General features: G+C 48.8%; 1 protein-coding gene across 1 annotated transcript; it reads left to right on the forward strand.

Annotated features, from left to right (window-relative positions):
• Window positions 1–1,444: 1,444 nt before the first annotated feature.
• Window positions 1,445–40,354, forward strand: LOC146194652 (uncharacterized). Its single transcript, XM_084596608.1, has 2 exons — window positions 1,445–1,681; window positions 40,172–40,354. The coding sequence occupies exons 1-2, from the start codon at window positions 1,445–1,447 to the stop codon at window positions 40,352–40,354; spliced, it is 420 nt and encodes a 139-aa protein (XP_084452734.1).
• Window positions 40,355–72,089: the final 31,735 nt, after the last annotated feature.

Here is a 72,089-nt window from a genome sequence, read left to right on the forward strand (position 1 = left end):
ACTATATTGATGCTAATCAACAGAAAACATATGAGCCATTTGTTTATATTTTTTCACCAGCACTGTGGTTTGAAATATAAATCTCTCGAACACACATTTCAAAGCCCACTAAGTTGGTTTTTCGCAATATACAATCAGAAAATGGCGCCTACTGAATTTCGTCTGCATCAATGGAGAGACCTTTTTTTATTTGACGATGAGAAATTTGTGTTTCAGAAATTATACATCCTCACCCGTAAGCAGGTCGTCCTAGATCTAGGCAATGTGGGAAGGAAGGCGAACTCAACGAGTTTACAGATGCGTACGTTTGACCTTCCATATCTTGACTGCATTGCCAATAAAGGAGACGTAAGAGACGAAGTTTTTCTTCAGGTTTACGGCCTGAAGTTTCTGCCTAGAATATGGGCTCTTAAAATGAAAAATTGACATTTTAATTATATATGTTTCAATAGGCCTGCAGTGGTCAAGCTCTATCACGCATACGACGTCTGCTTCGGAGTAAAATCCACATGCACAGACCTCGTAGGTGTATAGGTCGTAGGATTAAAAATCCAAGCTTGTAACACCTTCTGTAGACGAACCACATGCGTAGATTTGTACGAAGGGGTGATAGCTTCGGTTGCAAATGAGCTAGATTCACGAGATTATGATGTCATGGCTGCATCAGGAATGCACGCCGCCATGTTTTCAAGCATGCATGGAGACAAGAAATGCTTCTAAATTTAAAGAACAAGGTCGCACGACATCTAGGATCGTAACGTGCGTTGCAAAGCACATTGGTTTCACGAAGGAGTCCGGCACATCACATATAAGGCAATTTTCAAGACATGTAAGAAGTCATGTGAATGAAGAGTCTACGCTGTGGCAACTGCGACTGTGGCTCCTCCAGGAATCGCAACGAGCGAGTGGTGGGCATTAAAATTTATTTCTTTACGGGACAGTTAACCTTGCCTTTTAAACTGTAGGCTATTAAAATCCTGGGTTGCGGCCTTTTTTATTTTCAGGAGTGCGTATGAATGGGAGGGTTCCTTGTAAAGGGAATTGACTGTTCGAATTGGAAGCAATGATTGAAGGTTGCGCTAACTATATTGCGAGAACTGTGCTTTGTCTTTCGTTCTCCTTTGTTCGCACTTGACGTGCCGTTTAAGAGTTCTAAATTTATAGTCCCCCCAATCGGAGTGAAAGAACAATCCCCCAATTTTATAAGTCGAAAACAAAGCAAAATATTTAAATTAAAATAGATTATCAGATTTTCTAAAACTGATATAAACCTCTAGAGTGCTCAGCGTGGTCAGACTGCGTCCAGTATCTTCTGCCATCTCTCTAATCGCAGGGCATCAACCTCGACTGGAACAGACCAGGCGATATGTGCGGCTCTAGCACCAAGAGTAACATCGGCAGGCGCCTATTGGAGTTTGCCAACAATGTGACGAAATTCAGACTCATGCTTACGGTGCCGCCCCTACCGGCGTACCTGGATTACTACAACTTGAAGACGTTGCTGCCCCTGGACCACTTGCAATACGTGGTTGTGGCCACGCACAAGCTTCGCCGTCCAAACGTGGTCGCGTGCGCTGGCGAACGGGTCCTGGCTATGACTGCCCTGCGTCAAATCAGGGATCAGTTCCTCGAAGAGGGAGTCCCCGAGGACCTGCTGCGAAAGTTTACCTACAGTATTTCTGTACGTAAGATACACACTGCTGGAGCACCGCTTCTGTCAAATTATGGAACTGAAGCTGCTTTTAATTTCTGCTGCAATGATCAGGTTTATTTATCTATTATATGTGTTCCAAAAGTCTCGTAGAGCCCTGAAAATCTAAATGGAGGTACATATTCTTGCTAAATGTTTTCACAATGAAGGCATTTAGCGCTTAATTTTCTGCAAAGCCGGCAGCAGAAAATGCTAATACATAAACCTAGATGGCGCGATGATACAGGGAATTTTAGCCTAGGGTAAGATTGAGTGGCAGTAAAGGTACCATGCACAATTCCCCACTGATAATCATCATCGGCATAGCACGCTGACTTTAGTGGCTGCACAGTGGTAGACTGTCCGAAAATTCCCCCCCTCCCCCCCGTTCACTTTGCTCATTGCCTGCTGAAGCTACTGGGCGCCTACAAATATTGTCTCATCCACCAAACAACCTTTCAGTCTGCTCCTCCTCATGGCGCATTCGGTTAAGGGGATGAGAGCACAAGCGCCGAGTAGTACAGAGCTGTACAGTAGCACCCCGAGAGAGGGTGTAACTGTACTCTTACGGGAACGCTCTCTTAGCGTCAAGAGCAGCGCGACACGACCATGAGACCACAGTTCTCTCACCAGCATTCTTCGCCTGCCCGAAGTACCAACCGTTGAAACCCGAGGAGAGGCCAGCGCTCCGTATAGAACCGCTTGTTTTGTCTGCCTTTGTTTTCACAGCGCAGCGATCTGCTTTGAGAGCACTTTCAAAGTGCTCTCGAGTGTGCATGCTCTCTCACCCGAATTCGCCATACGTTTGCCTTCCCTTAGTGATCATCGGTTACCCTGTATTGGAATTTCATTTCCGACCTATGCCCATTTCTTATTTTGTTCCATTAGAGGTTCCACAGGTAATGTGCTCGTCATCTCTAAGTGTGAAATTTTATGAGAATGCTACATTTCCTCTTAAGCTGACAATCTGCTAACTGCGTGCTCTGCGATCCTGCAGCTGCAGTGATAATTGCAAAAATCTGCGATGAAGCCTTTTGGTAGCAAAGAACAGCGATTTATCTTATTTTTCTTTGAACAATATTACCTTCATACTTCATATTAAAAGGTATATTGTCTTATGATTCGTGTGACCAGACAATGTCCTTCTCACTCACGCAGAAGAAAAAGTCAAATCACCGACAAGAACCAAACCATCATACAAGCAGGTCGGCTTCCTTTGGCTCGGACCGAGAGCACTGTACAATCGCATTTTTTTATCTTATATTGTAGTGTTCTACACCTCTGTTAACCACGCCTCGTGTAGACCTGCCACATATTGCCGTGCTTTGCAGTACATTGTTGTCTTCATCTTCGTGAAGTCCTATTGGACCGCTCATTCATTTAAACTAAGAAAAATGCCCAGTGCTCAGACTGCACACGTCTTGTATCAAAATAGCCGCCTATTTGTGACAGTGATAGTGCCGATAGTGCAAGAAATGCTTTCTCATTACTGCAATTATGCAGACTGAAGTGCACTTTTGGAAATTTTGTGTAGCTTTTCACTACACGCACCTCACCCTAGAGACAACAGAGGGTAGTCGACATATATAAGGGCACCATGAGGGAGCGAGTTGTACTTTGTCGTTCTTTAATTTATTTATTGTAAAACACGAAGTGTTAAGAGTGTTCGTCTTTCGATCTGCTGTTTGGTTTCTTTTCGTCCGTTGGCAAAGCCATTTGGCCGGAGTGATGTTATGTTAGTTGTTCGGCAGGTACAGAAGCAGAAGACGAGAACAGTAGACGATGATCTGATGATGGTCAGGAGGAGATATATATTTACAGATGAAAATATTATTTACATTGGCAAACAGTTACAGTAACAAGTCACACAGAAAACTGCAACTTAAGACAAAATAGACTCTCACACAGAGAAGTCACTACAAGCCCTTACTTTTCTACCGAGCATCTCGGTTAAAGCCTAGGGGCTGTAAACACGTGCTAAGCACGGAGCCTTAAACTTGACTGACAAACATGGTCCGAGGACCGCTTTTTGATGACAAACATCCACAAAGGCCCGAGGGCGGTCACCTTCGGTGATCCGCCCCGAAAATAAAGCAGCCAATCAAATTATTGAAAAACGTGCCACAACCCCCGTGGGTTGGGAATAATCTCGGACCCAGGTCCTTAATTACTTCAAATAAAAATACAACATTCAAAACACACACTCTTTCCACTCGCCGGTCCCCAAACCCTCTCACACGGCGCCTGTCTTTGCCTCCCCTCCTCAGCGTGTTTGCGACGCGACCTTGCAGCTGTGCCTTTGTGAAAGACACGCCGCGGGGGATCTCGAGGCGAGGTCACTCAGCCGTCCCGTTCGAGGAAAAGGGGGTGGGGGCACTGTCCCAGAGCAGTGTAGAGTCGCCGTCACGCGGACCCAATGTCTCACGACACAGCGGGAGAACGCTGGGCTGATTGCCTACTTGGGGGGGGGGGGGGGGGGGGGGGCAAGGGTCACGCCTATTGACGCCCTCTGCAGGCCATAAGGTGGTTCGCAGAAGCGTGCCATTGTTGTTCCCGGCTGCGTTCGCGCCTTGGCGACGCCTCGGGGCGAAAGGACAAAACAAACCAGGCCTCCCGTGCGCCCCGCGAGCCCGCGCCCAAGAAAAAGGGAGACAAGGAGAAAGAAAAAAAAAAAAACAGCGCTCGCTCCTTGGCCTCGGCGCCTGGGGGGATCGATCACCAGCGCGACTCCCCGTGCGAGTCGCTTTTCACTGCGGTCTTACACGCCCCTCCGAAGAGGGTAAATGTGCTTGGAATCCGGTCATTTCAGCCTAATACAACAAAGTCCGCAACAACCCGCGAAGAAAACAAAACATGTAAGACACTTCGCACGTGAATGGAACACCAAATGAAACTCGCGACACAAGATGGGTATAACACAAAACAAATCACACATTCGCATCGGTGGAGTGGACAGTGTTCGTGAAAGTCCCGCGCGCGAGCAATTGGATGTCCTCACGTCAAGTTCACGCGCACTCCACCGCTCACATCACATATTGCACCGGGTACGCGGGAACATTCACGCGTCGTCGAAAGGCCATGGCTCAAGCGTGTGCTTGCTCTACGCCCCAAGTCACATTGGCGACACGGGTTAACGCGTCGGCGTTACCATTGCTTGACCCTGTCCCGTGGGTCACCGTCACATTGTAGCGCTGTAAGGCCAGCGCCCATCGCGCGAGTTTTGCCCCATGAGGCGTACTAGTAGTGAGATAGGAGAGGGGGTTGTGGTCAGACACCACGTTAATTTCTGCCCCGTGCACCCAATGATCAAATTTCTTTAGTGCCCAGATAATGGCGAATGCTTCCCGCTCGATCGTAGACCAGCGGGTCTGCGTTGGCGTGAATCGGTGGCTGGCAAACGCTATCGGCCTTTCCCGTCCCTCATCTCCCATCTGCGCCAAACAAGCCCCCGCTGCAACGTCGGACGCGTCGGTGAACAGCCAATATGGCCTTTTAATGTCGGGGGTGTTCAGCGATGCAGCTTCGCACAGAGCTGACTTGAGCCTGTCGAGCGCGTTTTGCGCTTCCTGGCTCCACGGAATCGTGTAGGTACACCTCGTCGCGTCAAAGACGTGAGTGGTGCGGCCACCTCGGCGTATCCTTCAACGTAATCGCGGTAGTAACCACATAAGCCTAGCAGACTCCGTAGCTGTCTCTTTGCTGCGGGGGGCACGAGCCCACGAATGGCCGATATCTTTTCTGGGTCGGGCCCATGGGTTCCGCCTCCCACTATGTGTCCTAGGTACTTAATGTGGGCCTGTGCGACCTGACACTTTTCCCGGCTCACTTTAAGCTTGGCGTCGCGCAACAAATCAAAAATTATTTCTAAGTGCCGCAAGTGTTCAGTCCATGAGGAAGAGAAAATGGCGATGTCATCGAGGTATGCGGCCGCATAAGCCTGATGTTTCGAGAGGAGGGTGTTCATTATCCGCTGAAAGGTGGCCGCGGCGTTCTTTAGCCCGAACGGCATGACGCGCCAAGCATATTGTCCCTCGTGAGTTACGAAGGCGGTCAGATGTTGGCTCTCCGGAGCTACCGGCACCTGCCAGTATCCGCGTCGCAAGTCGGTAAGAGTGATGGCCCACCCTCATGATGAGCTCTTTAGGGGGTGACATTGGAAAGGCATCCGTGCGCGTCGCTGCGTTTAAAGCGCGATAGTCAACACACATGCGCACCGATCCATCCTTCTTACCCACACATACAACGGGATGGGGGCACTCGCTTTCCACCGGATACACCAGCCCAAGGTCTAGCAACTCGTTTACCTGGCGGCTCACCCCACTCCTTAATAACTCCGGCACGCGATATGGGAAGGTGCGTTTGAGCTGGTGGCCTTCGTGCAGCTCTATCTTATGTGCCCCAACTCGTGCGACTCCCGGCGTTTCGCTCAACAAATCAGCGTAAGCGGCAAACACCTCCGAGATCTCGAGGCGGTCCTGAGTAGGTAGGTGTGCGAGTTTCTCCGCATCTATCAGACGACCACCACATCTCTCAAGCACAGACCGAGGGGTGTACTCAATTTCACCAAACTCCTCGTCTTCCTCTAAAACTACTCCGACATGGCTGACACGTGCGTAGTAGGGTCGCAGCCTGTTCGCATGCACTATCGCTGTAGCCATTTTTCCCTTGTCGATTCTGTACGAGCTCTGCCTCTCTTGCGCGGTTACGACGAATGGACCGAGCCATTTGGGGGCCATTTTACTGCCAGGGTCTGTGTCAAAGAGCAATACCTGGTCTCCGAAGACCAACGTCTTACTCGGTGCGCGCTTGTTATACGCCTGCGCGTAACTTCCCTGACGTGCGCTCGCCGTCAAACCCGCTACTTCTGCTGCTACTTCTAGCTGCTCGCATAGCTGTCGCAAATACTTCGCGGGTTCTTCCCTGGTGTGTTCGGGAGGGGTTGCTGGCCTGTCCATGTTCGCTGCAGAATTGCTAGCGGTCCGATAGGGTTTCTACCAAATAAGAGCCGGAACGGCGCCACGCCTGTAGTGTCATGGGGGACTTCCCTGTACGCCCAGAGAACGAACGGGACCAGTCTATCCCAGTTCTTGGGATCTTTCTCAATAACTTGGAACATGTTCTTCAAAACGCGGTTCCACCTTTCCACTGTCCCGTTGATCTCCGGATGCTCAGGAGTCGAAAAACGCGGTGCGCATCCCAGTCTTGCTAACATCTCACGCGTCAGCTGCGCCGTGAAGTTCGTTCCCTGATCTGAACAGACTACCTCAGGTATGCCTGTGCGGCTGAAAATCGTAAGAAAGGCGTCGCATGTTGCCCTAGCGGTTAGGGATCGCGAACAGACTACCTGCGGCCACCGCGTGCACAAGTCAACGAGGCAGAGAGCGTACCTATGACTCCTGCTCGACGGAACATCGAGCGGCCCGATTATATCGACATTTACGACCTGAAACGGATGGTCGGGTCTGGTGAGAGGTGTGAAGGGAACCCTATCTTTAATTCGCCTGTCTGAGCGGACTTGACAGCCGTGACATGTCCTGCAGTGTCGCGTTACGTCCCCTTCTAAGCCTGGCCAGAAAAAGCTGTACTTGATTCTGGTCTTTGTCTTCCGTGGACTCAAATGGCCTCCCCAAAGGGACTCATGCGCAAGGCAGAGTGCCTCTTCACGCCTGCTAAGGGGGAGCACAAGCTGCTTCACTTTGCTACCGGAGATCGAGTCCCAGTGATACAACAAACCGTCTGAAAAAAAAACATGCCTGCCTTCCCTGCCTTTGCGTCAGCCCACGCTTTCTTTAAGGTTTCGTCTGATACTTGGTCGGATCAGAATACCTGGCGCTGTTTTAGGGCTGCGTCCGCGTCATCCTGGATCGAGATTGCATCTTCCTTCTCGCTTTCTTCCAGATCTACTTCACAGGGCTGTTCCGTCGCTACACCCTGCTCACCACTCATTAGTTTGTCTGCCTCAGGCCCCGCCGCTTGCACCTCGTGTGATGCAGAGCTCAGCTTTGCGCTCTGCTCCGCCATGGTGACAGACGCGTTAACTGCTTCAGACAGAGGGCAGGCCTTATTCATAACAAGTGCCTCGTAACGACTGTCTATCTCCGAAAGCTGTTCCCAATTCTCCCTGGAGAGCAAACAATCCACTCCCTCCGCCAGCTTATCAGAAAGCGCGCATACAATGTCTACTGCCTCGGGCCCTGCTATGTGTGCGGTGGGCCGCCTGATGCTTACCGCAAGAGTGACCAGTTTCGCGTTAACCGTCTCCCCAAAAGCCGAAACTAGCTTTATCGAGCCGGATGGCTCCCGACATGTACTTGGCACGAGGCCTTCCCTAACCACGGTTATCTCGCTACCGGTATCAATTATAGCTGTCGCCGGTATCCTGGCGCACTCAATCTCCACCTGCTGTAGCTTCGATTTGCGTACCTCGTCGAATGACTGGGGCGTTTTCATCTCTGCTACTAGGGTTGTCTGGGAGGTTACTGACGCCGGTGTTTCGAATGCCTCTACGTTGGCTACAGCTACTTTTTGAGCTCGAGCGCGTTTCTCCTCCTTCTGCACGTTTTGCGAAGCGCGAGGGCATTCCTTGGCTCGGTGGCCAGGTGCGCGGCACTCATAACACTGAATTGGCCGTTTGCTATCATTGTTCGCCGCTTGCGGGGGTCCCTTCGGTTTTTCCGCATACACAACAATTTGTTTCGCTGCGCGCCCCTTGCCTTTAGCCTGTTCGAACGTTTGGAGAACGTCGGATATTTCATCCGGTTTTAGCCACCTCTCCTCCTCACGAAGACGCACATACTCTAAGCCCTCAGGGCTCAAGCTACCCTTTATGCGATCTGCGATGATCAATGATACCAGGTCGTCTTTGGTTTCTACGTCCCGTGACCGAAGGTAGTACTGAAAGTACGTCTTAGTGCGCGAGGTGAACTGCGCCCAAGTTTCATCGCGGCGTTTCGTCGCGCGCTCAAAGCGTTCGAGGTATTCTGAGCGGTTAAGCTTCAGCTCCTTTAAAACGGCTGTTTTTACCGACTCGTAGCTGCCACACTCATCGTCCCCGAGGTTACGGATAAGGTACCTGACACGCTCAGCTAGTGCTGGCATGATTAAGTGAACGCGGCTTTCGTTTGGCACCTTGAACGTCGTGAAAATTCTCTCGACTTCCTCGAACCATAACGGCACGTCCGCGTCACACGGCAGCTTCAGTCCCTTAAGGACTTTAGCGCATTGGGAGACTGGATCGGGCCCCATTCGACGCTGATCGTCAATGTCTCACCTTACAGACGTCTGCCCGCTTCCCGCTATCGCCATTGCAACCGCTGGATCTAGCCCAAGTTTCTGTAACTCTAGGCGTTCCTGTGAAAGAATTTTCAATTTTTCCAGCTCAAAATTTAGTTCCATGCGGCGAATTGCAATCGCATCGGATACCGACATATCCGCTACTTCACGTAGCGCTCCTGCTACCGGCTGAGTTGTCGCATGCTGCGACTGCTCGCTGTCATCTGTTATATTTCCCCCTGTTTCTCTCTCGCCTACGCTCGCCATCATGCTCTGTGTTAAAACCATACGCCACTTTACACTTGAGCCATAGCCACTTCAACAAAGCGCAAGAAATCCCGCTTACCCGTGCTGGTGTCGCCAGTTGGGGCCTCCGTCCCTTGGTGCCGCAGCCTCGTCGGAGTCCTTCCCCAGAACGCTGCCTCTGGTTCGGGGCCTGGATCACCTTGCTGCTTCTGGCTGGACGTGCGGACGCTTGTTGCCTAGTGGGTTCCCAGGGCCTGGGGGCTCTGGGTGATGCTCGTGGTCGCTGGTTGCCGAACCCTGTCGTGCTGCGCCAGTGATGTTATGTTCGCTGTTCGGCAGGTACAGAAGCAGAAGACGAGAACAGTAGACGATGATCTGATGTTGGTCAGGAGGAGATATATATTTACAGATGAAAATATTATTTACATTGGCAAACAGTTACAGTAACAAGTCACACAGACAACTGCAACTTAAGACAAAATAGACTCTCACACAGAGAAGTCACTACAAGCCCTTACTTTTCTACCGAGCATCTCGGTTAAAGCCTAGGGGCTGTAAATACGTGCTAAGCACGGAGCCTCAAACTTGACTGACAAACACGGTCCGAGGTCCGCTTTTTGATGACAAACATCAACAAAGGCCCGAGGGCGGTCACTTTCGGTGATCCACCCCGAAAATAAAGCAGCCAATTAAATTATTGAAAAACGTGCCACAACCCCCGTGGGTTGGGAATAATCTCGGACCCAGGTCCTTAATTACTTCAAATAAAAATGCAACATTCAAAACACACACTCTTTCCACTCGCCGGTCCCCAAACCCTCTCACACGGCGCCTCTCTTTGCCTCCCCTCCTCAGCGTGTTTGCGACGCGACCTTGCAGCTGTGCCTTTGTGAAAGACACGCCGCGGGGGATCTCGAGGCGAGGTCACTCAGCCGTCCCGTTCGAGGAAAAGGGGGTGGGGGGCACTGTCCCAGAGCAGTGTAGAGTCGCCGTCGCGCGGACCCAATGTCTCACGGCACAGCGGGAGAACACTGGGCTGATTGCCTATTTGAGGGGGGGGGCAAGGGTCACGCCTATTGTCGCCCTCTGCAGGCCATAAGGTGGTTTGCAGAAGCGTGCCATTGTTGTTCCCGGCTGCGTTCGCGTCTTGGCGACGCCTCGGGACGAAAGGACGAAACAAACCAGGCCTCAGGCCTCCCGTGCGCCCCGCGAGCCCGCGCCCAAGAAAAGGGGAGACAAGGAGAAAGAAAAAAAAAACAACAGCGCTCGCTCCTTGGCTTCGGCGCGTGGGGGGATCGACCGCCAGCGCGACTCCACGTGCGAGTCGCTTTTCACTGCGGCCTTACAGCCGGGGTAAAAGGAAGAAACGAAAACACCTTAATGCATCCTCGGAGAGGACCCCAAGAGAGGGAATGGAACCGAAGAGAGCATGATAAATGATATTTGGGGTTTGAAACAAAGTGTGAACTCACGCTTTCCTTTATAGGAATAGAAAGGGAAGTGGAGGGGGGGGGGGGGGGGGCAATACAAGCAAAAAAGCGGAGATAAATGATGGCGGCTGCAGGAGATTGGAAAAGGTACTTGGCGCGTTACTATGTAATTGACTGATTTAATATGGATAGTGAAGCTTATCAAGACGTCTCAGACAATTATTGATGGAGTCGATCAAGCAACCTCGTAGCACGCAGTGAACCGGCCGATCGAGGCGCGCACAGAAAAGAGGCGCGCATCTATACTTCATTGCCCAAATAGCGCATGGGATTTATTTTCACTCCTAACTCCTTTTTTTCGGTCTTTAAAACATTTTGTGCTAGAATTTCACCATAACAGATGAAATGTTTTGCTTTAACATACAGAGACAGTTTCCAGGAATCTGGAAATCCATGTGTGAACCTATGATTACCGGCCATTTAGATGTCACGAGCACATAGCACCCGTAAGGAGTCTTGCAGAGGACTGCTTTCCTGTATTGAATGAAAGTAAAGGACACCAGAACTGCACGTGGCATTACTTTTGCCGTAAACACCCTTTGCTAACTCCTCTCGACCTGCTGGTCTTTAAGGCATTGCTTTACGACAGCGGAACTCACGTTTCGTGGTAAGTCACAGATATTTCCGGCCACGTCGAAATTTAAACGTTCAATGCCACGTCCTGCGTTCGCCCATACGTTGCTGATTGGCGGAGATGTCATGTACATTACAGGGACGCAATTGTGTCCCTATAGTCATAAAATCGAAAGTATTGCGATTTTCAGGCCTATAGATTTGTTAAGGGCTCGTTTCGCGTTCCGTCGTCTTTCGGATTTGTACAAGCTTGCTTTTATCTACTTGGCTTAGTAGAATTAATTTGCTTGTATTGAATTTTGATTGAATTGTATTGAAATTTTGATAACTTTTGCAGTTATTTTTGTAAGCGAAACTTTAGGTTTAAGCCATTAAAGCTGGGGTGCGCTTTCAGCGTCCCTTATTGTGAAGTAAGTGGTGCGTACGGGGAAGAGGGACGCAGTGGTGAGCATTGCAAAAACGCTTACGCGGCGTCCACATACTGATTGGAAGACCTGAAGCAACAGATTAGCAGGTCAAATTTATTCTAGTTATTGATTCAAATCAGTCCCCAGAAAAGAGCCTGCATCTGTTAAAAATATATATATATCAGAATGTTGAAAGTGTTGAGACTGACGGCAAGGTCATCCGAGTGCCTAAGGCTGCAGTAGGCAAACGCCTTGATAGATACTTAAAATGTAAAAAATATTTCTCGATGACGCAATGCAAATGTTTTTGTATGTACTATTTCTTTAGGCCAAAGTTCTAATTATTTGCATTCAAACTGCTGATCAACCGCAATAAATATTTGTTCCGTACTCGTATGAGTTCTCATTACTCACTTGCAAACATTTGCCGCGATTAAAATTGTTTTTTATTCTCTCAAAGGTTGGCGCCGACATTTTCATGTTGTCAGACTATACAAAAGTGGGGTACCTGGCGCCCATCTCGGCCATCGCGAACTTCTTCAATGGTCGTCAAATTATGCTGGGAAAAACGAGCTTCACGGACGTGTGCTATCTGATCAGCGAGGACGAAGACGCCGACCAAGAGTGCAGAGTGGTAAAGGGCAGCCGCACTTTCAACGAGAAGCACGGCGTTATTCAAGAGGTGGGTGAGGCTTTACCTCCGGCCGCTGACAAAGCCTTGATGACGACACAGCCATGTCCTAGGACAGGCTTCATAATTAAGGTGAAAGCCTTTAATGGCTCGTAGTGCCGGCGATTGGTCACACTATAGCTGTTATGAAAATGACTTCATGATGACGTCATCAGAAACTTAAAAATTCATAATCCATCGAGAATTGAGCCTTCTATCCTTGGATCATCATCCGAATGCTTCAACCGACTACGCCACGCCCGGGAACGTGAAAACGTTGCGGACGAGGAATGAGGAAGAAGCGGGCAGTGGCGCGGGCAGGAGCGTTAGCGCTAGGCCCGCCAACAATTCGTTAAACGTCATCTCAATATCATTGAATATCATCTCTCAGTTCTCTTCCTCGTGCGTTGACCAGCTTGCCGCCACGTAACAATATCATACTTCTGCTTGTCTAGCGTAAGGATGATAGTAGCGATCATAATGATGATGCAGTTAGTGATAAGGACAATGATATCAGTGGAGACAATCATGACGGTGTATTTATTTTAGAATGATATAAATAAAAACAAACCTAATGCACCCTGTACAGCCCCAAACGCTTTCGCCTTTCTGCAGTGTAGATTCAAGAGTGCTCTCGGAAAGTTTTCTCGAACGTGAGTCACAACTTTTACCCTACAGTGTTGGGTGCCCGGTTGTTTAGGAATGCCGGCGTCGGCGCATGCGTGTGTCTTGCTATTGTAGGCACATGAAATAGCAGGGCACGGATTGCTGGTCTTATGTGTCACGTTCCGCGACCACATAGATTAGAAGCAGATTAGTAGCAGCTGACAACTAGTTTCTCTTTTAGGACGGGAGGAAGGGATAAAAAAGAGATGCCCGTGGATTCTGAGTAAAGTAATGGTAGGATGCAGTGGTACAGATGTACGGCTTGGGTGGTGGAGCTCTTTATGCATTTGATGAGTGTTCGATCACAATGAATGAGAACCTAACACTACATGCTGGATTTTTATCACTATGATAACAGAGGCACCAAGTTAAAATAAGAAGCAGAATAAGTGAAAAAACATAGAAGAGGCGCACACACACACACACACGCGACACACACACGCGACACACACACGCGACACACACACACACACACACACACACACACACACACACACACACACACACACACACACACACACACACACACACACACACACACACACACACACACACACACACACACACACACACACACACACACACACACACACACACACACACACACACACACACACACACACACACACACACACACACACACACACACACACACACACACACACACACACACACACACACATCGATAAGAGAACAGAAGGCGCGCTGACACAATCGTCACCAGCCGAAGATATTGCCCAGGCTTCTGAAATCTCTCTCGTCAACCTAACCTCATTCGTTCTCAAAACTACTACGTTATTAAGGTCTGCTGCGGACTTTTCTTTCTTACATAAGGTACAGTCTTTTCAGTGCAACCCGAGGTTAGTTAAGGACTTATTCAAAATTGTAGATGCATGTTCTCTTATCCTGTCTTCATTGCACCTCCCAGTCTGGCCGATGTATTTCTTTCCACAGGATAAGCGTGTCTGATAACCTATCGCTTGAATGCATTTAGAATATCTTGTACAGTGCTCTGTTTTACATCTTGATTTATTTTCTTCCTATTCACTCTCGCACACATACGTTTAGCCTTGATGTGAGCCGCAGGAAGAATATTAACGCCGTAGTTTTTACCAATTTTCTTCATGTTGTGGGCGAAGCCTTGGAATAGGAACCAAAGATATTTCTTCCTCTGCATGAGAGGTCCATTCCCTAACCTTTGTCGCTTATTCAACATCAACAAGCTTTCAGCTACCTTGAATATAAATTCAAGAAATCCTGCTTCTAGAAGCTTCTCACCCTGGTTTAAGCAACTCTGACTCATACAGTGATGGCATGATTTTGTAAGAGCAGGAAGCATGGCCGCTTCGCTATACCTACTTTCACTGTCTTTGAACGATTTGACTTATATTGTAGAAATTTCTTCTAACTCGGGGCTGATAGCTCCAACATAAATGTCCATCCTAAAATTCGAGGCGCAAATAAAGGAACCGTAGAGCACCATCTTCTGAAAGTTCCGAAGTGAACCTAAGATAAGGACAACTTCTTTCAAAAACTAGCAGCGCAATGATTTTGAATTTGTCTCTGTCATTTCCTTTAATTAGCACCAAACGTCATTTGACGTAACGCAAGACCTTTAAAATACGCTTTTCTGTTAATTCATCTTTAATCCTTCTATCGCATGACGCAAGGTAGACATCACTCAGGGCAGTGCAACACTTAAATCAATGCATACTCCGCTATTTTGGACATATAATAATTCTTCATAGCTAGCAACGGCTGACGTAAGGTAAGCTTTTATGAACTCTTCGAAAGTGTCCACACCTTACGTCCTCTACCCAGTAATAACTGGGTGCCTCCTTCGAGCTATTTCAATTTCTTTTGTACCAACGCGGATGATTACGCTTCTTCGGGGTGGCGCGGTCAATTCTCCGTCAAGGAGGTTCAGAACGACGTGACGCGTGGAATGTCTCGTAGCAGGTATGGTTATATCTGTCGAGAGCTTGATGAGTTTTGAGCGAAGGTCGATGATCGCCCGATGTTCATTAAGATATCCATACCCAAAATCACGTCACGCGAGCATTGCTGTAGGACGACGAAGCTTGTAGGGTAAGTACGCGCACTTACTGCAACATTTGCGGTGCATCGCTCCGATGTCGGAATTAGAGATGTAAAATTTCAAGGAATGTTGAATAGCATGAAATAAAACCCTTTTTTTCAAGGTTTTTTTCACGAAAAATTGGCAATTTTGCAAACCGTGACAAAAACAGATTTATTTGCCACAACACAAAGATCAATAATAATGCTCCGAAGTTCAGTCGAAGATACAGTTATAGATGTCATATTGTGAAATGAACTTCTTGTTCTATTGCACCGAGAAGATAATGATTTGCACTTCAGGCGAATATGGGGATATATCATATTTGTGGAACGAACTTTTTTATATTGTACCGAGAAAGGGAACACGAAAACTGATTTATAAGTCACTCTATATCGGACTCAGAGTCACTGCCGCTGGATGCGGCACTACGCGCAGCAGCATGATTGAAGTTGTGTCCATAGCTATGTTCGACTGTACATACACAAGCTTTCGAAAGCGTTCCTCTGAAAGCCTGTTGCGAATCCTTATAGGGACGTTTCCGACCAGTTTCGTTCGCAGCTGGCGGATGATGGTGGTATCTGCAGCAGTCCGCAAGTTAGAGGAGTTAGCGGCTGGTTGGTGCAAAGGCCTTGCCACCAGGTAGATATGGCCACGTGCTTCGCTGAGTCCCAGACTACTGTCCTGGACCAAATTCCTGCGGATGTCCTGCACTCTGCTACGTTGGAAATCAGTTTACCGATGCCCAATGAAAGGTGCCGTGCTTTCAGAGATATCCACTCAAAGCAGTCTGCATTTTGCGCATCGTCCAAGTGTTTTCCTCTGTGTCTTGCATCCAGCAAATTAGCAGCAATGTGGACTGGTCGCAAACAAAGCTTTTCGCGCCTGTTGGTGTTTTCTTTTGCTCGAATCTGTTCCTCGCTTGTCAACTCGGAGGTCGCCGGTTTGCTGTAAGTTCAATTTTAATGGAATGGAAGGCTTGTGGAACGTCGGACAGCAGAGCATTGTCCGACTCGAGTGAGGTTATGGCTGACGCAATTGGTGTACTTAGGAGCAGGTAGCTTTACACGCGCTTCCAGAAAAACTCTTCGTCAAAAACAGCTTCTCGCACGGACTTATTTACTTTGAGGTCACCTTATATCACGGTCTGCTGATGGGCTTCCTTGTTTCTCAGGAGCCTTTGGAGTGACAGAGCCATGCCTCCCCACCTTGTTTGGCTCAGAAGCTTTAGAGTTTCGGATCTCCCTTTACCATCTATTGATTCTTGTTTCTCCTGAAACGTGGCAGCAACTATGTGGGTACGCTTCACGTACTTTATAACTTGCCTTGGCGTATAATGGACGTCCTCTAATGTCTTTAGTTTCATCAAAACATCCAAAAGCAAGTTCAGGCCGTGAGCCGCGCATCCAATGCATGTGATATGCTCATATTTGTTTGTGACCAAGCTGCAGGCTGCTTGTATGTTGCTGGCATTGTCTGTGACTAGCGCCACTACTTTATCGCTTCCCAGCGATTCAATCACTTTGCAGATCTCGGAAGCGATATACACCGCAGTGTGACGATTTTGCCCTGTTTCAACAGCTGAGTAGAAGAATGGCTTTGTCGTTGCCACGACGAAATTCATGACTACTTCGCCACGAATGTTCGTCCATCCAGCTGTCAAAAGCGTCAGACACGAAGCATTTCTCACGGTTTCCTCGACGTGTTGCTTTACTCGCGTGTACTCAGCTCAGTAGAGGTCCACTCACAAGGTGTCGAGAAGGCAGAGAATACGATGGTCGAAGCATCCTAAAAGCTGCTCTCCAATGTTCATTCTCAGTCACAGAGAGAGGCACATTGCTTGATATATCGCTCGAGCCAAGGCAGTGTCGATATGGCTTTGCTGCTCTGGAGTCATGCTGTGTACAAAAGGCGCAATACCCATGATTTTTGTTTGGCAAAGGCTGCTCTTCATCACGTTTGCTGAGTTCTGACTCGCTTGTTTCAATTGATGACTGATTTGACACACCATCAGGATGTTTGGCGTTCGTTTCTGTGCTGCAAATTTCCTTGATGTCCAGCGGGCATTTCTTATACGCCAACAGATGCCTTGTCAAACGTGTGGCATTCGGAAATCCATGCTGAACACTGCAGTACTTGCATACTGCTCGCTTTGTTTCGCCAGTGGACGTTTCGCAAACAGAAAAATGTTCCCAAACATTCGACCGCGGACGAACCATTGTCAACCACAACCGTCTACCATGCTAACGAAGTGGCATGCGCTCCGAGTAATCGTTCTTGCGTTTGTTTTGTCAGAGTACAGATGACAGCACTGTGCAGCCCTGTCGTCCACTTGGCTGCGTCTACTTTTCATTAGATGGCAGTGCGAGTCCATCACGCTTGACCTCCCTTAGTGTTTCTAGAGTTTGAGGTGTTACTGTGTAGCTGTCCTACCGAATCGCTGTTGCCAAGAAGCTAGGTTTGTATTTGGCTAAAACCGCTTACGTGCACAGCAGCCTATGTTATTTATGCCGTTTGTGTCGCGTTGTAGAATTTGCAGCCATTTTGTTCTATTTCAGCCGTGAGTTCAAGTATTCCCAGGTAGCACAAAGTGGGCTATGAAGGAGGGTCCCTGGTGGGTCCGATGTAGGCAATGCAGGACAGCCCCGGTGGGCTCAATGTGGGTGCTGCAAGAGGAGCCGACGTAGGCCTGAAGGCGGCTGTCGACAAAGCCCCGATGGGCCCCACTAGGGACCGATGCAGGCAGCCCTTGCGGGGCTGCCCACAATTTTCCCGCATTGCCAAAAGGGTACATGACGCCGATTTCCCACGATGGTCCTACTTTAGACAGATTCGGGCAGCCGCTCTGGATGAACAATTATTGTTTTTTCGGTTAGCCCCTCAGATAATGACATAGGACCGATGCAGGTTCTATAGCGCAAGCCGCACTTGGGCTTGCACACATTATTCTCACAGGGGTCCGACGAAGGAAATTGATGGGAAGCCCTTGTCCACGTTTTCCCAATCATTACTTATGCACGTAATTAAGTAATTATTTTATGCATGTCTGCCCTTTCAAAACAGCCGCAATATTAAATTTTAAAATAATTCTAGCCTAAATGAGTTTGTCTACATCTCATCTTTGAAGATGTGTGTTCTGAACAGTAACTTTGTGCTTAGGAGCAACAGTCAGCAATCAGTATGTTTGAGTATTTTTAGCGCAATTTGTATGAGCGCGGGAACTAAAGCCACGTAATATTTCTAACCGACTAAACATGGCAATGACTGTTATACAAATAATCTATAATAGCAATATGGGGCAGCATCTAATACAAATAAAGGTTTGAAAGAATCATTACACAATTGCACGCAAGCCTTCTAGCCCCATTGCGGCCGATGTGGGACCTACAGCGATTTTGTGTGGGCAGCCCCAGTTGGGCTGGGTGTTGTTTTTGAACCTAAATCCCACCTGCGGTTGCACTTGCCTTCAAATTTCCCACAAGGGACCAATTTTGGTACCACGCGGGCACGCCCGCCTTCCAGCCCCTTTACAGCCTATAAGGGACCTCAAGCGGTTTAGCTAAGGCTGACTCATTTCGGATTCACGAGGGCTTGCCTAAATTGAGCTCTTATTCATTGTAAAAATGGGGGTTTATTCAGCGGATCAACAGGGCTTGATCAGCAGGACTGAGCAGATCAGCTTCGAACACAGCGGCAGCGAACACAGGCAGATCCAGCACGCGCAGCGATCACGATGCCACTGACTGGCATGTTCCTTGTGCACTTCTTCCTCTTCACAATTACCCGCGGGACGAAGAGGAGACATCCTGGCGACTTACGGCGTGAGCAAGACGGCAGGGTCGTAATAGGGTTTGAGGCGCTGGACGTGAACAACCTCGCGTCCGCGCCGGCGTAGATCATGGGACGGCGTAACAGGTCCACCACATAATTAACCGGAGAGGTGCGCTCCAGAACACGGTATGCGCCATGATATTTAGCAAGAAATTTTGAAGACAGTCCAGGGGCATTGGAAGGTATCCATAGCCACACAAGAGCGCCAGACGAGAAGTGCGGTGTCGAGTGTTGGCTGTCATGGTTGGATTTATGGCGGTACTGGGTGTTAGCCGTGAATGCGCGGGCGATTTGCCGACAGTCTTCCGCATGCTGGGCTGCTTGAGACGCAGGTGTATACTCTGATATGTCTGGCTGATACGGGAGTATGGTGTCGATTGTTGCAGAGGGGTGACGGCCGTAGAGGAGAAAAAAAGGAGAGAAGCCAGTAGTAGACTGCGTTGCGGTATTGTATGCGTACGTGACATACGGAAGGACGAGGTCCCAGTTTGAGTGGTTGGAGGAGACGTACATAGAGAGCATGTCGCCAAGGGTACGATTAAAACGCTCAGTGAGGCCATTAGTCTGGGGATGATAGGCGGAGGTGGTTCTATGAATTATGTTGCATTTGGTGAGCAAGGCTTTTACAACATCACTCAAGAAAACGCGTCCTCTGTCGCTGAGCAGCTCTCGAGGTGCGCCATGGCGAAGAACAAATCGCTGCAAAATGAAGGAAGCTACTTCTGACGCTGTGGCAGATGGAAGTGCGGCGGTTTCTGCATACCTCGTCAGATGATCAACGGCTACGATAGCCCAGCGGTTGCCGGCCGCAGTGTAGGGAAGCGGCCCGTACAAATCAATGCCGACGCGGTCGAAAGGACGTGGTGGGATGGGTAACGGCAGCAACTCTCCAGCAGAACGTTGAGGAGATGGCTTGCGACGTTGACAGGTGAGGCATGAGCGAACGTACTTGAGTACAAAGGTGTACATACCCCGCCAGTAGTAACGCAGCCGGAGACGAGCGTATGTCTTAAAGACGCCCGCGTGACCGTATTGTGGGTCAGCGTGGAAATAGTCACAAATTTTGCGAACGTAGCTGCCGGGGGATAACTAGCAACCACTTGCGGCCATCCGCGCAGTAGTTGCGGTGGTAGAGGAGGTTATCACGAATGGCGAAGTGGGAAGCATAGCGGCGGAGAGCACGCGATGGGGAAGCAGCTGTAGGATTGGAGATAAAATCGAGGATAGAGTTTATCCAAGGATCTTGCCGCTGCGCTGACGGCATGTCATTGATGTGAAACGATGGCGGGGAATCGTCGGAAGTGGAAAGGCTCGCGACCTCAGCTGTAAGGGGGCAGCGGGAAAGTGCATCGGCATCGTGATGTTTGCGGCCAGAGCGGTAAACAACGCGGACATCATATTCCTGAAGGCGAAGAGCCCATCTTGCCAGTCTGCCGGACGGGTCTTTCAGTGAGGAAAGCCAGCAAAGCGCATGGTGGTCCGTCACTACGTCAAAAGGGCGACCATAGAGGTAAGGGCGGAATTAAGTAAGAGCCCAAATAATCGCTAAGCATTCTTTTTCAGTGACAGAGTAATTGGATTCAGCCTTCGTGAGTGTACGGCTAGCATAGGCGACCACGTATTCAGCATACCTGCTTTGCGCTGAGCGAGCACAGCGCCGAGACCAATACCACTGGCGTCTGTGTGGACCTCAGTAGGCGCTGTGGGGTCGAAATGACGTAGGACAGGCGGTGCCGCGAGGATATGTCGTAAAGCATTGAAGGCATCGTCTCACGCTGGTGACCACGACGAAAGGTCGGAACTGCCGGACAGAAGTTCTGTCAAGGGAGCAGCAATGGAAGCAAAATTCTTAATAAAGCGGCGAAAGTAAGAGCACAGCCCGAGGAAGCTACGTAGATCTTTGATGGAAGTCGGTTTGGGAAAGGCTGTTACGGCACGAAGTTTGGCAGGGTCTGGAGATACACCTTCTTTGGAAACAACGTGGCCGAGAATGTTGAGCTGGCGGGCGGCAAAACGACATTTTTTCAAATTCAGCTGCAGTCCGGCAGCTGCAGGTCACGTGCTTCAGACGGTAGAGGTGTGTGTCAAAGTCACGAGAAAAGACGACAATGTCATCGAGGTAGCAGAGGCATGTCTTCCACTTTAGGCCACGCAAAATGGTGTCCATCATCCGCTCAAATGTTGCCGGAGCATTTCTAAGTCCAAAAGGCATAACTGTGAATTCGTATAACTGCGCATAACTGCGCAGGTTCTCGCGCAGGCGCAGGAGGCGGCTGAACGTAGGCTGGTGGCGGTGGAGCATATGCAGGTGGCTGTCGGGCCGCAACAGCCGCATATGTTAACGGCGCTGTAACAGGCATGGGTTGAGGGGCTGGAGGAAGAGATTCAGCTACCTGTTCTTGAATAATGTGGCGAAAACTGGGAGCTAGGTGTGAGGAAGGTTCTTGATGGCAGGATATAAGGGAGAGCTGTCGAGCAACTTCTTCCCGAATGAAGCTCTTAATTTGTGGTAGGAGCGCAGAATGTTCACATGCATCTGTCAGGCCAGCAAGGGACTCAGAGCGCATGGTGTTCGCGCGAGTTATGGCCCTTTGTTTCCGCAGTTCATCATAACTTTGACACAGTGTGACCACTTGTGCGACGGTGCGGATATCTCGAGCCGACAGCATCTGAAAGGTATCGTCATCGCTGCCTTGCAGAATGTGCTTGATCTTCTCGGCCTCTGACATGTGTGGGTTAACGCGCTTGCACAGGTCGACGACGTCCTCGATATAGCTCGTGAAATTTTCGCCAACTTGCTGAGACCGCGTACGCAAGCGCTGTTCAGCGCGGAGTTTCCTCACAGCTGGTCGGCCGAAGACTTCAGAGAAGCTGGCTTTAAACGCGGACCATGATGGAATGTCCGCTTCATGGTTTCAAAACCATAGGTTTGCTACGCCGGTGAGATAGAAAATGACGTTGCTTAACTTTGTTTCCGCGTCCCATTTGTTGTAAACGCTCACTCGTTCATAGGATGTGAGCCAGTCCTCGACATCGTGGTCGTCAGTGCCGCTGAAGATGGCGGGGTCACGCTGGCGGAGGGAGCCGGGACAGATGATGGCAGAGCCAACTTGTACGGCTTGGTGGTTGACGTCCTCATGCATCGCAGGAGGTGGTAATGTACGGCTGCGGAGTTCCAGGGCGAGAGGATAGATCTTGACCGGCAGCTCCACCAAATGTAAGAATGGGGGGTTTATTCAGCGGATCAACAGGACTTGATCAGCAGGACTGAGCAGATCAGCTTCGAACACAGCGGCAGCGAACACAGGCAGATCCAGCACGCGCAGCGATCACGATGCCACTGACTGGCATGTTCCTTGTGCACTTCTTCCTCTTCACATCATATTTAACCTGCCTTCAAGTACCCTACAAGGGGCCGCTGGCACGTGCCTTCCAATTCCCCACAAGGGACCGATTTTGGCATCATGCAGGCCTGCCCGCCTTCCAGCCCCATTACGGCCCATGCGGGATATAAAGCAGTTTTGAGCGGGCAGCCCCAATTGGGCTGGGTGTTGTTTTTGAACTTAGAGCCCACCTGCGGTTGCACTTTCCTTCAAATTTCCCACATGAGACCAATTTTGGTACCATGCGGGCACGCCCGCCTTCTAACCCCATTACAGCCTAGTGGGGCCTAACGCGGTTTAGCTAAGGCTGCCTCATTTGAGCTTCACGAGGGCGTGCCCAAATTGAGCTCTTATTCATATTTCACCTGCCCTCAAGTACCCTAAAAGGGGTCGATTGGGGCAGCATGTGGGCATGCTCATTTCTTTTGCCCCACTACGGTCGATGTAGGTCCCGCAAAGATTTTATGGGGGCGGCCTCATTTCGGGTCTATGAGGGCTTTCCCATAAAGAGCCCAAATTTAGGTTGGATTGCCCTTAAATATCCGACAAATGACCGTTGCGGTGTGGATGCAGGAATGTGCTCTGCATTAGCCCGTGCAACGCGGCTATGGGACCCATGCAGAAGGAACAGGGGCAAGCCCAAATGGGGCTTGCCCCCATTTGCCCCATCGCGGATAGATGCAGGTTTTATGATGTTTGCCCCAGCCCCACGTGCCTACATCGGACCTACTGGGGCCCGACATTCTGTGCTACTTGGGTTAGTGTGTTTTTAAGTCGAGCCTGGAAAATATATGTGACATTGCCTTCAACCCGCGTACTCGCAGCTCGAACGTTTTAAAAGCACTACCTGTCACCGGCAATGACGACTGCTCTCCATTCGTCCACGATGCACGCTGTAATGATTTTCAAAGCAAAAACAGAAACCTAAATTGAAAACATGCTATCATACAACCTTGAAATTGCATTGTGAAATTTTTGATGTTCCTTTTCATTTTTTCTCGTTTGAAACAAATGAAAAAAAAACATTTTTTTCGAAATTCCAGTGTTTTTTTCAGGCTTTCACATCGTTAGTCGGAATAAGGTTAACACCAGCGGTACGGACTAGCGGGCCATCCCAAGTGGTCGTCACTTTCATGAGCTGGGCGGCGAAAGCTCCACTGATGACGGAATACTCGGCTCCAGTGTACACTAAGGCGGTAACTGTGCGATCATCGACAGCAACTTCGAGGTCACTTGTTGGTGTCCTCGTATTGCATGTTGGCTTCGGTGTGCGATTTCGGCTTGTGCGGTCGTGTTTTCGTCGACGTTGTCGTCGTATAGTAGCGATTTCATGGCTGCGTTGTCGTCCTTCGCCATCGCCGGCGGGCGATCTTCTTGTTTTCTCCGTGAAACATCGCCACTTTCAAAGGTTGCTCTTTTTAGTTTCTCTGGGCGGGCTAGGAGAAGTTTCTGGGTTGTAGCGTCGTCCCGGAGATGTGAAGCGAGAACTGAACGGCTATGGGGAGCTGGCAGACGACTTGGCGACGCGTGCTCTTTCCTTGAAAAGAAATCGTCGATTTCCTGTGGTGGCACGCAAGGATGGCGTCATGAGGCATCGAAAGCGAAACCACGCAGACGAATACTCCTGTGCGGGCAGTGACGAATTATGTGTCCCGCCTGACTACAATGGAAGCAGAGCGGTCGGTTGTGAGAAGTCCTCCAGGCGTTGCATTTTTGTAGGCTTGAGGGTCGTTTGCAGGCTTGGGGGCGTGGAGGCTAAGTGGTGGCTTTCGAGAACAGGACGGTAGCGGCCAGGGCTTGGAAGGTTATGTCGGGGCGCACGACGACGTAATGCAGCCATGCAATGCATTTATGTTACTTGCGTTTGAGACGTCGGAGCCGTCGACTGAACAACGCGCAATATTGCTGGACTTCTTCATGGATTACGTCCGTGAGCGACGCAACCTGCGGCTGCGCTTGCGACAGCAGCCGTCAGCGTTGTTCTTCAGGAACTTGAAAGACCATTTCACGGAGGTTATCTCCACGTGTCGGTGTCGTGTCGTAGTGGCTTGCAGACAGAGTTTCAAAAGGCCGGTTGTAGTCATGTCCTTCCTTCTAAGGTCTTTTTGATATTCGCTGATGCCTGGCAGAATTCCGCAACAGTCTTTGGCAGCTGTCAAAGAGGACCTCCAAGTAGCTAATCTTTCAAACCACGCATCAACAGGTTCATCTTGGTATCTTCCATCTTGCTGGAATCGGCACGGCAGTAAAGAAGCTTCATCTCCACAACATAAGTCATGACAGGCGCATTTTGGAGCTCAATTCTTGATTACAGGAGGGCCGGAGTTCTTCCTTTTCTGACGGAACTTACAAAAGCCGTCAAAACCTTCCCTCTGCTTTAAATATCTCCCATTTATACAAACAAGTCTCGTCATTTTTGAGCCAAAGTCGTACAGGTCCTTGAAGAGCAAAGTAAACTTACCTGAGTTTCGCAGCGTCCTTCCAGCCATTGAATTCTGCCACATGGTTGAAAAGGTCCATCCAGTCTTCCGCATCTGGACTGGGCAGTTATTCCGTGCAAGATGATTTTCAAGTTGAAGCCCTTGAAGTCGGCAGCTGGCTCGGTGACCTCCAGGCTGTTCCTCAAGGGCGACAGGAACGATGATGAAATCCTCAATTGAAGGCGTAGGCCGCATATCAAAGGGCAGCATATCCACATGATGTTACGTAGTGGTGACAATGCTATCGGCAGCCAATGTGGAGACTTGATCTTCACAGGAATCAACTCTGTTGGGCTTACTGCGCCCGCTAAGGAAGGGAACAATTCTGTGGCGGTAGCAAGAATGGTGCTCAGCGGTGGTCGATCTACTAACTCCATGATACCGACGAACACTCATTTTAGAGGGGGCTAGGAAACGTCTAAATGAAGCAGCAAACAGTGACGAGCACAACATAGAACATTGCAGAAACACAGGTGAGTTGCCGGAATCTTCGAGACACATCTCGGCGCAACGTGTGCGACAAAGAAATTGATAAATCTGCGTCTGGCGACAACGATCATGAACCAACAAAGAATCGATACGCGGGCCAGAATCAGAGTGATAAAGCCGTGAGCCTGCGGCTGTCAAAAAACAAAGAAGAAAATTAAAGATTTGAATGGTTTGCGGCAGTATTTGTAAAAAAAATGTAAAGGTCAAAATTTAAAGGGAAAAGTCGAGGTTCATGCTCCGACTTAAGCATTAAGCAAGCTTCAGCATTGATATTGCGCTAATATGGCTTAACCATTTGAAAATGAGGATGCCTGAAGTATAAATAATCGACCCATTAGAGACAGAGATGCGTGTTTATTTGCATTGGATATGCTGGAGAAGAGCTAAAAAGCCACTTTTCTCAGCCGAACTAAACCTCGTCCTCTAGAAACAGCAGCGTGTCACTATGGACGAAATATCTAGCCACAACCTAATAAAGAGCACAACATGCAGGGATGTAAAATTAACACCTTTTCCAATGATGGCAAAAAGAACGCAGTATTGATGCACCGGCACAAAAGAAAAGAAACAACGATGAATATTCTTTTCATTTCATAAAATGAAAGCTACCAAAGTGATGGTACAAAAAAAATGTAAATGCCGCCAATGAACATAATACAAAAGGAAAAGTTAACAAGTACTGTGCTTTGTCGAAAAATTCAAAAATAGCTTACAAACAGGTAGTCACGTAGCAGTCGGTCATGCCTAAGAAAAGGAGAATCGGAATGGATGGCAGCAGTCACTTTTATCGCAGGAATCATTGTAAATTGGACTGCAAAACACCGTTTTGCTCTAGTAGACCTTTTGCCCTGAATAGGCTCGTATTTAAATGGCTAAGGTGATATAAATTTAGCTGTACCCGGCCGCGGTGACTCAGTGGCAAGACCGCTCGACTGCTGAACCCAGTTTTAATGGTCACTGCCAAGGTTCTCTTAAGCGTTACACCTTCTGGCGTCTTTTACATGGCTAAGAAAGGTCAAATCCGGAGAAGTATCTTCTGTCACGCTGAGTGGATTCTTATGATCCGTTAACAGCGTTATAGCCCTGTTGTGTTCGAAGTGATGTGTCCTCGTCCGTTCTGCTGTGCCTGAAGCAGTGCGCGCTAATGGACAGGCCCGCACCTATCTTCGCGCTTCACCGGGAGAACTCGCCTGCCTGCGCTCAGCGGGACGCCCCCCACGGCGGGCACCCTCACCCTCCTCTAGTTCTGAGAAGCAAGCCCAATCCCCATCTCTGGCCTCCGTTCCCTCCGTTTTTCGCCCGGCAGTTAGGCTTAAGGCCGTTTCACATGATGCGATTCTCGCTGCAGTAGTGTGCGATTTCAGCCGCACAGCGACAGAAGGGCACGCCGCTCCCGTCGCAGAGCGGCTGCGACAGACTTCCAACATGTTGGTCCCACGCCGCTCCCGTCGCAGCGATCGTTGCGAACGGGACGGCCGCCAGCCTGTGGAATTCAGCCTGATGTGACTTTTTTGCGTAGTTGCGTACAAACGAAAAACGTTAAATATGTCTATTTTGCATAAAGTGTTTTATATTTTAATAGAAAACAAATTAAACACTAGATTTATTCTTACGCGTGCTCTACCTTTATTGTTGGCAAAATATGATGGTGCCGCCGCTCGTGCCGCACTGACAGAAATCGCTGGCACCGCAAGCATGTGAAAGGGCTGTTGCGATTTGTGCCGAAACGACACTGCGACTAGACAGAAATTTTTCGCGCGCGTCGCATCATGTGAAACAGCCTTTACGCCTCGGCCGACGCTGGTCGCACCCTCTTGTCTAGGGAATAAAGAAAGTTAGCAGTTTAACAGTAGTGCGTACGTCTGTACTACATTGACGACGTGTAAACACGACAGTGGCGACGAGGAAGTGGATTTGACCCGAGCTACGCAACGCTATTGACAAGCCATGGCCACGCGAGGGTTAATACCAGAATTTAACGGCTCATGGTCGTTGTGGGTCGGTCGCGAAGAGGGCCAACCTGCTAACGCTGTGCGGGGAGCAGACTTACGACACTGTCTGCCAAGCACACCAGCGGAAGTGCCTTACGAAGACATCGTTCCAGCACTTCAAAAGAATTACGACCCGAAGGCATTAGAGGTTTACAGCCGAGCACGCTTTCAGCGATGAGATCAGCTGGAAGGCGAAACTGTGAGCGCTACGTAGCAGCGCTCAACAAGCTTGGAGCTGACTGCAATTTTGGGGCGCTGACCACAGCCAGGAGAGCTACCGGGCAGGAAGAAGACGCTGCTTCTAACACCACCATGCTTCCCTTGGAAGTCATGTTACGTGGCAGATGTTTGTGCAGACTGAGTGACGAGTCACTACAGCAGCGCCTGTTCGCTGAGAGGGACCTCACGTTTAACAGCGTTTACGACATCATCGTACAAGCGGAGAGCGCCGGCTACCAGCAAAGAGAGATACCACGGAATACCGAGCCGGTACATGAGACAAGCAAACAGGTACGCGAACCTTCTGTTGCTGCAAAATTGGTCAAAAATGTACAATGCTGTTGGCAGTGCGACGGCCAACACAACGCCCAGGGATGCCGATTCCAGTGAGCCACGTGTAATTTTTGCCACAAGCAAGGGCATATTGAGAAAGTGTGCATTACGAAGCGGAAGCTTGTCAAGATAAAGTCGCCTTCTCAGCCTAACCACAGCGTCGCCGACTCAGAGAATAGGCGGCCATTTGATGTCCAATGAGCAGCATCAGCAGCATCATCTGCGTTGTATCATCTTAACACCATGAATCTCGGCACGCGACCGAAGATTTTTATACGTTGGTGTACGCTACAAGCTTATTAAGTTCGAAGGGGACTCCGGCGCGGCCTGTACTCTAATAAATGAAGACACGTTTCGAACTTCATGGCCATCAGACGCACCACCCTTGCAACAAGACGACACGCGCCTGCGAACGTGATCAGGACAAAACCTGCCACTATTGAGCTCTGCCAATATACGGGTATGTTACAACGGCCAGACCCATACGCTACCTCTCTTTGTTGTGAAGGGCTCAGGATCAAGCCTGCTAGGAAGAAACAGGTTTTCTCCATTAGGGGTGACGATATGCGGCATACACCCAACGCCGAGCCACAACGTGATTGAACAATTGCAGTACAAATACGAAAGAGTATTCTCTGAAGAGATTTCAGGAAATGAAAGGCCCCCAGTCACACTGGTGTTGTTAAGCGGCACGTAACCGAAATTTTGAAGGCTAGGCCGGTACCGTTTTCGCTCAGAGCTTCCGTTGAAAGGGAGTTGGACAAACTGGAGCAGCAAGGTGTCATCGAGCCGACACAACATTCACAATGTGCCACACCACTGGTTGTAGTTCACGAAAAGAACGGAAACATACGTCTGTGCGGAGACTACCGGAGCACCGTAAATCTTGCGGCTAAAGCGTCGTTTTACCTTCTACCGACACCTGGAGAAGTGTTCAGTGTACTACGCGGCGCAAAAGTCTTCAGCACTGTGGACCTCACCCACGCCTATCAACAGCTGAAGGTGAGCGAAATAACGTCAGAATTACTGACACTTAACACACCAATAGGCCTGTACAAAGTCAAGAGGCTGCCCTTTGGCGTAGATGCAGCCCCGGCCATATTTCAGAAGTTCATGAAGGCAGTAATTCCGGGAATCCCAGGAGTTCGTGTCTACCTGGGCGATGTCACAATCAGTTGCGCTTCCACGGAATAGCATGCAGCGCGCCTGGAGCACGTTCTTGAAAGGCTAGCAAACGCAAATTTGCGTTTAAGCAAAGAGAAATGCTGCTTTGCGGTGTGAGAGGTGCAATTTCTGGCACACCTAATTGATGCAGAAGGCATCCACCCGACCGAAGACAAAGTGCGAGCGATCACCCAAGCACGGGTACAAAACAAACAAACAAACATGAGCTACAGGCGTTTCTCGGACTCTTCACGTTCTACAACCGTTTCTTAGAACAAAGAGCTACCGTGGCCAATGACTTATACCGATTGCTGCGGAAAGATGTGATATGGACATGGTCGCCACGTCATCAGCAAGCATTCGACGCCCTGAAAAACCTGCTTCGAAGATGTAGAGTTCTCAGCCACCACGACGAAAAAAAGCCACTGCTTTTGTCTTGCGGCGCATCTCCGTACCGACGCGGCGTGGTTTTTTCGCAGATTGACGACCAAGGAAGGGAGGCCCCGATTGCCTTCGCCTCACGTACTTTGTCACAAGCGGAGCGCAACTACGCACAACTGAACAAAGAGGAGCTGGTCATTGTCTACGCGGCGACACACTTTCACCAGTACATTGCCGTCCGAAAGGTGATATAACGGATCACCGACCGCTACTGGGAATTTTGGGGCCACAAAAGTCTATGCCACCGACATTGTATCCTCGAATGACACGTTGGTGCATCAAGCTCTCAGCGTATAACTACGATCTGGTCTACCGCAATGGGACTAAACATCAGAATGGCGACGCGTTAAGTCGCCTGCCACTGAACGAAACAACTGACAAACCGCCTCGGCCCGGAGAGGTTCTTATGTTCGAAGCGCTGCCAGAACTTCCGCTTACAGCAGGCACAGCTGCAGCATCTACGCAGAAGTGCGCAACTCTCCGCCAAGTTTACACAGCTGTTCAACAAGGCAACGTGGACAAACTCAAAGGGAACAACTTCGACGCTTACCGCAGGCGAGCTACAGAGTTGAGCACCCACCGCGACTGCATTCTATTAGAATCGCGAGTTGTGATTCCGAGTGAGTTATGCGCACAAGCTATGTCGCTCATCCACGCCGTACACAGGGGCATCGTTGCCATAAAAGCGTGTGCCAGAAGCTATATGTGGTGGCCTAACATTGACCACTGATTTGAAACAACAGTCCGAAACTGCAAGCCTTGCCAAAGCAACCGGAGCAATCCGCCGGAAGCTTCTCTCCCAAATGGAAAAAGCCCAACACACCTTGGTGCACCCTGGGCATTGATTTCGCAGACCCAATTGAAAGCTGCACTTTCCTTGTGGTCGTAGGTGCCTTCACAAAGTGTGTTGAGATAAAGAAAATGCGAGAGACGACTTCGGTAGCAGTCACTGACAACTCCCGATTACTGTTTGCAACGTTCGGAATTCCCCACAAGGCAGTGTCGGACAACGGAACGCCGTTAGTGTCTGCGGAGATTCTCAAGTTTTATCGCGACAACGGGATCTTATCAGTCACATGGGCCCCCTACCACCCAGCGACAAAAGGACAAGTCGAACGCTGCATTGCTGAGCTAAAACGTGCCCTTGAGAGAGACCAGACAGGGTCGCTGCAGCGCCGCCTTACACGTTTTTTTTTTTTCAAGCAGCACACGACAGTACAAAACAGGACAGGACAAACTCAAGCAAAAATGATGTTCGAGCGCGAAATGCGAACGCAGCTCAAATCTATTCTCCCCGAGCCAGAAACAGAGACTACCCGGGAATAAAAATAATTCCGCGCTGCGGGACACTTTTTGAGGCGCAGCGCGTCTTCGCCCGCCAGTTTCTCAGATAACCACGCTGTGAGGGAGCTACTGTTGTGAGATGCATAGGCCTGTGCTCTTGGCTCGTCAGCAGACATGGAACAGTGGCACGCCGACACCTAAACCAGCTGCGTGGATTTACGACGCCTTCCGAGAGCGGTCCTGGAGCAGCGATGACATCCGAACAATCCTCCCACATAGCCTGGCATCTCTCGACAGAAGAAACGACTGCACCCAGGGCAGACCTACAATGCACAGCGGGCAACATCCAGCCTACAAGTGGTTCTTCTCTGTGCACAGAGAGCCAGGACGTCTCTACGCGTCCTCGCCGACCCGCTGCACGCTATCAGGCAACTTTTTAACTTTTTAAGGGGGAAGGAAGTGTTGTGTTCGAAGTGCTGTGCCCTCGTTCGTTCTGTTGTAACTGGAGCAGTGCGCGCTAATGGAAGAGCCCGCACCCCTCTTCGCTCTTCGCCCGGAGGACTCGCCGCCTGCCTGCGCTCAGCGGAACGCCCTCCACGGCGGGCTCCCTCACCCTCCTCTAGTTCTTGGAAGCGAGCCCCATCCCCATTTCCGGCCTCCGTTCCCTCCGTTCGTCTCCCGGCAGTTCGGCTTACGCCTCGGCCGACGCTGGTCACACCCTCTTGTTTGGTGAATAAACAAAGTTAACACTTTATCAGTAACGAGTACGTCTTTACTACATCGACGATGCGCAAACACACGCCTTCGGCCGACGCGATCGCACCCTCTTGTCTGGTGAATAAACAAAGTTAACAGATTATTAGTACCGCGTACATCTTTACTACATCGACGACGTGCAAACACGACAAGCCCTGCCTGTTGCGCGTCTTGTCAGAGGATCCGGCTCTTTATACCTTCTCGCTTGTAGCCTGAGGCTGGGTATAGAGCGTTAAAGTCAGCTACAACAACCAATTCTTGGTTGTTGGCATTTTTAAAAGTCTTTATCAATAGTTTGCCGAATTGGTCCTTGCTTTGTCGTGCAGTGCTTAATACGATCAGGATGAAAAGGCTTCCTTCTGTCTTCTTGTTTGCTATGAGTTCGACAAGGACGTGGTAAATGCTTGTAACCTCATGCCTGATTGCTGTTATGTTGCTCTTGTTAGTGTAGCCACCCGCTGTTTCTGTTACAGAAAGCTCAATATCCCGTTAGCTTTGCTTGTATTCCTACTTATTGTAACGCAATTGCTTCCGGATCGTCCTTTTCAGTAAGGAATTGCTGCACAATCGGCCTTTTACAGCGATATCCGCGATAATTCCACTGCCAAATAGTATGCCTGGTATTGTTGCTGGCCATGACTAGCTATGTGTCCATTTTTTAGTGTTCTTGCCGCATCCAGCGCGGCGAAGCGCGAATCTATCTCATTGAACTTGATAGTGAACGAATTTGGTGAACTGCAGCTATCTCCTTAAATAAGACATCGATTTTCTGCTCTAGCTTCTGCTCGATATTTCTACCGACCTCCTTTAATGTTATGTTTTTATCATTCGATTCTTCCGCCTTCCTGTTCGCTGGAGATGGGGCATTCTCTTCTATGCTGCTTTGCTTTAGCCTTCAAGCTAGCCTGCGTTTTAACGGCTCTATGCTGCTGCTGTGCTTTAGCTTTCGAGGTAACCTGCGTTCCAACAGCGCTCTGTTGCTGTGTTGAATTAGGATTTTCAAATTTTTTAACCTTCTTTTTAAGAGTTTTGTGGTGGGAGGAGGACCGTGAAGAATCAAAGGCAATACAAAGTTTTCACGAATATAGAAGAGTGGGCAACAGCGCATCGTGCAAATGTTAAAGAAGCAACCATAGAGGGGTCCGAAGAAGCAGGTCTGGAGAAAGTAGACAGTCGTCTTAAGCACTTATGGCAACCCAAAAGGGGATTGGAGAAGATGCTAAAGCAATTAAAATGGAACAGGACCGTACACCACAGACTAGCTCCGCCCAAAAAAGAAAAGAAAAATATGCGTTTCAGCTATGTAGACAATGGGAATCTGCATGCAATAGTATAGAAAGATCCATAGGACTAGCAAAAACATGTCAGCTACTACGCTACCTATTGGTGCAGCAAGGTTTCAAGTTAGCGCAGAAGCAAAGCATTGAAACGATTGTCCATTCCTACGTTGGGACGTAGAAGGAGCTCCTTGAAGAATTACAGGCACACTATGTAAGAACACCTGTCCCTGAAGCACTCCCAGACTACCACGGGCCGCCAAAGCTGTCCCTGGATAGACCAATAGAATAAACAGAAGTAAGGGCGGAAGTTGCTCGCCTTAAAGCAAAGTCTGCAGCGGGGCCAGATGGAGTGAGCAACAAAATGTAGCGAAATCTGCAACACGACTCAATCGCTGCCCTAGCAAAATACATACAACACTGGTGGTAACTAGGACGACTTCCGAACTTATGAAAACGTGCGCAGAGCGTCATGATCCCCAAACCTTAAAAATACTACAGACTGAAAATCTAAGACCAATTTATTTGACATCGTACGTGGGGAAACTCATGAAACACGCCATCCTGACAAGACTAAACAGATACATGGAAGACAACGGACTCGACCCAATTGTTGCCCAGGAAAAAGGTCATTATAAGGTATTGCAACCTATTATTGCACGTACCGCTCTATATCGCTGCTCCTTTTTTCCCGATACAGTAGAAATCTGGAACCAAATGCCAAGCGAACTTGTGGACCAAACAGATGTAGAAAAATTTGAGATAGGTGTTAACACATTCTTGGAGCATTCAGTGCAAATCTATAATTCTGTTTTATAGAATGTATCTTAGCGAAGAGAATTGTACTTGTATAGTATGTGTTTCCCTCCCTCCAATGACCCTCATATGGAGGGTTAACAGTATGATTAAATAAATAAAACAAAACTTTATGATTGGCTTCAGACCTGTCCTGTCGACTCAGGACATTATGCTGCAAATTCCTCGCCAGATCATTGAAGCGCATACTAAAGACACGCGAGTTCTTGGGTGCCTGGACTTAGCAGAGGCCTTCGATAACGTCAAACACAAAGCAATACTTGAAAACCTACAAGGTTTCGGCGTAGATTAAAAAACTACGTAGGGGACTTTTCCTCAAAAAGCAACCATCCAAATTGGATAACACAAGTCGGACAAAGTACACTGAGCAGCAGAGGAACATCCCAGGGCTCAGTCCTCTCACCCCTGCTCTTCAATATTGCACTCATCAAGCTTCCGTCAAAGCTAGACGAAATCGAGGGGCTAAATAACAGCCTCTACACAGACGACAGCACACTTTAGACCACGGGAGGTAGTGATGGACAAATTGAAGACATCCTTCATGCAGCTGTGAAAACTGTTGAAGAATACGCAACCCCTAGAGACCTGAAATGCACTCCAGAAATGTCCTAGATGCTCGTGTATCAGCCACCACGCAGCAGATTGGACCAAGAACCGAGAATCGAGCTAAAGACAGATAGAGTTTCTATCCGCAGATTGGATAAGATTAGGATACTAGCTATGTGGCTGCAGGAAAATGGTCGTCGCAGAGAAGCTGTAAAGCAACTCGAAGGCTGCGCTCAACAAACGATACGTCTAATTAGGTGCATCGCATATCGCGATTCCGCCTTAAGAAAAGCAAACCTCCTAAGACTTGTACATACGTTTGTCATCAGCAAGATCGCCTACGCAGTACGCGAGAGGGCTAAGGTTGAAGCAATCACCAGGAAGAGCATAAAAGCAGCCCTTGGTCACGCCATTTGTACTTCTACGAACCAGCTAATGAAGCTGGGGGTGTACAGTATGCTGGAGGAGGTGATAGAGGCCAACCAAATCTCCCAGTACGGAATACTGTCAAAAACCCGGATAGGAAGAAGTACATTGCATAACATAGGTATTCAATACGAAAGCCAAGTGGACCAGAAGACGGATGTCCCGAAGTAAAGGAAGGAAAGGGCGGAAACGCTGCAGAAGATAAATCAAGGAAGAAAGGACGTGGTCTATGTGGACGCCGCCGAGTATTTAGGATAGGCAGGCTATGCTTGCCGTAGTGTCAGATGAATAAAATCTAAGAATTAGCGGTTCAGTTAGGACGAGCTTTGCTCAACCGGCTGAAGAGCTGGCGATTGCCCTTGCAATAGCTTGGAGAATGGCTACTACAATTATAAGTGATTCGAAAACAGCAATGTGACATTTTTTCAAGGGAAGGGTCTCTCCACCGACAAAAAGGATACTAAGGACATGTCAGGATGACAGAATAATCCTGATAATATGGGCACCAGCCCACTCCCAGCTTCAGGGAAATGAGGGAGCTCATAAGCCTGCCCATGGCCTCACCTTCCAGTGATCCATGGCCTCACCTTCCAGGGTTGGCAGTGATCCTCAGTACACTCGTAGCAGGGACAGGCTAGTCAGCTACAAAGAGATTACTGGGCACTATCGGCTAAACAGGTGAGAGTACCCGCCGGCACATAGGACAATAAATTAGATCCAAGAAAACATTTAGAGGCGCTTACAAAAATGGGATGTCATAGGGCTTAGTGAGGTTAGGCGGCCGAATGATGCATATACTGTACTGAAGGATGGGCATGTACTGTGTTATCGAGGTTTACCAGAGAGGCGACAACTAGGAGTAGGTTTCCTTGTCAATAAGTATATAGCGGGTAATATAGATGAATTCTATAGTAATAATGAGAGGGTTGCAGGCATCGTAATTAGGCTTAATAACCGGTATAAACTGAAGGTTGTACAGGCCTATGCAGCTACATGTAGTTATGATGACCAGGCAGTTGAAAGCTTCTATGAAGATGTAGAATCGGCAAAGCGAAAAGTAAAGATATACTGTACTAATGGGCGACTTCAATGCAAAGGTAGGGAAAAAACAGGCAGGAGACAAGGCAGTAGGTGACAATGGCATTGGTTCTAAAAATAGCAGGGGGGAGTTACTAGTTGAGTTTGCAGAGCGCAATAACTTACGAATCATGAATACCTTCTTCAGCAAACGGAAGAACCATTAATGGACATGGAAAAGTCCTAACGGAGAGACTAAAAATGAAAGCGACTTCATAATGCGTTCAACCTCCGCCATTGTGCAGGATGTAGAGGTAATCGGGAAAGTGCGATGCAGTGACCACAGGATGGTGAGGTCTCAAATTAGCCTAAATCTGAAGAAGGAACGCAGCAGATTAGTAAGAAAGAAAGCCATAAACGAATTAGCGGTGAGGGGGAGGGCACAAGAGTTCGGGATCTCGCTACAGAATAGGTATTCAGCCCTAACTGAGGATGGCGACATTACCCTAGAGGCAAGGAACAATAATTTCAGAGATATCATTACTGAGTGTGCGGTAGAAGTAGGCGGTAGGATAGAGAGGATACCGGTAAGCTGTCTAAGGAGACGAAATATTTGATTAAGAAACGCCCGAGTATGAAAGCTTCCAATCCAACAGACCAGATCGAATTGGCCGAGATATCAAAGCTAATCAATAAGCGCAAGGTGGCCGATATAAAGACGTATAACATGTGGAAAATTGAGCATGCTGTAAAGAACGGGGGAAGCCTTAAAGCAGTAAAGACGAAATTGGGCATAGGCAAAAACCAGATGTATGCGATAAGGGACAAGGCGGGCAACGTCATCACTAATATGGACAAGATAGTCAAAGTAGCCGAGGAGTTCTATACAGATCTCTACAGTAGCCAAAGTAGTCAGGACCGTAATGAGATTGGCGGTAGGGAAAAACAGTCAGACATTCCACCAGTGACGAAGGACGAGGTCGCGAAAGCACTAGAAACTATGAAAAGGGGGAAATCAGCTGGAGAGGATCAGATAACTACAGATTTGCTGAAGGACGTGGGGGATATCGTGCTAGAAAAACTGGCCACCCTGTATACGCAGTGCCTGGTGTCATCGACGGTACCGGAACCATGGAAGAATGCAAACATTATCCTCATTCACAAGAAAGGGGACTCTAAGGACCATAAAAATTACAGACCAATCAGCTTACTGTGTGTTACGTATAAGGTATTTACTAAGGTTATCGCTAATAGAATCAGGACAACCCTAGACTGCAATCAAGCAAAGAATCAAGCAGGGTTTCGGAGACGGTACTCTACTATCGATCATATCCATACCATCAATCAGGTGATAGAAAAATGCTCGGAATATAACCAGCCCATATACATAGCATTCATTGATTACGAAAAAGCATTTGACTCAGTTTAAACCTCGGCGGTGATGCAAGCATTGCGAAATAAGGGGGTAGACGCGCCGTACGTGAAAGTGCTGGAAGATATATATAGTGGCTGCACAGCAACCATAGTTCTGCATAAAGAAAGTAACAAAATTCCCATAAAGAAAGGTGTTAGGCGAGGAGACACAATCTCCCCAGTACTATTCACAGCTTGTTTAGAGGAAGTATTCAGAGACTTGGAATGGGAGCAGTTAGGGATAAGGGTAGATGGAAAATACCTCAGCAATCTGCGATTTGCTGATGACATTGCCTTGCTAAGAAACTCGGAGGATGAACTGCAAATAATGATTGATGACCTAGACAGAAAAAGTAGAAAGGTAAGCTTGAAAATTAATATGCAGAAGACTAAGGTAATGTTCAACAGCCTCGGGAAGGAACAGCAGTTTACATTAGGTAGCGAAATACTGGAAGTAATAGGCGAATATGTCTACTTAGGACAGGTAGTAACCGCAGATCCGGACCATGCAAAGAAAATAACAAGAAGAATAAGATTGGGATGAAGCGCATTCGGCAAGCACTCGCAGATTATGACTAGCAGCTTACCGGTATCGCTCAAGAGGAAAGTATACAACAGTTGCATCTTGCCTGTACTCACCTATGGGGCTGAAACGTGGAGGCTAACCAAGGGAGTTCTACTTAATTGAGGACAATACAGAGGGCTATGGAACGAAAAATGGTAGGGGTAACATTAAGAGACAGAAAGCGTGCAGAGTGGGTCAGAGAAATAACTCAAGTTACCGACATTCTAGTGGAAATTAAGAAGAAGAAATGGACGTGGGCAGGACATGTAGTGCGAAGAGAGGATAACCGATGGTCGCTGACGGTAACAAACTGGATTCCAAGGGAAGGAAAGCGTAGCAGGGGGCGGCAGAAAGTTAGGTGGGCGGATGAGATTAAAAAGTTCGCAGGGGTCAAGTGGATGCAGCTAGCACAGAACCGGGTTAAGTGGAGAAATATGGGAGAGGCCTTCGCCCTGCAGTGGGTATAATCAGGCTGATGATGATGATGACGAACAAGGACCTTTCAGAACCTAGCTACCCTAAGTTAGTGGTACCCGGAACAATTCTCAGAAAGGTGCAAACGTTGTCAGGATAAGGCGGATCTGGTATATATGATATGGAAGAGTCCAAAAATAAACAATATAAATAAACTGTCAAAAAAGGAAGCATTTTGGGAGACTCTACTGTTGAACCCACACCCTGAAACTCTGCTACAGGTGTAATCCAACTGGCCGAGCAAACCGCCCGGGCACCGCCCGGGCCCAAGGACTCCAGGCCGTCCTGTAGGCGGATAGGTTGGTGCCTGTCTCTGTTGTAGATTAAAGTTTTACCACCGCCACTGAACCCCGTTATACAGGGTCGAATCCAGCTCGCTGCCGCTTTCCGCTGGAGACAAAGTGCGAGCCGTCCATCTTCGGTGCGATGCCAGTACAGGTTAAACAAAGGCCCCGCGTGGTCGACATTTTTCGAGGCCCTTTCTACAGCATCTGTCATAGTCTCAGTTGCTCTCGGGCGTTAAACCCTATAAACCAACTTGTCACCAATATATTGCCGCGAAACCTTCAAAACTGTATTTGTTGTTTTTTTAACAGCCGCCGGCATGCGGCCTTATCACTGTGATTCTGGCACGCGTATCAATTCACAAGCCATCGACGAACAACTGCGTACCATCCCCAGACCAATGGCTTTGCGGAGCGCCTGAATAAACGATAGCGGACATGATCGCCATGTACGTCGACGCTGCACACGTGACCTGGGACGCCATCTTGCCATACGTGATCGCGTATAACACGGCAGTCCAGGAGACGACCAGAGCGACCCCGTTCAAGCTTGTGTACAGCAGGGAGGCCACGACGACGCTAGACGCAATGCTGCCGCACGTAACCAACGAGGACAATCTTGACGTCGCCGCCTACCTGCAGCGTGCAGAGGAGGCCCGACGACTCGCACGGCTGCGTATCAAAGACCAACAGGGCACCGACAGCCTACGATACAACTTACGACGACGCCACGCATAATACAATCCAGGAGACCAAGTGTGGATTTGGACACCAATTCGCCCTCGCGGACTGAGTGAAAAGTTATTGCGTCGATGCTTTGGACCGTACGAATTCATTCGCCGCGTCGAACCACTGGACTATGAAGTCATTCCCCACGGAACGTCAGCATCACAACGGCGATGCGCACGCCCAGAAATTGTACATGTTGTACGACTGAAGCCATATTACGCGCGTTAAACAATCTGTGGCTAATGGCGGACAAAGCTGCGACGGGCTTCGAAGAGGTGTAGGAGGTGGTTGTCCACGTCCGTGACCGCCTCTGAAAGCTGGATCTGTGTTTCATGCGAGCGAAGGTGGGTCACCAGCTGTTGGGACCATGCTAAGTAGCCCTGCTCGGAAATGGGTGTGTTACCAAGTGAGTCAAAATGTTGCCTGAAGTTTGTCCAATCTTAGATGCGAGCTTGTGTTGTGAGAGATCTTTAGCGTGCGCTGACATCTCATAGCACACGGAAGACACTTCATTTTATTTCGACAAAATGAAATCTGCAAAAATTATAGACCCTAACTGTAGACATTGCGACGTGTCACCATCGGATATGATTACGCATGTCACAGATGAATGCAATTTCTCTTGGTTTTTCTGCAGACAAACTAATGAAGCGATACCATTAAAGACGCAGTTCTGAAGGAGGGCTCTGTTCTAGCGCTGTAGGTGTCTGAAGGTGGTAGTTGGCGTGTGAGAAACATATTGGTGTGCCGGTTGCGTGATGTCACTGGTCTGTAAAGCACTGCAGGCGCTACAAAGTCACGCATTTCCTTAGAAAAAGGAAAGGGACCTTGGACGTATACGTTCTAGAACCGAGACATGATCTTCATAGGCCACAAATGCCCTTCGCTTTAAGTAAGGCGGATCTTTCAAATAATATCTATGCCACGCGGCATTTCACATACTTTGGCGGATTACGGCTGTATGCATTTGAAAATGTTCAAGACGATAGAGGCCGAAATTAGGGGATCAGTGACTAAGAAGATATCACAGTGCGTGGACGCGAACAAAGGATGTGCACCACAATCCGCAGATAGTGCCATTAAAGCTATCACATCAATGCATTTCAAACAGCTGCTTAAGAATTTCCCAAAGTATATTTTCGTTCAATTTTGTGGTTCGCAGGTGGCAGCGTTGGCGGGACCGGAAGAACTAAAACGTCGCATGTTGAGATCGTACGAAGACGGCTTTGGTGACACAGCCGTGGCAGTGTTCGACGTTATTCTGGACGACTACCCAAACCCGCAATGTAGTCTGCAGGTGCAGGCGCCGCAAGTTCAGACCATCGCGGAAACGGGGCCGTCTTAATAACGGCGATCCATCCCGGACAAGCCCTTACCTATGTTGATATGGGACGCTGAATTTCGCAATGCGCAAGGGACATATTTTTTAGACTTTTCACTCACACTAAAATATTTTACAGTGCACTGTGCTATCGACATATCAATTAACATGGTCTTGATAAACATCAGCAGTGGGGTAGTGTTTCAAGGTTTTTTTCAACTGTCTGTACCAAATAGCTCCACCGAACTATGGGCTCTTGACGCACCTCCAAATACACATCTACCTATAATACATAATAGGAGATGGGATGCGCACACATGCGCACCCCATATTAAAAATGTTTATCAGAAATTCATCAGTACGAGCGGAAATTGTACCTAACTTCATTTGCTCATCGATATTACCGTTGTATGCATATGACTTGAGCGGTCGCTGCCGATTCCGTTTTCTAATGTCATCATTCATTATTTTAGAGTTCTGAGGGAAGAGAAACATTTGTCTAACAGAGTAGTCTTTGGTTGGTAGGCTCAATGCCTAGGAGTGATACTCTATAAAACGTCGTGCACGTCGTGAAAGCTAGTTGACGGGTATAACGCCTGTGAAGCAACGGGTGAACAACGCCGGCCGCCTGTGGCTACAACCCGGTGAGGTGGCAACGGCCTTATCATGGAATTACAGCCTCTTGCGTGTGGACGTAGAATTCTAGGTTAAAACTCTCATTGGCAAATGATATTACACACTTTCGAATTTTTTTAGTTTTGGAGAAAGAACTGATTAAAACACAAAAGCTTGCTCCTTTTATGTAAATTTTATTGCTTCAACAAAAACGTGTTAGTCATTTTGCCCTTGATTACAAAGCTCCGTTGATTGGAGAAGAAAATTTGTATCGTGATGTTTTAGTACTTACCACAAAGGTGAATTCATGAACCCTCTAAGGTGAGCCGTTAGCTTTTAAAAGAAAGTTAAGGAATCCAACGGTACATCTTGTTACATGCACCGTCACGCGACCGGTGTCATCATGACTGTGTTCTTTCTCCTTCCTTCTGAGTACCCAGTCCACACCTCCAGTTGCTCTGACGATGCCGACCTCACTTCCACTATGGTAGGTCACTTGCGGTAGTGAGGTCATGACGACATACACTTCGAGGGGCATATTCTGCTTCGAATTCCTATCGATAGCTAGACTATAGATTCGCGTGCAATTTACGCAGCGAAATGGCACACGTACCTGAAAGCGGCACAAAACATTTGCTTTAAAATTTTGACACAAAAGGAATCAGATACATTACATGGAGTTCCGTTAATGATTACTTCGAGGTACTTGCACGCCAGGTGCGACAACGGGGAACAGGTTCTACGACGGAAGTGTCTGATGTGAATGCCGTTGTCAAGCTCTCCTCATCGATGGCTCCACGACGACTGGCAACACAGTTGCTAGAGCAACCAGCGAGGCACAATGTCGGCTTTTGCTTTGCTCTATTGTATGAATGGTTTTACCAACTATGCGAGGGGTTTCGCGCTAGAAACTGTACACAGGAGTTCTGATATTCTAGTTAGTCGTCTGCTCGATCAACAATGTGGTAAACTTTACATATTAGCTTCCCGAAGATATCCTAAAAACACTCAATTTTATTTTCTGTCCAGGTTTACACGTCAGAAAAGTGGCATTTATTTAAACGAAAATTAAAATATCTTGCGTACATTTACGGCTTGCGCTAATGGCAAATGGACTTGGCTCATTTCGAAACTAAAACAGCTCACTTATTGGTTGCCAGTTCTCTCGGGCATTACATTGCCGAGGTTCACAAGGACACCCTAACCCTGCTGTGTTTTATGTAGGTGGCGTGTATGGATTTCCGTATGTGCATGCAATATTTTTTTTAGTCGATATTTATTGCCTCAGGGCATCAGTGGGGTATGAGATGAAGGATGAATAAATGAATGGAAAAAGGTTGGCTGATTTTATGAAGTCCAGAAGTGAGCGATGATGAAGTCCCGGCGTCCAAGTGACGTATGAGGCAGGATTGGTTGCTGAAACGCCAGCTATGCTCAGTTGCCGGATTCGTGTTGGCTTGAGTGCTGGACAGTCCCACAGCAAGTGGTGGATGTCGGCCTCGACACTTCGTTGTTACAGATCAGGCATCCTGGGCGAGGATATAAGTGTTGGAAGTATGACCACGTCCTAGTTACAGCTGGTGTAAAGGCAACACCGACCCGGGTCCTCCTAAGCGCAACCTCCACTGCACGGGTGAGACCGCGGGGAAGGGATATCGCACACGGGTGTGCGGCGCCGGAGGTGCTCCTTTCTTGAGAAAAGGAGGGTAGCGTCGTCGACTTCGAGAAGCCGTGGGATTGATGCGTCTTGGTTCACGAGGCGGGTTGTAAAATCAGCTTGACTTTGAGAAGGCAGCAGATCCCGTGAGACCCACTCAATGCGTACTGATTGTGGGATGCGCGCCGCAAGCTGGTGGATGTCCTGGCAAATTTTAGGGCAGCGGCTGACACGTCGGAGCAGACGTACTGCTTGAAGTGCGTCAGTGCGGATGACAACGTGGGCTGTAGGGAGCATGGTTATAAAAGTCATGGAGCAGAGTGCCTCATGAACTGCCACAAGCTCAGCGCGGAAAGATGTAAGTGGTTCTGAAAGCTGGAACGTAGTTGTATGATTCAGGCTAGGTCTCCGTGGACAGTAGATTGCCGCTTTGGCTTCACAGCTTTGCAGGCTTCCATCTACGTACACTACTATGGAATCTTGAGGCAGGTGAGTATCTTGCTCTTCAAATTTCTGGCGAAGCAACGATGCCGAGTTGGCAGACGTTGGTCTGCGGATATCAGTTGGCTTGTTGTCACCTAACTGTATAAATTTCCTGGGAGGGAGAACTGGCGCAGGTGGCTGAAGAATAATATGTGACGTTGCATACGCCCTCAGTGCTTGCGTGGAATGTGACAAAGTGACAAAGGTAAGTTTACGGCGTGCCCAGCGGTTGGCGACTGACGTCTATGAGTCTGCCAGCATCACGGCGCTGCTGCACCAGTTCATCGATTGTGTTGAGTCGCGCATTCTCCTGTAACGCTACGACTGGTGTGATTCGTGGAAGGCATGTTATGGTACTCATAGCTTCACGATTTACGGCTTCAAGGCGATCCCATTGTGCCCTTGTAAGGTGCTGGAACTGGGCCTGATAAACAATACGTGGCTGCAGTACCGCCCTCCCTAACTGGCGTGCAACAGACGAGCCAGCGTCACCCGTTTTAGGTGCAATTCTTCTTATTAAACTCATAGTTTGAAGTGCTTGCTTTTTTGCCTGAGAAAGCCAAGCAGTCGCCGATCCTGATTGGTGAATTGTTAAGACCAGAATTTTCAGGCTCGAACTTTCTTGTATTGAGGTGCCTGATAGAGAGAGACGAATTGGATTTGAGGATGGAGGATGCGTAATCAGAGGCTACGTCTAATGCTGACTGAAGGGCGGCCTCTTTAGTGAGAAGATCATGGGGAGTGCTCCATACCGTGATATCATCTGCGTACTGCAAAAACTTGATTTCAGGGATATCATGTAGGCGCCACGCCAATGGGATGAAATTAATATTGAACAACGTCGAAGACAATACTGATCCCTGGGGCATGCCACGCAGTGAAACGAATGAACCAACAGTGTCACCGCTGAGGCGTATTGCAAATTTTCTTCCGTCCAAAAAGATGCGACAAAGTGCATACTCTCGGAGGGAGATGAAGCATCTCAATGGCATTCAGGATTGAAGCATGACTGATGTCATATGTCTTTTCAACGTCCATTGCCAATATGGTACGTACATTGCTGCTGCGGGTAGATGATAGAACTGCTGATGCCAAGACAGCCAACCCGTCCTCTGTACCTATGTATGGACGAAATCCAATTTGAGCAAGGTGATAAAAAAATGCAATATTTCGCTCAGAGTGTTGTACATTTTGAAAGCAGTGTAATCGCTCGTGTGAACTCAAAGCAGCACAGTGGTCTTCGGTGTACTATGCACATCCGCGGACATTCTGAGAATCGCCGCAACAAGTTGTTATCGCTTTCTTCTTTGCGCTAGATGCTCCAAGATATATCCTGAATGACTGCAGCCTTTTCCAGGTTCTTGCCTGGTCAGAAACAAAAATGGAAAAAAAACTAATGTTGCTAAGGTGAAATTTCTGTACGATGTTTTACCGAAAACCTGTTGTGACAATTGAACTTTCTTTAGTAACATCAGCGATTTCTGTAGTTACAACAAAAAGGTACCACTGAACTACAGATAACAGAAACCTACTACAGGACTACAGGAAAATCTTATTTTTATGCCAGAACTATATAATAGTCTGTCGTATTTTTGACATGGTTCTGTAGTTTTTTTCGACTGGGTCTTGCTGTTAGCTTATCTAGTACTTCTTGAAGGGGTTTAAACCGAGTGCTGCCGAATGCAGTTGGCGTTCGTAGTTCGGCGATAAGCGAACACTTGCAGCTATCACCACCTCCGAGTTCAGTTTTTCTCGGCTGCCAGTTTGTTCAGAGAACTGATTTCAGAGCTACACGTCCTTGTTCATTTACTGCTTCCTGCAGTGTAATAACCCTGACATCTGCTCGAGGCCGTGATGCTTAGTCAATTAGTCAACGTGTCGATTCCCCGGGAAAATATATTAACATTGAGTCAGCCCGTACGCAGCGCTGTGACCTCACCACTTTTCAAGTAAGCTTAAAAGAAGACGCAATAGAGTGGTTGACCTCTTCAATTACGTACATAATGAATGCTTGAACAAACGCTGTAGATTTGAGGTAAATCTACTTCGCGCTTCAGCTAGCTGTCTCTATCTGGTTTAGAAATCAGTAGGCGTATTTGAATATGTTGAGACATGTGACACAACACAAGGCCCTTACTAGTGTCGTCTTGAAAAGCAAGATCTCGCACCCTCCGTAAATCTTGAGTTCAAGAAGTGAATGAGTACTTCCTGGCTTACACTGAATAGAGGAAGAGTATCTTTACTGCGCCGATCCGGAGATGCCGGGACAGAACCAAGTGAATTTCCTGATTCGAAGGGAACATTTTGTAGAGAAAGCTTACCATAGCTAGAAGCTGAGCTACACTGGACTATGCGCATTTTGCCGGTGCCATCCAATGGCGTCTTCAGCGCATGTGCAGATATCATGGAAACCAGTTCAGCCGGAGCCGAGCGCGACGGCCGCCCTATCGCGGCCTCCTCCACTGCGTAGCGCGTAACGTGGCACAAGCAGCTACGGCGCTTGAGCCGTAATCATGGCAACAAGCTACGCCGTTCCACAGGTGTTCCGCCGCTTCGCTCGCTACAGAGAGGAGGATGGAGTCGCATCCCAGCAGATGCGAGCGCCGATGCGAGATGTAAGGTAGTTTCCAGACTGGGCATGCTTGTGCCGCTGCGGAGAGCTGACCGAATGGAGCAGGAAACAGTCTATAGGGATCGCATGCGCAGGGTCCGGTAGTGGATGCCGCCTATAATAAAGTAGTTTCGACAACCTAGGGATTTTAAACGTTAACTGACGTCGCACATCAACGTGGATGCCTCTCCATTCCGCCTCCATCGAAATGCAACTGCAGGTGGTCTACTTCGCAGCCGGGTACTCTGGTTCCGCAGCCATATTCGCTCCACATTCGGTTCAGGAGCATTGAACCCCCTCTAGGTTGTGGCGCCTTTTCTCCAGCCACCTGCGCGAACAAGTGGCGGTGTTTACGAAAGAAGCTGCAAAACATCGAGAAGACCTCGGACGTCCGCGTCTGCCGACAGTATCAAGAGCTCTCATCAAGTGATTGACTTCTCACCCACTAGCGTAAACAACCTGCACCGTCGCATCCTCGAGGTGCTTAAGAAGGAGATGCGTCGACTGCAACCATCATCCCAACAGGCACAGACGGGGACGCCAGCGGTCGTCGTCCGTGAAATGTCCAGGAAGTGCTTGGTTCCCGTTAAATCGGCTTCAAATGAACCCCAAGCCGCTTTACGACTTCCTCCTAGGACATCTAATGCCCAACTCCTAAACATCGCTGTGCACAGCGTTTTCGAGGAACTTAGAGGCTTCACTAACGGTACAAAATTCCGCTCATCGAAGTCGACGGCTCATCATCATCATCAACACAGGCAGTCTGACTATAACCACTGCAAGGCGAAGGCATCTCCCATATTCCTACAATTACCCGGCGCATCCCTATGACCCCTGCAAACGTCTTAGCCTCATGCGCCCACCTAACCTTTTGCCGCCCCCTGCTGCGCTTCGCTTTCTTGGAATCCAGTTCCTTTCCATAAGCGACCATCGGTTATCTCTCTTCGCACTACTTGTCCTGCCCATGCCCATTTCTTCTTGATTTCCACTAGTATGTTGGTAATTCGAATTATTTCTCTCGCCCACTCTGCACGTTTCCTATTTCCTAATGTTATCCCTACCATTTTTCGTTCCATAGCCCTCTGCGTTGTCCTCAACTTAAAGTAAAATCCTCTTGGTTAGCCTCCACGTTTCAGCCCCATAGGTGAGTACAGGTAAGATGCAACGGTTGTACACTTTCCTCTTGAGCGATGACTATAATCTGTTAGTCATAATCGGCGAGTGCTTGCCAAAAGCACTCCATCCCAATCTTATCGCATTGTTCTTTCCCTTTCATGGTCATGATCTGCGGTTACTACCTGTCCTAAATAGATATATTCGCCTACTACATCCAGTGCTTCGCTACCTAACGTAAACTGCTGTTCATTCCCGAGGCTTTTGAACATTACCTTAGTCTTGTGATATTGATTTTCAAGCCTACCTTTCAACGTTGTCTGTCTAGGTCATTCTTTTCAGTTCATCTCCTGAGTTACTTAGCAAGGCAATGTCATCAGCGAATCGCAGATTACTGGGGTATCCTACATCTACCCTTATCCCTAACTGCTCCCATTCCAAGTCTCCTTCCTAATACTTCTTCTAAGCAAGCTGTGATTAGTATTGGGGAGATCGTGTCTCCTTGCCTAACACCTTCATAGGAATTTTGTTAATTTATTAAAGTAGAACGATGGTTGCTGTGCAGCCACTAATATATATATATATATATATATATATATATATATATATATATATATATCTTCCAATATTTTACGCACGGCTCGTCTACACCCTCATTTCTCAATGCCTGCATAACCGCCGAGGTTTGTATTGAATCAAATCCTTGTTCGTAATCAATGAATGGTATATGTATAGGGGCTGGGTGTATTCTGAGCATGTTTTCATTCAGTGGTTGATGGTATGGATATGATCGATAGCAGAGTACCCTTTCCAAAAGCCGATTTGATCTTTTGCTTAATTCTATTAGCGATTGCATTAGTACATACCTTATACATAACAGGCAGCAAGCTGATTGGTACAATTTTTCAGGTCCTTAGCGTCCCCTTTCTTATGAATAAGGATACGTTTTGCGTTCCTCCATGGTTCCGGTACCGTCGATGACACCAGGCACTGCCTATACAGGGTGGCCTATTTTTCTTACAAGATATTTATCCGTCCTTCAGCAAACCTAGTTACCTGATCATTGCCAGCTGCTTTCCCCCTTTTCATATTTTTCTCGTCCATCCTCACGGGCGGAACGTCTGACTGCTTTTGCCTAATGTTAATCTCGTTATTGTAGAGACGACGGTGCCCGCCTTGTCCCTTAGCGCATACATCTGATGTTTGCCTACGTCCAATTTCTTATGCATTGCTTTAAGTCTCCCCCCCCCCCCCTCTTTAAAGCATGCTCAGAAGTTCAGCGCCGTCCTTGTCATCTCGCCCTTTCCTTGCCTCTTTGCGGTGTTATATAATTGTCAGACATGTACTAACAAGCCCAATTTAACACGTTAATCCATTTACTCCATGTTATACTTCCTTATATTGACCAATTATCGCTTAATCATTAGTTCTGATATTTCTGCCAATCCTCTCTCGTCTGATGGATTGGAAGCTTTCATACTTTGCTGTTTCTTAATCAAATTTTTCGTCACCTTTGACAGCTTACCGGCACTATCTCTAACTATCCTACCGCCTACTTCTACAGCGCAGTCAGTAATGATATTTCTGAAAGTATCGTTCATAGTTTCTAGGCTAATGTAGTCTTCCTCGGCTAGAGCTGAATATCCATTCCGTAGCGAGATCCTTAACTCTCCTGTTCTTCCCTTCGGCGCTAATTTGTTGCTGGACGTCTTTCTTACTAATCTGTTTCTTTCTTGCTAACTTCTTTCTTACTACTTACTAATCTTTCTTGGAAACTCGGCGGCGGCTGGCCGCACTCTACTATCGCAATTAAGCCTGAACCCAGTTCAGTTCAGTTCAGACGTTCAGTCGTGTCCGACTCTTCGTGACCCTATGGACCATGTCACGCCACGCTTTCCGGTCTCTCACTATCTTCTTAACATCACATAGCTTCATCTGCAATGCCTCGAGAATGCCATCTAGCCATCGCGTTCGCTGCCTACCCCTTCTCCGGCGACCCTCAACCTTTCCCAACATCAAATCTTTCTCCAGCGACTCCTCTCTTCTCATCAGATGACCAAAGTAGCTGAGCTTTAACTTTAGAATTTGACCCTCCAATAAGCAGTCAGGGTTTATGGTCGACAATATCGACTGATTTGATCTTCTGGCAGTCCAAGGAACTCTTAAGAGTCTTCGCCAGCACCACAATTCAAACGCGTCAATTCTTCGGCGGTCAGCCTTTTTCACAGTCCAACTCTCGCATCCATACATCACAACTGGAAAGACCATAGCACGGGTTATACGGATCTTGGTTGGCAGACTAATGTCTCTGCTCTTTACTAGGCGGTCAAGGCTAACCATTGTTCTCTTTCCCAGAAGCAGGCGTCTCCTAATTTCATGGCTGCAGTCTCCTTCCGAGGTAATCTTGGCGCCCAAGAACAGAAAATCTGTCACAGCTTCCACTTCTTGTCCATTGATGCTCCAGGACTTGATAGGGCAGGACGCCATGATCTTCGTCTTTTTAATGTTCAGTTTAAGCCCAAACTTCTCACTCTCTTCTTGTATGTGCATCAGAAGTCTCTTGAGTTCCACTTCACTTTCTGCCATTAAAGTGGTATCATCCGCATACCTAAGGTTGTTGATACGTTTTCCAGCAATCTTCACTCCAGCTGAAGACTCGTCCAGACCGGCCTTCCTCATGATGCACTCTGCATATAGGTTAAATCGGCAGGGCGACAGTATGCAGCCTTGCCTCACCCCTTTCTCAATCGGAAACCAATCAGTAAGACCATGCCCAGTTCTGACTGTAGCCTCTTGCCCTTCATAAAGGTTCCTGAGGAGACAGATGAGGTGAATTGGAACTCCCATCTCTTGGAGAGCTTGCCACAATCTGCTGTGATCTACGGAGTCAAACGCTTTCGCATAATCAATAAAGCAGAAGTAAATGGGTTTCTGGAACTCTCTTGCTTTTTCCATGATCCAGCGAAGGTTGGCAATTTGGTCTCTAGTTCCTCTGCCCTTGCGAAACCCAGCTTGCACGTCCGGAAGCTCCCGATCCACATACTGCTGCAGCCTACCTTGCAGGATTTTTAACATCACCTTGCTAGCATGCGAAATAAGCGCGATCGTGCGGTAGTTGGAACAATCTTTGGCACTGCCTTTCTTTGGAATGGGGATGTAAACTGACCTCCTGCAATCCTGTGGCCACTGCAGGGTTGTCCAAATCTTTTGACATAATGTATGCAGTGTGTTAACAGCGTCGTGGCTGAGGTTTTGAAGCAACTCAGCTGGAATACCATCAATTCCGCTAGCTTTGTTCTTAGCAAGGCTGGCTAAGGCCCAGTTAGACACCTTATTGAGGTTAATCCCCCTTCTAGCGTCCACTCTACCCTCATCATACCTCCGATCCCTAAAAACATGCACCCTGAGCGAGACCGGGTCAGCAGAATAACCAGTGCTAACGTCCTTCACATTATAGCGAGGACTAGGAGGTAGTCCACGTCGAAGCACCGGAATATACGTCAGGCTCCCGTATGGTCCTGGTGTAGCCAACACTCAAGTAAAGCTGCTTACTTGCAGCTCAATAATCACCAGTTCCTCCATACAGGCAGAAGAGTCAACCACCTCGCTTGTTCTCATCTCTACATCTGTCGCAAATATTAGAATAATAATAATAAATAATACTAATAATTGGTTCAGAGGAAGGCAAAGGCGCAGTATCTGTCACATGTGTCTGTGGATACCTGATCCGCGCCGTAAGGGAAGGGAGGAAGGTGGGAGTTAAAGGGGAAAGAGAGAGAGAGAGGAGCCGTAGTGGAGGGCTGCGGAGTAATTTCGACCACCTGGAGATCTTGCGCTGACATCGCGCAGCACACGGACGCATCTTCGTTTCGCCTCCACCGGAACGCAGCCGCCGAGGTCGTGTTTGAACCTGGGTATTCCGGACGGCAGTCGGGCGTGTTATCTCCGATTCCAAATCTGCCATTCTAAATTACGCCAACGGCTAGATGTCCCGCACCGCTGCTCGCTTATTGCGCTTCTGGTAGCCTATCATCTGGAAGCCAGTACACACCCCCTCCGATGATATAACCCTCTGGACAACAGGCGGATCCCTTGGAAGAGCGCAAGGTATCTTGCAGTCTGCCATAGACATCACCACCACCTATCTAGAAAACGCAGGCTCCGCTGCTCCCCAACTAAATCGGAACTATTGCAGCTTAAACCCATACCCGGAGATGCCCCCATTGAACTTCGCATGTACGGAAACTAAGTGCCTATTTTAGAGCGCCGCTCTTTGGCATCCGTTCCTGGGTTTGGCGTCGGCGTCGGCCTCGTAACCAGATCCGCCCCCCTTTCATCCCCCCAGCGCTAGCAGCGACCGGCTGATACCGCTGGATGCCGCTGACGCCGCTAGAGAGTCAATATAACGTGACTGCATAGAACACCGTCGCCGCCATGCAGAAAGAGGAGGTGAGGGTCCCCCCTGTTCCTGTGTGGCGGATAGGGTGCTCTTCAGTTGCCGACGCGCCGGTTTTTTCACGTAGGCCCCGGCACGTCGACGAATACGTGACGACCTTCCCACGGCTAGACCTGGTTCTTGGCGCTGCGGAGCGAGGGTATCATATTGTTTGCGTCGGCATCGGCGGCGTTGTCCCTGAAACCAACTCCGCAGCTGGGGTTGACTCACTATCGGTGTCAGCAGCATCAGTCAGTCGCTGCTATCTCTTCCCTCCTCCCTTTATCGCGTTGTCCGCTTGCTGCGCGCGCTTCTGCCCCCATCGTTTGCCGCTGGGTGTACACGCCGCCCCCCTCCCCCCTCTTCCTGCGAGTCTCTGGTTGTCAAAGCGCCGGCTCGAACTTAATTCCTTTCTTCGCTCCTCCTCCAATGCAACCCCTGTGCGGTGGCAATCAGAGAGCCAGATCGGTGGCGGCGGATCTGTATATGTGCACCGCCCGAGCCGAAATTGCCGCTGCCGTTCGCCACTGCGAAATTATCTGCCAGTTCTTTCTGAGCCATGAGCGAGACGCCTCAATCTATCGAAAAGGTGAAACAGCTTATTTGCTGCGCTCAAATTTCGCATTAGGAAGTAACGTAATCGTCGGTAATTTTTTTTGTCTGGTTCATAGGAAAGGAAAGGCGCAGTATCTGTCACACTAGCTCTGTGGACACCTGAACCGCGCCGCAGATGAAGATTCTCGGCCTTCTCATTAACAACGCACTTGATGCAACCACCACCCTTCAACTCTTGCAAAGACAGACCAAGCAGGTTGCTGGACTACCCAGGCGTGTGGCTGCGCGCAACCATGGGCTGTCGGAACGCGAAACCCTCAATATGACCAATGCATTAATCATTAGCCGAATCACATACCTTTTCCCATATCATATACTCACTCAGCGCCAAACAGAGCAGGCGGACACCCTAAAACGCATGGCCGTAACCTCCGTCCTACGTCTTCCACGGACGGTTAGCACAGAACGTCTGCTGGCCACTGGTACAATACCGTGAACGAATTAATAGAAGCTCAACGCACGAACCAATTAGTCCGCCTGAGTCGCACGGAAACAGGACAATGCTTACTGCGACAACTCCGTCTCAATCCACCCATCGCCACACCAGCAAGTGCTACACCTTTCATGATCTCTCCGGGCACACAGGATCACATATACCAGAAGCCCCTACCACGCAACATGGGCGCTTGCCTTTATCAGGGAAGGCGGAAAGTTAGAGCCACCAAAAGATACCGCAACTGCTCTGATATCCTCTATGTCGACGCGGCAGGGAATTCTAAAGTAGGATTTTTTTCTGCAGTCGATGCCTAAGAAGATGGCAGAGTGGGGGCCGCCGCCACTATCCGAACTAATTCGCCTGCGTAAGCGGAAGGAGCCGCCATCGCACTCGCGCTTGCCCATTCGGCCATTGACAAAGACATTAGCGAAATTTGTACAGATTCTCAGGCGGCATATCGCCACTACCTAAACGGCGTGGCGACACCGGCCGCGCATCATACTCTTGGCACCGCCACCTCTCTCGACCGAACGGTTAATCTAACGTGGATCCCAGGGCATGCGTCTATCCCCGGTAATGAGTGCGTTCATGCGCTGGCTCAAGAACTCTCTACCCGAGCCCCGGATGATCAGGCGCCCAACTCGGCGCAGGAGGCCGCATCGGTCCTTTCTACATACCACCAAATCACCACATTCTACAAACACAACCGCATGACACTGCCACCACCCCACAGCACCTTGCACCCTTATCCAGTGCTACATGGCGACAATTGCAGACTAATTGTTTCATTTCCCTCTACCGTCTCTCATGCCTTCACCCTGGTTTTCCCCCTCATTGCGACACCTTTGGCGAGCCCAAATCCTCACTTTTCCACTACCTGTGGGAATGTCCTTCCCCCTAGGCAGTGCCTCCCATCCCCCATCCCACTTTTTCTTCCTGGGAGGCTGCTTTGCGGACAGCTCAACCCGGCGGTCAGAAATGGCTGGTAGATCGGGCTCTACGTGAAGCAAAAGCCCGTGGACTTCTGGACTAGTAGGGGACCACCCTGGAAGACTTTTTTAATTAAAGTTGTTTCCATCCATCCACCCCCTTCCCTGGCAGTCAGGAGGTATATTCTCTAGCCCGAGGTCTTACATTCCGGGCTAGAGGAATGGAGTCCCCTCTATAGGCAGGAGAGCGGCTACTCTGCTTCCGTGGTATTCTCTCGTACTACCGGGTGAACGGGAACATATAAACCCCTCCCCATCTCTCGCCGTAGCGCTGGCCGCGTGCTGGCGAAGCTTGAAGACTCGGACTGCTCCATACCGTACACTTCTACATGCCCGGTACCAAGACCATTTTTCCGCATCTGCAGACCCGCCGGGGTGGTGCAGTGGTAAGACGCCCGACTACTGTGCCGGAGTTCCCGGGATCGAATCCCGGCCTCGGCGGCTGCGTTTCGATGGAGGCGAAACGAAGTGGCGTCCGTGTGCTGTGCGATGTCAGCGCACGTTAAAGATCCCCAGGTGGTCGAAATTACTCCGTAGCCCTCCACTACGGCTCCCCTTTCTCTCTATCCACTTTCTCTCCCACCTTCATCCCTTCCCTTACGGCGCGGTTCAGGTGTCCACAGAGCAAGTGTGACAGATACTGCGCCTTTCCCTTCCCATGAACCAACCAACCAACCAGACTTTGTTGCAAACCAGGACACTTCTTACACATCCTTCTTACATGACCCACCTTTCCTCATCCCCCTCGCCGAACATCCCTATTGCAAAAACCAGCGTCTGCGACCATCTTCCAGTGCGAAACCAGTAAGTTTTTTTGCGCTGGTTTGGCACTGGATCTGCTTGGGACGCTGGAGGTCTGTGATAATGTTGCAAACTTGTTGCACTGATACGATGGGAGAAAAACACTACGATTAGCTTTTTGACGCTGGGTGTGCTGCTGGCATCCGTGATGCACTGGGAGTAGCGCTGAATGTGCGCTGGGGCCGCACTGGTCCCGGTTAGCATCCCTGAGGGGCGAACGGGACAACAGCGTACTCGCAATCGACCATTGGGTCGCATAAAAAGTATGGTTCAAGTAAGCTCTTGTTGCTGCGAAGTCGTTGAGCACACCTGTAAGAAAACAAAGGCAATATCTGCTTTCTAGAGGTCCCATGCTTCGATAGGTCGTTTCGAGCGTTTCGAAAGAGACCAAGATCGCCGCGCCTCTGATATGTCATGACACGATAACGATTTCGTACAACTAATGCTGGAATTGAATAATGTTGGCTACCATGTATATCGAACTTCAAGCTGACCTTGAGGGCACTCTTAACATAATGCCCGAATAAATTTCTCTTCATCGCCACCTTCATTGAAAATGTTCCTGTGCACCACACTTATCCGTCCGCAACTCGAGTATGCATCCTCCATCTGGGACCCCGCTAATATCACATTAGTGAATGACCTAGAGGCTGTGCAGAATCGAAGCGCCCGTTTCATAGTTAAAAATTATCATCGCGTAGCAAGTGTTACGCATATGAAATCTAACCTCAGGTTTCAATTACTCTCTACTCGCCGTAAACTTTCACGTATTTCTCTTTTCCTCATGCTTACTACCACAGCGCGCATTTGAAGGCTACCTGTATAAAATAGCCTCGCGTCGACCACTTTCAAAACGTTGCTGTTCCCCACTGTAGAGCAATGACCGGCTTTACTTCCTTCCTTCCTAAAACATGCAGTGACTGGAACCATCTTCAACAGGCAGCTAGTTGTATCAGAGACCCTACGCGTTTCAGAGCCGCATTGATCGCACTGTTGGAATCTGATTCCAAGTTGTTTCACGAATTTATGTTGGATGTTTTTTGTTTGGTTGCTTTTTGTTGACTCATGTATACTATACTCCTTTTTGTTGAATTTCGTTTTGATCTATATTCAATAGTATCGTTTTGTGTGACGCTTCCTCTTGTACTTGATTTTGATTTGTTTCACTACTCTCACCCCCTCTGTAATGCGGAAGCCCTGAAGCAACATTAAATGAAACGAGTACTGCCAAAATGTTCAATGCTGTTCAATACGAGCTCAATCGCAGGCTACGAACGGGGCCTACGCATTAGCGAGCGTAGCCTACACCGCGGCCCAGTATAAACAGCAGAAAGAAAAAATTAAAACAAGGAAGACAGTACTTTACCGAGCGATGGCCCCTTGAGAGAAAATACTACACTACACAGCACTTGTAATGCATGATATTTTGCGTGTTTCTCAAAGCTTTGTGCTCTGTCTTGTTCTGCATGTATATTAGCGAGCCCTCGGTAATCGCATCGCTTCCCGAAATGTTTACATACAAAAGTTACGCACATCTACTGGGTGCCAGGACATACTGGCATAGCGGGGAACGAACGCGCCGATGAGGTAGCTCGAGGGTACACGAGCCGAGCTTCCTCCCAATCGGACAATATACCCGAGCGAGCCAGCCCTACGTACTCAGACATTCTGAACTACTATAAGGGGGTACTGATCCGCTATCCGCCGCCTCATCGGGATCTAAAACAACAAGAGGCAGTGTACTGGCGAAGACTGCAGACAGGAACAATCCCTAACCTGCATATCCTAAGCAAACTTTACCCGTCGCAATATGTGGACACCTGCCCATGGTGTGGTAGCAAACCTTCGTTATACCACATCACGTGGGAATGCAAAAATAACGATAGCTTTTGTAAAGACCCGAGTGCGGAACAGTGGGAGAGCCGGCTCTTCAGCGGCACTCTGCGGTGCCAACTACGTCTGATCCAGCACGCCCAGCAGGCAGCGAAGATCAGCGGAGCCCTGGAATAGCGGCACAGACCCTCTGATACGAAGAAAAATAGACCCCTTCTGCTACTAGCACAAGACCTTCCTAGAAAAATTAGCGTATTTGCGATCCTATCCTACATACAAATAAGATTTAGTTACCAGCAAAATAGTGTCGTCACTGATGCGTTTGCCAGTATTGAAGCTTGGTCGCACTTTTCTCATGAAGGTTCATGCTATAGCTCCTTGTTCAGCGAAAATTACGTACACGGTTACAGAGCACCACCGAAAAGTCGGCGCTGGTAAATGTGCCAGCGATGCCAAACTAGGCATGTTAAAATAATTCCAGTGCACGACATACTGCGCATAGGCATCCAGAACATTAGTTGTAAGTCTTGAGAGCAGGCAGAAAGCTCCAAGGATTAAGAAGTTGTAATTGTTAGAGCAGTAGCAATGGCCTGTACACGAAGAAACAGAAAGTCCCAAACTTATGAATGCGATCCTAACATAACATGCAAACATTTTTCAAAGGTGTGCAGTTCTCGGCGTAGCTGAGTGGTTCGCGTAAAAAGCTATGGAGTAAGAAGTACAGATTTGAAAGTGCTCCAGTGCTAAGGTTATTTTCACCTAGTCTTGATTTTTTTTTATTATTTTAGCTTTTTTAGTATAGTTAAGGTGCTTCGTTACTTTTGAGCTTTTACTTTTTATCCGAGGCTATTTTTATCCCTGCGACCAGTGCCACCAGTGCGGCGCATTTCAGTATGCCGCGACCCAGTACGCCCAGTCTCGATCGTCTTACTTAGCCCATAATCAGGTATGGCACTAGGGCGCTGGGATCCAGCGACACTAGTTTTTGCAATAGGGATCGCAGAATCTTACTGGGCGCCTTTTATGAAGAGCATTTCAAATGAAAACCAGCGAAAGATCCTCTCCAGTGCTGTGGGGAGGATAATAATAATAATTGGTTCACAGGAAGGGAAAGGCGCAGTAACTGTCACACTTCCTCTGTGGAAGGTGGGAATGAAAGCAGACACAGAGAAAGAGGAGCCGTAGTGGAGAGCTACGGAGTAATTTCGACCACCTGGGGATCTTTATGTGCGCTGACATCGCGGTCTCCCCTGATGGGGCTGGTACAGGTGGGTCACCGCCACTTGCGGTGGGGGCTTGCCTGGCACCGAATTTTTATCTGTTCTAGGCTGTCATTGCACACGCCACCACTGGTCGTGGACGACGGCTGTTGTTGCGGCGCGCGTCTTTCTTTCCCTCGTCTTTTTTCTTTATATCTTCTCTTCTGTCTGCACGAGGCAGCGGAGGTGGCTCAGCTACAGAGACAGTACCAGGCCCGTGCATTTTCTTTTCCTTCTTCCTACAGCCACAACAACAACTGACATCGCACAGCACACGGACGCCACTTCGTTTCGCCTTCATCGAAACGCAGCCGTCACGGTGAGGAGGATGGCTGTCCGAGGACTCTTTTAACTTGTAAGAGTGTCTCCCATGTTGTAAGTAGGGTGCCTCGATTCACGCGCCCCTCTCTCTTCGAAGGCGCGTGCATCGAGGCACCCTAGTTGTAAGGGATATCTCAATTCTCATGCAGGGTGCTTTGCCCCCGCTATTTGTACAAATGGAAATAAAAAAATGGCTGAGGCTTAGCTTGGTTAAGTCTGGTTAGATGCGAAGCATATTGATTGCTAAACTCGGCTTTCCATGGTTACACTTGGCTAAACTTTACACTTGGCTAAATCAACGATAAAGCAGACCGCATGCCGAGCACGCTCCTTGGCCAAACGTTCTTCCCGCTCTTCTGGGCTCTCTGCAGCACGCCTCAGCCTTCGCTTTTCATTCCACCGCTCGGCTGCACTCCCTGGAGGCATCGCCACCTTTTGTGAGGGTCTACCGGAGTTGTTGTTGTTGTTGTGGCTGTAGGAAGAAGGATGAGAAAATGCACGGGCCTGCTACTGGCTCTGTAGCTGAGCCACCTCCGCTGCCTCGTGCAAATAGAAGAGAATATAGATAAGAAAGAAAAGGAAGAGGGAAAGAAAGACGCGCGCCGCAATAACAGCCGTCGTCCACCACCAGCGGTGGCATGTGCAATGACGGCCTAGAACAGATAAAAATTCGGTGCCAGGCTAGCCCCCGCCGCAAGCGGCGGTGGCCCACCTGTACCAGCCCCATCAGGGGAGACTCTCTCGTACTACTGTTGTTGTTGTTGTGGCTGTAGGAAGAAGGAAACGAAAATGCACGGGCCTGCTACTGGCTCTGTAGCTGAGCCACCTGCGCTGCCTCGTGCAGATAGAAGAGAATATAGAGAAGAAAGAAAAGCAAGACGGAAAGAAAGACGCGCGCCGCAACAACAGCCGTCGTCCACCACCAGCGGTGGCGTGTGCAATCACGGCCTACAACATAAAAATTCGGTGCAGGCCAGCCCCCGCGCAAGCAGCGGTGACCCACCTGTACCAGCCCCGTCAGGGCAGAGCTCTCGTACTACTGGCAATCGTCTCCCCCTTATATATAAACCTGGGCTATACCACGTGGTCCGCACAGCCTGCAACCGCAGCCGACGGGGCGAGCCGGTCCCCGTCTCCCCTCTTTCGTGCTGTCAGCTTATCACGTGGTGTGACGTCACCATACCACGTGGTCCGCACGGCATGAAACCACAGCCGACGGCGCGTGCCGGTCCCCCGTCTCTCCTCTGTCGTGACGTCAGCGTATCACGTGGTGTGACGTCACCACACCACGTGGTCTGCACGGCGTGCAACCGCAGCCGACGGCGCGAGCTGGACCCCCGTCTGATTGATTGATTGATTAAAACTTTAATTTCCACCGATTTAGGAGGCCCCCTACTTCCCGCTCCTGGCACGCAGGCCTGAGCAACGGGGGCTGGAACCTCCGCGACTAAGGACTGGCGAATATACATTGGTTATTCGCGGCCTCAGCCGCCAGGCGGATGGCTTTCTGCTGGTCAGTGGGGACGTCGCTTCGCAGCAGGGTTACCCAGGCTTCTCTACTTTTAATGTTGTCCCTAGCGCCCGGAGACTTAGGGCATTCCCAAATTATATGGTCGAGGGTCCCCCTCGCTTCGCAGGCTTTACATTTATCGTTTTTTCTCTCCTCTATCTGGGTGTGAAACAACCAGACAGGGTTCGGGAAATTTCCGGCTTGTAATCGCCGCCAGGCTATGGCCTCTTTATTATTTAAGCTAGGATCCGGTGGCGGCATCAGACGTCTTCCTAATCTATAATTTTCGATTATTTCTTTATAGGTTTGCAAACGTTCGTCCATCGCCTGGCAGTCGGGCGGCTCCGCGTTTGCCCGGAAGTAGAGATCTCGGGCTAAATCATGGGCCGCCTCGTTGCCGGGGACGGACGTGTGTGCTGGGACCCAAATTAGGGTGATTTTGCGATCAATTTTAGTTGCAGCTTTTAGAATTCGCGCGGTTTCTTGTGAGACCCTGCCTTTTCCGATATTCCAGAGAGCAGTTTTACTGTCGCTAAAGATCAATCTAGCCTTCGTTCCGACGCAAGCGAGCGCTATTGCGACCTCTTCAGCCGTGGCTATGTTTCTACTTCGGATGGTGGCGGAGACGACTGGTGCGCCGCTACCATCGACTACCGCGGCGACTGCCGCCCCTGATAGGCCGCTTGCAGCGTCTACGTAGGCAACTTATTTTACTCTGAATTCTTTTGCACTTTTAACCAGGGCTTCTGCTCTCTTCTCCCGTCTCTCCTTGTGGTATTCTGGGTGCATGTTGCGGGGGAGAGGACGGACAATGATGTTCTCGCGACATTGTGGTGGTAGGAAAACCTTGTCGGCTGTGCCCCTATCTATTTTTCGACCCACCCATTCTAAGATGGTTCGACCCGTGCTCGACCTACTTAATCTTTCATGTTGGGCGATTCTCACCGCTTCAGCAAGTTCCGTCCAGCTATTATGCACTCCCATTTCTATCAGGCGTTCCGTAGAAGAGGAGATGGGTAGACCCAGCGCCCTCTTGACGCAACGCCTGATGAGTGCGTCTATCTTTTCTTTTTCATTGGTCCTGATGTTGAGGAACGGTGTGGCATAGCATATTCGACTTATTATGTACGCCTGCATCAGTCTCAAGAGGCTTCTCTCTTTGAGGCCTCTGCCTTTGAATGCAATCCTCCTAAATATTCCTGTTACCTGCGTCGCGTAGGTAGTGAGTTTTTTTATCGTTCCGTCATTATACCCGTCCTCTTGAATAAAAAGTCCGAGGATTCTGATTTGCTGGACTCTTGGTACGGTTTTGCCGTCGACCTTTATTTCTACGTTAAAGTCGCCCTTGCACCTCATTGATTTTGGATTATATATGAAAAGTTCGGATTTTTGCGGAGAGCACGAAAGACCCCTTTCGGCCGCGTAGGACACAATGGTGTCCGCCGCCGCCTGTAGGCGTTCCTCTATGCTGCCATCGCTGCCGTTGTTCATCCAGAGATTAACGTCGTCCGCATAAATGCTGAACTTCAGGTCTTTTATGACTTTAAGGGCGGCAGGAAGGCCTCTCATCACCACGTTAAAAAGGAAGGGGGAGAGCACCGAGCCTTGCGGAGTTCCTTTACTTCCCAGGTGGACAGTGGGGGATTCTAGGTCCTGAAACTTTAGTTTCAGCGTCCTGTTTGTCAGGAAATCCATTACGTAATTATATGTCCTCTCGCCGACTCCTAATTCCTGTAGTCCCGCGAGAATTGCCTGGTGTTTTACGTTGTCAAATGCTTTTGTTAGATCTAGTGCTAGAATTACCTTCGCGTCTCTGGATTTCGAGTCAATTATATCATGTTGTAATCGGAGCATTACATCCTGTGTGCACAGGCCCGGTCGGAACCCGACCATCTCATGCGGCCACAGGTCGTTTTTCTCCATGAAATTAGTTAGCCTTGTTTGGATTACGCGTTCCATAAGCTTTCCAATGCATGAGGTTAGAGAAATAGGTCTGAGGTTTTCCAATTTCGGGGGCGACAAGAAGTGCAGAGAACTCTACAGGACTCCCTACCAGACCAAAAAACGTCAATGGGAGCAGAAAATTGCCGAACAGCAGCAGCAACAGCAGCAGCAGCAGCACAACGAGCAGCACCAATATCCCAACACCACACCTGAGAGCGGCCGCAGAGGACGCTCGAAATTCAGAAGAGACCACCGTGACCAACGCGGATATTCTCAAGAAAGGGACGGAGGCTTCCGGGCGCAGAGCGGGGACTTCCCGCAGTTGGAGGACGCCAACCGACGTCACCGTTCAAGCTCCCGCAGCAGCAGGGAGCGGTCCGGATCCAAGTCCAGGTCGGGGTCCAAATCCAGAGTCACGGCTAACTCCAGGGACCCAAGGAACCCGTCGGCCACCCAAAAGCGAAGCCCGAGCGGGGACAGTAAAACCGTGAGTTTCAGCAGTGGGGTTCCCCAGGCTAAAGATGAGGAAAACAAAGAAAAAGATAAAGAAATAGAAAAGTTAAGAAAGGAAGTTGCGGAACTGAGGGAGATAATTAAGAAACTTACTCAGGACCAATACCAATCTAAATCACAGCCAAATTCCGGGGCTTCCCCGCCTCCACAGGCTCTCCCCGCAAAACAAGTAGCCAAACCGACACCTGCGACGCCAAAGGTGCTAACACCACCCGCGGCGTCAGACACGGAGGAGGACGCTATGATCACTGAACAGTGCAGGCCACCTCCCCCGCAGAAACGAAGAGGCGGGGAAACGGATCCGCTGGCGGCAATAGAGCGCAGACTAGACGCCAAATACGGGGCGAGACTCGAGCGGCTTGAGACAGGCATGACCAATATCATAGGCGCCCTAAACCGAATTCAGGAACAATCTAAACAAACAAACGCGGCTCTTGCTGCTATGGCAGAAAGGCAAACAGTGAGAGAAGAGATACTTGACCAATTCCAACATGGGCAAAACGCAACCAAAGATTAATTCGACGGTATGGCAGTGGAACTGCCGAGGATTCCCGCGCAAGCGAGCGTTAGTGCAACAACATCTCGAGCAAATAGTTCAAAAACCTCTAGCCGTAGCCCTACAGGAAACTGGCAAAGGAGTAATTAAATTATCAGGATATCAAGCGTTTGCTAGTGGCCGGGGAGAGAAATTCCGGGTCACTACATTCGTCAAAAGGAACGTAGCGGTGATCGAACATGAAATTAGTTCTCGCGACATTGAGGCGGTTTTCGTTGAAATCATCACGGGCAGGAAGAAGGAACCCAGTATTTTCGTCCTAAACATATACAGCTCTCCTCAGCAGCGCAAAGTTAGGTTCAAGACATTATTTCGCAAAGCAATGAAGGCAGCCGGAGCTAACCCCCTGCTAATTGTAGGAGACTTCAACGCCTGCCACCAAGAGTGGGGATATAATAGGCAAGATCCGAAGGGCAGGCAGTTATGGGAAGATTTTCACGAATTAAACCTCACCCTGCAGACAGACTCTGGCTGCCCGACGAGGGTGGGAAACAGTGTGAGCAAAGACACAACCCCAGACTTAACATTTACAAAAAACATAGAGGAGCTTAGGTGGAACAACACAGAGCTCAACTTTGGAAGCGATCATTACGTCCTCGAAATAACGCTTAAACGGGGAGTCAAAGTAAGACGAGAAAAGATCATCAGCCCAATCGAATGGGAGAAATTCAGACAAATTAGGGAATCTGCCAACATGGACCAAAATATTGAAAATATCGACGATTGGGCAGAAACCCTCATGCACCACGTTAAATCCGCTACCATTACCCTAGAGGGGGACGATGCACCGAAAGCAGTCGACAGGAAACTCCTACACATGTGGGAAGCAAAAAAAGGTATGGAAAGACGCCTCCGGTGTCAGAGATGGAACCGAAACCTAAGGCGAAAAATAGCCAGGCACAATAAGGAAATTGAGGATTATGCAATTAAACTCTGCGAGCAAAACTGGTGTAACAGGTGCGATGAAATGGAGGGCAACATGAGCCTTTCAAAGACGTGGAGCCTGCTACGATATCTTCTTAATCCCGACAGTTCGAAAACACAGTCAAACACAACAATAGCAAAGGCAAGACACGCGTTCGAGGGGACTGACGCGGAACTAATAACTAAACTCGTAGACACATATGTCGGCGATACAACATCCCTCCCTCTTAGGCAATACGCGGGCCCACCGAACGACGCCCTCGACGCGCCCATCTCAGAAGCGGAAGTTAGAGCCGAAATCCTTAGCTTAAAGACGCGATCAGCTCCCGGCCCCGAACTACGAAACCTGGACCCCCGTCTCTCCTCTTTCGTGACGTCAGCGTATCACGTGGTGTGACGTCATCATACCACGTGGTCCGCACGGCGTGCAACCACAGCCGACGGCGCGAGCTGTACCCCATCTCTCCTTTGTCGTGACGTCAGCGTATCACGTGGTGTGACATAGCATTCCACATTCTTTGCATGGCATGTAACCGTCACGAAGGGCTGTACCTCTAGCAAAATGCTTCGCATAAAATATTTCGGCCGCCACCTCCGTTGCCTCATGCGGACAGAGAAGAAAATAAGAAAGGAAGAGGGGGAGATGGAAAGACGCGCGTAGCAACAGTCGTCGTCCTCCGCCGATGCGATGGCGGGTGCAATGACAACCTACAACAGGAACCGCCGGTGGCAGCGGGAGTAGGAGGTGAAGGGTGGCTGTTCTTGGCCCTACGGGGTGGAGACGGTAGGTCAACGGCGTTTGCAGCGGGGGTGAGCTAGCCACCGATTTTTTATCTGCTACTGCTCCCTTTCTCTCCTTTCACTCCCACCGTTATCTCTTCCCTTATGGCGCGGTTCAGGTGTCCACATAGCATGTGTGACAGATACTGCGCCTTTCCCTTCCTGTGAACCAATTATTATTATTGTAGGCTGTCATTGCACTTGCCACCGCTTCGGTTGTGGGCGACGGCTGCTGTTGCGGCGCGCGTCTTCCTCTACCTCTTCTTTTTCTATCTTTTCTATTTTCTCGTCTGTCCGCACGAGGCACCGTCGGGGCGGTGCAGTGGTAAGACGCCCGACTACTGTGCCGGAGTACCCGGGTTCGAACCCGACCTCGGCGGCTGCGTTTCGATGGAGGCGAAACGAAGAGGCGTCCGCGTGCTGTGCGATGTCAGCGCACGTTAAAGATCCCCAGGTGGTCAAAATTACTCTGTAGCCCTCCACTATGGCTCCTTTTTCTCTCTTTCCACTTTCATTCCCACCTTCCTCCCTTCCCTGACGGCGCGGTTGAGGTGTTCACAGAAAACAAGTGAGACAGTTACTGCGCCTTTCCCATTCTATAAATCAATCAGTTTATAAATCAATCAGCGCAGGCGACTTATACTCCCCTGCTGGGGCTGGGATAGGTAGGGCACCGCTGCTTGTGGCAGGGGCTAGCCTGCCTCAGACTTTTGATCTGTTTTATGCCGTCATTGCACCCGCCACCGTTTTGGTGGTGGACGACGGTTGTTGTTGCGGCGCGTGTCTTTCGCTTCCTTTTCTTTCTTCTCTATTTTCTCTTCTGTCTGCACGAGGCAGCAGAGGTGGCTCAGCTACAGAGCCAGTAGCAGCCCCATGCATTTTCTTTTTTTTCTTCCTACAGCCACAACAACAGGCAGCGGAGGTGGCTCAGATACAAAGCCAGTACCAGGCTCGTGCATTTTCATTTCCTTCTTCATGAGCGCGTGTCTGGCTTCCGACATGTGCGCTAGCCTGGAGTCTATGACGGTTTGCTCCCCGTCCGTTTCTGTGCTACCGGTGTGCTTAAGGGCGTCTACGCATGTATCCTGGACCCACTTCTCCAAGTCCGAGATGCTGCACGGCGCATTACTCTCCCTGTCTTTCCTGAATTTGTCCCAGTCGGTGTGCTTACAGGGGACCCATGCCCTCTTATTACGTGAGTTGGTTTGTACTGAAATGGCGAGAATGTAGTGGTCGCTCTTAAGACATTCCGCAGTATTGAGCCATGTGGAATTGATCGCGTTCTCATGAATAATTGGAAAAAGCAGATAATTAATCGGAAGCTCAAGTTACGCATTGCACGGCTTGAGAAAGAAATTCAAGAACACGCCATTAACCTTACACGCCAGAACTGATATCTGGTATGCGACGAACTTAACGGGAAGCTAGGAATCAAGAACACGTGGAACCTTCTCCGCCACCTTCTTGATCCAGCCCAGTCGAAGACAGTCAACAGAAACGCTATAGACCAGATCATCTATGCATATCCCGGAAGCGGTGAACAATTGTTATCGTCACTGCAAGATAAATATGTAGACTCCAGCAAAGATGCAGATTTGTACCCGGACTAACGGGACGCGACAATCCAAATCTTGACGAGCCTTTCTCGGACGCAGAGATCTGGGCTGCACTATCTCAAGACAAAATCTGCGCCTGGACCAGATAAAATCAATAATAAGATGGGCTGCTAAACCTAGATCTAAAGTCGGTCACAGCGCTCACGGATTACTTGAATGAGGGCTGGGAAAGTGGTAGCATACCCCAATCCTGGAAGCAAGCCAAGATAATTTTTATTTCAAAACCTAACAAAATGACAAACGTCGATAACCTAAGGCAAATCTCGCTTACCTCATGCTTAGGTGAGCTAATAGAGTATGTTATGCTTAATAGACGGCAGGACTATGCCGAAGGATAAAGTTAAGAAGTGTTTGAGACTGGGCTAGTTGGAACATCTCATAGATGCTGCGCTGCTTAATTAGGCGTCATTAGGTATGGTTCGGTGCGCCTGGGTAGCGTACCGCTGCCAGCAATTACGTGCGGCGCGTGGCCCCTCGATAGCGTTGGCCTGGCGGCTCCGTGGACGGCGGACGGCATGAACGGTCCCAGCAAAGACGAGGCGTCTTCTAACGAAACAACCTTTACTAAAACATCATAAGAAACGGGCAGTGAAGCTGACCCGGAGAGATTACAGACACTCTCACACAGCTGGTGTCTAGCGTCGTGCCAACGGCGCGTCAAAGTAGTCTCTATGGGGCTGGTGCAGGTGGGTCACCGCTGCTTGCGGCGGGGTCTGGCCTGGCACCGATTTTTTATCTGTTGTAGGCCGTCATTGCACACGCCACCGCTGGTGGTGGACGACGGCTGTTGTTGTGGCGCGCGTCTTTCTTTCCCTCTTGCTTTATTTCTTCTCTATATTCTCTTCTATCTGCACGAGGCAGCGGAAGTGGTTCAGTTACAGAGCCAGTAGCAGGCCCGTGCATTTTCTTTTCCTTCTTCCTACAGCCACAACAAATCTCAGCGGAATCGGCCGCTGCTTTTTATAGGTTTTCCAGTTCACAGGGAAAGGGTAAACCCTCACAGGAAAGGGAGAGCCAAACACGTTTGTACACAACGGGATGACAATCGCAGGTGGTCCGCACTCATCACCTCCACCTCCTGCAGACGGGCGAGGGCGGCGCACTCTCTCACGAGCTCCAGGCTTGGTCGGCGTTTGCACACACACGCACGCACACACATTTGGCGCGTGGCAGGATCACGGTGAGACTTCTCCGCGGAAGGAAGCGTTGCGCGGCCGATTAACGGCGCCGAAATGGCCGATCTGCTCGCGGTTCTGCCTGTTGCTATGCGGTGGTCGCGTCAGCTGTCCCACTTGTCGGTGGGGAAACGTAACAGCGTCAGTGTGCTGTACGATTTCAGCGCACGTTAAAGATCCCCCGGTGGTCGAAATTACTCCGTAGCCCTCCACTACGGCTCCCCTTTCTCTCTTTCCACTTTCACTCCCACCTTCCTCCCCTGCCTTACGGCGCGGTTCAGGTTTCCACAGTGCAAGTGTGACAGATACTGCGCCTTCCCTTCCTGTGAACCAACCAACCATACACGGACAAAGGAACGGTACAAACGCTGAGGTTAAGTCCAATGTACCAAGTGAAGTTTTATTTTTTAGAAAAGGAAAAATGAATTACAAGCACGCGACGTAATCTGAGGATTGTGAATACACATTAATCTTAACAGTGCACTGTAACAACAAGAACTAAGCAATGAAACCATGAAAATGAAAAGTGTGAAAACTAAACACTTTATCTAAGCCCAGGATTAAATCGCACTCAACTGCGTGCGATTCTCTCATTTCACTGAGTATTTGTGACGGGTTTGGAGACTCTACCTCTAGCAAAGTTACTGATTGCCAGTTTGGAGTCGCTTACTATGGTTGTTGCATTAGTAAAAGCAATGGCCGCGGCGATGGCGGCCTCCTCCGCCACTAGAGGTCTGGATGTGGAACCAGTCTCCGCCATAGTGAGTCACATTGCGTGCACATCATGGGCTCCAATTCAAGTCAGATTGCCGCTCAGATTCCCAGCTCTAATTTTTGGATATCAGTCTGGTGTTCTCAAGCGACCACACGTGTTGGTTTTATAAAACGAGAGGAGATAAGGACATACTTCCTTTTGCATCCGGGCACACCACGCTTGTAAAAAGAGGCATCGCGCTGTCCTGTGTGAAGCAGGCCCTTACTAAGTCATGTTACCATAAAATGGAAGATAGCTTGCTTATCCAAATGGGCCGGCTTGGGTCTTCTGGATACCCCTAAAGGCTTCTAATTGACGTTGCTGAAACTTGCCTAATAAATTTAAGAACACACCAAGAGCCTATGAAGCAAAATGATGCAATCAAGTCTTTCGCGGTCCTTCCTTATGTGCACGGCATTTCGCACCGGCTCAAGAAGATTGGGAAGAGGTTTGATGTGAAGGTTGTTTTTACAGCTCCTTTAAAGTTTAAAGGAATATGCAAAAATGTTAACGAGGAAGAATCTGCAGATGAGGAAAGTGTGTGCGGCTTTAGGCATGTTTCGCCTTTTGTTCCGTGCTCTAAGGGGGTAGTTTACAAAATTCCCCTCTCTTGCGGCAAGTGCTACGTGGGCCAAACTGGGCGATGCCTGAATGAAAGGCTTTTGGAGCACAGGAGGAAATGTCGTTCCCTGCAAGGTGCAGAAAACTTGGCGAACCATTGTAAATATTTCCATATTTCCAGCTCATATTTCCAAAACACGGTTATTTTGGCGCAGGCAACAGAAAAGGAAAAGCGTGAAGTAATTGGGGCCTTTTGGATGGTTTTTGGTAAAGAAGGCGATTACGTTAGCACCCCTTCCGTAGCTCTTTCCCGCTGGGAAATAGATATTTTGAGAAGAGGCAAAAGACTTTCGTGAGGATCACCCACGGGTGTCTGTCAGATGCGCGGGGGGGGGGGGGGTTGAGTGCGATTTCATCCCGGGCTTAGATAAGGTGTTTATTTTTCACATTTTCATTTTCATGGTTTCATTCCTCAGTTGTTCTTGCTGTTACATAGCACTGTTATGATTTATGTGTATTCACGACCTCAGATTACGTCGCGTGCTTGTGTTTCCTTTTTCCTTTTCTAAGAAATAAAACTTCAGTTGGTAGCTTGCGCTTAACCTGAGCGTTTATCCAGTTCCTTTGTCCGTGTACAACCAAGCAACGCAGCATTTATGAGCCGAAGAATACTCGCTTCTACCACACATCATGGTCGGCTTCAGAAGGGGACTTTCTCCACAGGATGTCATGCTTCAACTGTCACATGACATCCTTAACAAATCTAAAAAGGCGAATACGCAGACTATCCTGGCTATCGACCTAAAGAAAGCATTTGACAAAGTCTCCCATTATACTATACTAAAGCACCTAAACGAAATTAACCCTGGACGAATGGCTTACAACTACATGAAGGCCTTTTTGCGTGAGCGGTCGGTGGAACTCTACGTGGGCAATTTGAAATCAGTCTCGATAAAGCTGGGAAACGAAGGCACCCCTCAGGGGGGCTGTTCTCTCTCCGTTCCTCTTTAATCTGGCATTATTCAAGATCCCGGATAGACTGGTCAAAATACCAGGAGTACAGCACAGCCTCTACACGGACGATATTACGTTGTGGACAACTAAGGGCTCTCATGGTGAAATTGAGGCCGCGCTTCAAGCAGCTGCAGACGTCATCGATAAAGAGGTCAGGAGAGCGGGCCTGGAATGCTCCCCTGAAAAATCGGAGCTTATAGTGTTTCATAAAGGCAAAATGCGCCCTTGACGACAGCCATTATACATGATGTGGAAGTAACAGAGGTTCAAGAGATCAAGATCCTGGGGCTCAGGCTACAAACAAACTCTGGAAACGCGCAATCAATCAACATATTGAATTGGGCGGTTCATAAAACAGCCATTGGCCAGCGTCACGACGCTTTAACTCGTCGGTTGCCGGCTCCCTAATAAAGTTATACATACATACATACATACATACATACATACATACATACATACATACATACATACATACATACATACATACATACATACATACATACATACATACATACATACATACATACATACATACATACATACATACATACATACATGCATACATACATACATACATACATACATACATACATACATACATACATACATACATACATACAAAGAATCACTAATAGAAATGAGGAATGAAAGAACACGACCTCTTCAAACTCATAGACACCTTCATCATACATACATTCATTATTACAGCGCAAAGACGGACGGGACAAGCAGAGGACACAACAGCGCTGTTGTGTCCTCTTCTTGTCCCGTCCGTCTTTGCGCTGTAATAATGAATGTACGTAACCAACTCGCCCAAAATGTTGTATCGTACATACATACATACATACATACATAAATACGTACATACATACATACATACTTACAAAGAATCACTAATAGAAAACGAGGCATGAAAGAACATGACCTCTTCAAACTTATAGATGCCTTCATCATACATACATACATACATACATACATACATACATACATACATACATACATACATACATACATACATACATACATACATACATACATACATAAATACATACATACATACATACATACATACATGCATACATACATACATACATACATACATACATACATACATACATACATACATACATACAAAGAATCACTAATAGAAAATGAGGCATGAAAGAACACGACCTCTTCAAACTCATAGACGCCTTCATCATACATACATACATACATACATACATACATACATACATACATACATACATACATACATACATACATACATACATACATACATACATACATACATACATACATACATACAAAGAATCACAAATAGAAAACGAGGCATGAAAGAACACAACCTCTTCAAACTCATAGATGCCTTCATCATACATACTTACATACATACATACATACATACATACATACATACATACATACATACATACATACATACATACATACATACAAAGAATCACTAATAGAAAACGAGGCATGAAAGAACACGACCTTTTCAAACTCATAAACGCCTTCATCATAAGCAGGATTACATACTCCCTCTCATACTTAAAACTCCAAAGAAACGAAGTTGAGAGAATCGACGCCATCATTAGAATGGCTTCAAAACAGAAATGGGCCTGGTTCGCTGACTCCCAGCTAAGAGCTTCTCAAACTCGGGGTCCACAATACCAGAAGCACAACGAACTGCCCAAATAAGGCGCCTATCCAGCACGCCCGCCGGTAGGACAATACTTGAAAGATTGAGTATCGAGGGCGAACCCCTACAAGACCATCAAACCTCTGCCTCGGAACATGAATCCTCGCGCCCATCAAGGCCGAAGAAAAGCACGAGCTAAGCGCCTGCACACAACACTGAGCCGGCTACAGGTTGTCATCTACGTCGACGCCGCAGAACATGCGGAAGTCCCTAACAAATATTCGATATGTGGAGTCACACAGCCCAACACTAACCCAGCGGGACTCGTTATGGCGGAGACTGTTTCCACATCCAGACCCATAGTGGCGGAGGAGGCCGTCATCGCATCGGTCATTGCTTTTGCTAATGCAACAACCATAGTAAGCGACTCCAAACTGGCAATCAGTAACTTTGCTAGAGGTAGAGTCTCCAATCCCGCCTCACAGGTGCTCAGTGAAATGAGAGAATCTCCTCATGAGAGAGATATCGAATTATTACGGACCCCAGCTCATGCGGGGAATCCGGGAAATGAGGCTGTCAACCAATACGCTCGAGAATTAGCCGGCCGAGCGCTGGCGCATAATCAGGAACCGGAACCCTTCGGTGAGCAAGCCGTATCATACCACGAACTCACTAGACATTACAAAGCAATGAGAAGAACACTCCCACCACCCCATAAAACACTGACCAGACAACAAGTAATATGAAGACAGCTACAGACGGGGACCCTGCCCAATCCAAACGACATATCAAAATTCATTAATAAGGATATGAATCCCTTCAGCCTGTTTTGCGGGGAGAAAGACAACTTCGAGCATATGATCTGGGCGTGCAAAGACCATCCGTCAGAACGCTTGCCTGAACCCTCTAAAGAAGCTTGGGACAAGCTAAGATCGAGCGATGACACTGGCATTCAGTTCAAGGCCGTCGAATGGGCCGGCGTTGCCAAAAGTCTCCACGGCCTGCGGCACGCTAGCTGACTTCCCCTATTCCTCCCACTTATTTTAAATAAAGTTTTATCAGCCTCAGCCTCTTTTCCTTCTTCATACAGCCACAACAATAACGGTGGCAGGCATGCTCCCACCTTAAACAGCGGGGCATACAATACCCAACATGCCAGGAGCAGCCCCTCTCCCCTGTGCGATGTCAGCTTACTTTTAAGATCCCCAGCTAGTCGAAATTACTCCGGAGTCCTCCACTACCGCTCCCCTTTATTTTCCCACTATCCTCCCTTCCCGTACTGCGCTGTTAAGGTGTCCACAGAACAAGTGTGGCAGATAATGCAGCCTTCTTTCATGTGAACTCCGCGGCTGCGTTTCGATGGAGGCGAAACGAAGAGGCGTCCGTGTGCTGTGCGATGTCAGCGCACGTTAAAGACCCTCAGGTGGTCGAAATTCCTCCGTAGCCCTCCGCTACGGCTCCTCTTTGTCTCTTGCCACTTTCTCTCCCACCTTCCTCTCTTCCCTTACTGCGCGGTTGAGGGGTCCACAGAAAACAAGTGAGACAGTTACCGCGCCCTTCCCTTCCTATAAATCAATCAATCAAGCAGATTTTTTTATG

This window comes from Amblyomma maculatum, chromosome 3, assembly GCF_055883805.1.
Source record: "Amblyomma maculatum isolate TAMU_Amacu chromosome 3, ASM5588380v1, whole genome shotgun sequence".
Lineage (NCBI taxonomy): Eukaryota > Metazoa > Arthropoda > Arachnida > Ixodida > Ixodidae > Amblyomma > Amblyomma maculatum.

Excerpts from the sequence above, each read along its gene's own strand:
- LOC146194652 (XM_084596608.1), top strand. The coding sequence starts at position 1,445 with ATGCTTACGGTGCCGCCCCTACCGGCGTACCTGGATTACTACAACTTG. Across the intron at positions 1,682-40,171 it reads AGTTTACCTACAGTATTTCT|GTGGCAGCGTTGGCGGGACC; the intron begins GTACGTAAGATA and ends TGTGGTTCGCAG.